Source organism: Hypanus sabinus, chromosome 19 (assembly GCF_030144855.1).
Source record: "Hypanus sabinus isolate sHypSab1 chromosome 19, sHypSab1.hap1, whole genome shotgun sequence".
Classification (NCBI taxonomy): domain Eukaryota; kingdom Metazoa; phylum Chordata; class Chondrichthyes; order Myliobatiformes; family Dasyatidae; genus Hypanus; species Hypanus sabinus.
Genome location: NC_082724.1, coordinates 7,909,883 through 7,981,971, shown reverse-complemented (window position 1 = coordinate 7,981,971; position 72,089 = coordinate 7,909,883).

Here is a 72,089-nt window from a genome sequence, read left to right as displayed (position 1 = left end):
TGTCATTGAACAAGAGATCCGGCCTAGAGACATATAACACATGACAGAAGGGTTAGAGTAGAGAAAAAGAGATCTTTGTCACCCGGTACGTAGTGCAGACCTGCTTGGAAAGGTGGTGGATGAAGAAATCTACCCCCCATTTACAGAGGCGGCATGGTAGTGTTGTGGTTAGCACAACCTGTTACAGTACAGGAGATGGGGTTCAATTCCTTCCAATGCCCATCACGCGTTGATACGTTCTCCCTGTGACCACGTGGTTTTTCCTCCAGTTTCCTCCCACAGTCCAAAGACATATGGGTTAGTAATAATTGGTCATTGTAAATTGTCCCATGATTAGGCTAATGTTAAATCCAGGTAGCGTGGCTCGAAGGGCCAATTCTGTGCTGTACCTCAGTAAATAAACAAAACAAGTACAGAGTCTCTGATGAACCCTTTCACAGATTTTGGGCTTATGGAACAGTACTTACGAATTTGGCTTGCTGGTTGTCTTAGCGTAGAGGAGGCATCTTTGTTCATCAGCTAGGTTCCTTCTATCCCAGTGAAACAGCACCAGGGGCAGGAGAGTGAGGCGATGGACGGCTGAGGAGAAGGGAAGGGATAGGAGGAGAGCCAGAATGAAGAATGGAAAAAGAGAGAAGGGGGAAAGGGAGAAGAGGTTAGAGAAACTGATGTTCACCCCATCAGGTTGGAGGCTACGCAGACGGAATATGAGGTGTTGCTCCATGAGCCTCATCATGACAGTAGAGGAGACCAGGACTGACATGTCCAAATAAAATGGCTGGCCACGGGGAAATCCTGCCTTTTCTGGCAGATGAAGCAGCCACACACCATCTCTTTTTGTTTTACATTCCCTTATGCCTGGTTTTAACATCTTCATTTTAGTAGACAAGATTTCTTGTCTCATCCAATAGCCCTGGCCTGTAAGACGGATAAATAGAGAGCTGGAATTGGGAATAACCTAACTAGTATTATTTTTGGCTGCCACAGACACAGAGGGCTGAATGGCCTCATGTCTGTGACATAAAGCAAGGAAGGAAGCCAGAAGAAAAAAACAACCAAGGATATAATGCTGAGGCTTTAGTTAGAATATTGTGAGTAGTCTTGGGCCCTTATCTAAGAAAGGACATGCTGCCATTAGAGACGATCTGGAGGAGGTTCATGAGAATGATCCCAGGAATTAAAGGGTTAATGCAAAAGGAGTGTTTGTTAGCTCTGGGGTCGTACTTGCTGGAGTTTAATAGAATGGGGGGGGGATCTCACTGAAGCCTATCAAATATTAAAAGGCCTAGATAGAGCTGATGTGGAGAGGATGTTTCCTGTACTGTGGGAGTCTAGGACCAGAGGGCACAGACTCAGAATAGAAGAATGTCTCTTCCAAACCACAGGTGGCTTTGGAGACCAAGGAATTGGGTATATTTGAAGCAAAAGTTGATAGGTTCTTGATTGGTAAGGGTGTCAAAGGTTATGGGGAGAAGGCAAGAGAAGGTTGAGAGAAATAATAAATCAGCTATGGAATGGCATAGCAGATTTGATGGGCTGAATGGTCTAATTCTGCTCCTATGTCTTATAATTTTCCAAGAAGGAGCGAATTCATAAATGAGTGTCAAATTGTATGGATCTCAGCCATTCCTTTGAATTCATGCCCTGTGTGGAGAGAGGGAGCCTTGGTCCGTGGGCAACAGCTTGGTCTCCACTGCCCTGGCTTGCATATCAAACATAGACAGCTAGGTGGCAACGTCCATGGTCGGCCCGACCAACGGAGGGCCTTCTGGCCTTTGGTGGGGTCGGAGTCAGCGAGTTATATCCAAGATCCACCAGAGGGATATATGCACAAGATCAAGGTTGTGACGACAGAATGGTCCTGAGGTAATATCCAGTTTTGAGTTGGCCCTACCCCTCTGGGAAGCGGACACCAAAGGTCACGTCGTCAGCAGAGAGCCCGAGCATCTGGCTGATCAATTGACCCGATTTTGCCCGTGTCCCAGATCAACGGGGACCGTACTTCAGAATCGGCTTTGAAATCCGTGGCGGCGATTCGACGTGAATTAGCAGCTTCCCAAAAAAAAATAAGACAGACAGCGAGCACCAGCTTTGAAACTTGACTCTGGAATTAAAGCAGGTGGCAAGCCGATGTTTCCTGCAGGCTAATCTCTGTTTGGCCATTACAGTGGGGACTGTCAGCCCAATAAGGGCAACGGCATGCATTTAATAAATCTACACGATCTTCTCTTGTCCCTCACTGCATAAAGGCTTGTAATTACACATGGAGCTATTTATTTCAGCGTGAATACATTTTCAATTACAATTCAGTTAATCCCCTTTCACCTCGTACCTGATTATTCCCTATTAATAACATTGCCTTTGCCAGAAGTGGTTGGAGAAAAGCGCCACAAACATCGTAGTATGTCATTATCCGCAGATTGCATTGCATTCTTAATAAGCTCCGAGAACCACTCCGATTTGCATCTTTGAGTGCTGGTTTCTGCCAAATTAGCAGGCGCCGCTGCTCAGAACACCAGAGCAGTGCAGGAGAATCTTGTTTGATTCATTATCTCTGAGATGGTCTCTCGCGAGCCGAAGCTGGCTGCTGTTTGATGCTCGCTGAAGTCGGTCGTGCAGGAAGCCCGATCATTAACGGCTCTGGGAACGCGCGGTGAAGGACGGGCTTTGCCGGCGCTCCTCACCCGCGTCCCCACACCTCCCTTTGCCGCACTATTATGTGAGCAGCAAGCACAGATCGGGCAATGAGCAGTCATTTTCAGGCTAAGACCTTTAACCCAGGACAGGAACAGAGGCGGGGGGGGGGGGAATGGTGGGATGAAAAGGTGGGTGTGGAAGCGACGGAGGACAAGCTAGCATGTGATAGGTGAGAAGAAAGGCATTTTGCAATGGAAACACTTATTGTGATTACGTGATTCCCCCCCCCCCCCCAACCTACCTATGCTTTAAATCTACCCCATGACTTGGTCTCCTTAATACCCCAGCTTGGAAGGAACTGCCAGGATTTTATCAGGGTGTCAGACAACCTGTGTCAGGTACCTTTTCATTCTGTTCTCAATTGGACAATTGCTTGTGAGGATCAGTGAAATATGGTCCTTGCTAATTTCAGAAGGCTTTTGACAAGGTGCTGCGCCGTGAGGCTGCTAAACAAGATGAGAAGAAATTTCTTTCACCAGAGGGTGGTGTCACTGCCATAGAACGGCTCTGAAACATAGAAACATAGAAAATAGGTGCAGGAGTAGGCCCTTCGGCCCTTCGAGCCTGCACCACCATTCAGTATGATCATGGCTGATCATCCAACTCAGAACCCTGTACCTGCTTTCTCTCCATACCCCCTGATCCCTTTAGCCACAAGGGCCATATCTAACTTCCTCTCAAATATAGCCAATGAACCGGCCTCAACTGTTTCCTGTGGCAGAGAATTCCACAGATTCACCACTCTCTGTGTGAAGAACTTTTTCCTCAACTCGGTCCTAAAAGACTTCCCCTTTATCCTTAAACTGTGACCCCTCATTCTGGACTTCCCCAACATTGAAAACAATCATCCTGCATCTAGCCTGTCCAATCCCTTTAGAATTTTATATGTTTCAATAAGATCCCCCCCTCAATCTTCTAAATTCCAGTGAGTATAAGCCTAGTCGATCCAGTCTTTCTTCATATGAAAGTCCTGCCATCCCAGGAATCAATCTAGTGAACCTTCTTTGTACTCCATCTATGGCAAAAATGTCTTTCCTTAGATTAGGGGACCAAAACTGCATACAATACTCTAGGTGCGGTCTCACCAAGGCCTTGTACAACTTCAGTAGAACCTCCCTGCTCCTGTACTCAAATCCTTTTGCTATGAATGCCAACATACCATTTGCCTTTTTCACCGCCTGCTGTACCTGCATGCCCACCTTCAATGACTGGTGTACAATGACACCCAGGTCTCATTGCACCTCCACTTTTCCTAATCAGCCACCGTTCAGATAATAATCTGTTATCCTGTTCTTGCAACCAAAGTAGATAACCTCACATTTATCCACATTAAATTGCATCTGCCATGAATTTGCCCACTCACCTAACCTATCCAAGTCACCCTGCATCCTCTTAGCATCCTCCTCATAGCTAACACCGCCGCCCAGCTTCGTGTCATCCACAAACTTGGAGATACTGCATTTAATTCCCTCATCTACATCATTAATATATATTGTAAACAACTGGGGTCCCAGCACTGAGCCTTGCGGTACCCCACTAGTCACTGCCTGCCATTCTGAAATGGTCCCATTTACTCCCACTCTTTGCTTCCTGTCTGCCAACCAATTCTCTATCCATATCAATACCATACCCCCAATACCATGTGCTTTAAGTTTGCACACTAATCTCCTGTTTGGGACCTTGTCAAAAGCCTTCTGAAAGTCTAAATATACCACATCCACTGGCTCTCCCCTATCCACTCTACTAGTTACATCTTCAAAAAATTCTATAAGATTTATCAGACATGAATTTCCTTTCACAAATCCATGCTGACTTTGTCTGATGATTTCACCTCTTTCCAAATGTGCTGTTATCACATCTTTGATAACCGACTCTAGCATTTTCCCCACCACCGATGTCAGACTAACTGGTCTATAATTCCCCGGTTTCTCTCTCCCTCCTTTTTTAAAAAGTGAGGTTACATTAGCCACCCTCCAATTCTCAGGAACTAGTCCAGAATCTAAGGAGTTTTGAAAAATTATCACTAATGCATCCACTATTTCTTGGGCTACTTCCTTAAGCACTCTGGGATGCAGACCATCTGGCCCTGAGGATTTATCGGCCTTTAATCCCTTCAATTTACCTAATACCACTTCCCTAATAACATGTATTTCCCTCAGTTCCTTCATCTCACTAGACCCTCAGTCCCTTACTATTTCCGGAAGATTATTTATGTCCTCCTTAGTGAAGACAGAACCAAAGTAGTTATTCAATTGGTCTGCCATGTCCTTGTTCCCTATGATCAATTCACCTGTTTCTGACTGTAAAGGACCTACATTTGTCTTGACCAATCTTTTTCTTTTCACATATCTATAAAAGCTTTTATGGTCAGTTTTTATATTCCCTGCCAGTCTTCTCTCATAATCTTTTTTCCCTTTCCTAATTAACCCTTTGTCCTCCTCTGCTGGTCTCTGAATTTCTCCCAGTCCTCAGGTGTGCCGCGTTTTTTTTGCTAATATATATGTTTCTTCTTTGGACTTGATACTATCCCTAATTTCCCTTGTCAGCCACGGGTGCACTACCTTCCCTGGTTTATTCTTTTGCCAAACTGGAATGAACAATTGTTGTAGTTCATCCATGCGATCTTTAAATGCTTGCCATTGCATGTCCACCATCAACCCTTTAAGTATCATTTGCCAGTCTATCTTAGCTATTTCACATCTCATACCTTCAAAGTTACCCTTCTTTAAGTTCAGAACCTTTGTTTCTGAATTAACTATGTCACTCTCCATCTTAATGAAGAATTCCACCATATTATGGTCACTCTTACCCAAGGGGCCTCGCACGACAAGATTGCTAACTAACCTTTCCTCATTGCTCAATACCCAATCTAGAATGGCCTGCTCTCTGGTTGGTTCCTCGACATGTTGGTTCAGAAAACCATCCCACATACATTCCAAGAAATCCTCTTCCTCAGCACCCTTACCAATTTGGTTCACCCAATCTATATGTAGATTGAAGTCACCCATTATAACTACTGTTCCTTTTTTGCACACATTTCTAATTTCCTGTTTAATGCCATCCCCAACCTCACTACTACTGTTAGGTGGCCTGTACACAACTCCCACCAGCGTTTTCTGCCCCTTAGTTTTATGCAGCTCTACCCATATCGATTCCACATCCTCCAGGCTAATGTCCTTCCTTTCTATTGCGTTAATCTCCTCTCTAACCAGCAATGCTACCCCACCTCCTTTACTTTCCTGTCTATCCCTCCTGAATATTGAATATCCCTGGATGTTGAGCTCCCATCCTTGGTCACCCTGGAGCCATGTCTCTGTGATCCCAACTATACCATATTCATTAATAACTATCTGCACATTCAATACATCCACCTTGTTACGAATGCTCCTCGCATTTATACACAAAGCCTTCAGGCTTATTTTTACAACACTCTTAGCCCTTATACAATTATGCTGAAAAGTGACCCTTTTTGCTTTTTGCCCTAGATTTGCCTGCCTGCCACTTTTACTTTTCACCTTACTACTTTTTGCTTCTACCCTCATTTTACACCCCTCTGTCTCTCTGCACTTGTTCCCATCCCCCTGCCACATTAGTTGAAAGCCTCCTGAACAGCAGTAGCAAACGCTTCCCCTAGGGCATTGGTTCCAGTCCAGCCCAGGTGCAGACCATCCTGTTTATACCGGTCCCACCTCCCCCAGAACTGGTTCCAATGTCCCAGAAATTTGAATCCCTCCCCCTTGCACCATTTTTCAAGCCACGTATTCATCTGAAATATCCTCCTATTTCTACTCTGACTAGCACGTGGCACTGGTAGTAATCCAGAGATTATTACCTTTGTGGTCCTACTTTTTAATTTATCTCCTAACTCTCTAAATTCATCTTGTAGGACCTCATCCCGTTTTTTTACCTATATCATTGGTACCTATGTGCACCACGACCACTGGCTGTTCACCCGAATGTCCTGCAGCCTCTCAGAGACATCCTTGACCCTTGAACCAGGGAGGCAACATACCATCCTGGAGTCTCGTTTGCAGCCGCAGAAATGCCTATCTATTCCCCTTACAATCGAATCCCCTATCACTATAGCTCTCCCACTCCTTTTCCTTCCCTCCTGTGCTGCAGAGCCACCCATGGTGCAATGAACTCGGCTGCTGCTACCTTCCCCTGATGAGATATCTCCCCCAATAGTATCCAAAACAGTATATCTGTTTAGGAGGGAGATGACCTCAGGGGACTCCTGCACTACCTGCCTACTGCTATGCTGTCTAGTGGCCACCCCTTCCCTTTCTGCCTGTGTTGCTGAAGGCCAAGTTGTTGTGTGTATTTAAAGTGGAGGTTGATAGGTTCTTGATTAGAAAGGCCATCAGGGTTGTAGGGTGAAGGCAGGAGAATGGCATTGAGAGGGATAATAATTTAGCCATGATGGAATAGCAGAGCAAACGATGGGCTGAAAGGCCTGATTTTGCTCCTATATCTTATGGTGGTGGGGCTCACTGCCAACAAAGATCAGACAGCCTACAGAGAGGAGCTGAAAGAGCTGCAGGCAATTAACCTCTTTCTCAGTGTCAACAACTTCAGGAGAACTCGCAACACTTCACAGCAGTGAAAACTACAAGGAGTTTCATACTCCTGGGAGTGCACGTCACACACAACCTCTCAGGGTCCCAAAATACATCCTACACAGTCAATAAAACTCAGCTTCTTCTTCGGCTGTCCATCGATTTTTGATGATGACTGAGGCCTGGGCAAGGTTGTATGGAAGACCAGCAGTTGGCCATGCTGCAAGTCTCCCCTCTCCATGCCACCGATGTTGTCCAAGGGATGGGCATTGGGACTCATACAGCTTGGCACCGATGTCGTCACAGAGCATTGTGTGGTTAAGTGCCTTGCTCAAGGACACACACACAGCCTCAGCCAAGGCTTGAACTAGCGACCTTCAGATCACTAGACCGACACCTTAACCACTTGGCCACGCACCACACATAAAACTCAGCAAAGCCTCTACTTTCTGGGGAGGCTGAAGAGAACTAGACTATACTCTCAACCTTCTACAAAATGTGCAGTAAGGAGCATCCTAACACTCTGCATCTCCGCATGGGATGGAAAAGACACTGTGGCAGATGGGAAGGCCCTACAACAAGTAGACAAGATTGTCTACTGAATCACCGCAGTAGCTTACCCACCATTGAAGGCATACAGTGCCTATAAAAAGTATTCATCCCCACCCCTGCGAGGCATTCATGTTTTATTGTTTTACAACATTGAATCACAGAGAATTTAATTTGGCCCTTTGACACTGATCAACAGAAGAGATCCTAATCTGGTCTCAACATATCGATGCAGTTATAAAGAAGGCAGGAGAGTGGCTATACTTCATTAGGAGTTTGAAGAGATTTGGTATGTTAACAAATACACTCAAAAACTTCTATAGTTGTACTGTGGAGTGCATTCTGACAGGCTGCATCACTATCTGGTATGGAGGTAAGGGGTGCTATTGCACAGGATCGAAAGAAGCTGCAGAAGGTTGTAATTCTAGTCAGCTCCATCTTGGGTACTAGCCTACAAAGTACCCAGAACATCTTTAGGGAGCGGAGTCTCAGAAAGGCAGCATCCACTATTAAGGATCTCCAGCGCCCAGGGCATGCCCTTTTCTCACTGTTGCCATCAGGGAGGAGGTACAGAAGCCTGAAGGCACACACTCAGCAATTCAGGAACAGCTTCATCCCCTCTGCCATCCGATTCCTAAATGGACATTGAACCCTTGGACACTACTTCACTTCTTTAAAATATATGATTTCTGTTTTATTGCATGATTTTTAATCTATTTGATATACGTATACTATAATGTATTTATTTATTATTAATTTATTTTATTTTTTACTTCCGTATTATATACTGCATTGAACTGCTGCTGCTAAGTTAACAAATTTCGCGACACATGCCGGTGATAAGAAACTTGATTCTAAAAAAAGGTCTCTTTCATGTCAAAGTGAAAACAGATCTCTCCAAAGTGATCTAAATTAATTACAAATATAAAATGCAAAATAATTGATTGAATAAGTATACACCCCCTTTAATATGAGACACCAAATCGTCATTCATTGGTGTAGCCAAATGGTTTTAGAAGTCACATAATCAGCTAAATGGAGATCTGTTTTTGGAGATTTGTGTGCGTCAAGGTATTTCAATTGATTGTGGTAAAAATACACCTGTGTCTGGAAGGTCCAACTGCTGGTGAGTCAGTGCTGGCATCCGTCAGTCTCGAGAGACCATGGATCTGCACCTGGAGTTTCCAGGGCGCAGGCCTGGGCAGGGTTGTATGGGAGACCGGCAGTTGCCCAAGCTGCAGGCCTTCCCCTCTCCACGCCACCGATGTTTCCAAGGGAAGGGCACTAGGACCCATGCAGCTTGGCACCGGTGACGTCGCAGAGCAATGTGTTGTTAAGTGCCTTGCTCAAGGACACAAACACGCTGCCTCAGCTGAGGCTCGAACCAGTGACCTTCAGGTTACTAGTCTGATGCTTTGCCCACTAGGCCACGCGCCAACACAGTGAGTCAGTACCCTGGCAAAAACTACACCATGAAGACAAGAGAACACTCCAAGCATCTCCACAAAAAGGTTATTGAAAAATACAAGACAGGTGATAGAGGTAAATTTCCAAGTCACGGTATATAACTTGGAATACAGTTCGGACAATCATTCAGACATTGAGAGAATATGGCACAGTTGTAAATCTGCCTAGAGCAGGCCATCCTCAAAAACTGAGTGACCGTGCAAGAAGGGGACTAGCGAGGGAGGCCACCAGGAGACCTATGACAACTCTGGAAGAGTTACAAGCTTTGATGGCAAAGATGGGAGAGACTGTGCATACAAAAGGCCACCATCAACTCTGAGAGCTGAAGTACTTAATTTCTGGAGTGTCAAAAAAAGCCAAATTCAATGTTGTAAAACATGAAAACTACTGGGGGGGGGGGTGGTGAATAGTTTTTATAGGCACAGTATATACAGAAAGATGCTGGAAAAAGCACAGTAACATTGTGAAGGAACACATCCACCTTGTTCATGGACTGTTGGTCCCACTCGCATCAGGGAGGAGGCTACTTAACATTCTCACCAAGACCACCAGGCTCAAAAACAGTTTCTTTCCCCAAGTAGTAAGACTGATCAACACCTCCACCCACTAACCCACCCCTCCACACCCCCAACCACCACTACTTTGTCATCTCCTCAGAATCACCTTGTGTACAGACACTCCTGTGCCTGGCATCACTTAACGGACATACAATCAATCTATGTATATAAGCTATCTTATGTTTTTAGATTTAAAAAAAATATTTATTGGACACACTCTGGCGCTCGTGAACCAGATCCCCAGCTATGGGTAAACAGCCTCCCTGCCTCGTGGGCAGCTTCGGGAGAGACGAAGGCTATGGGAATAAACCCAGATGGCAAATCTGGAGTGGAGTCCCTAAGGCAGCTGGATGTCATTGAACATCCTTCCGGCAGCTCCTGCAGCCAAGCTGGTGCCAAGCGTTTCATAGGCTTTCCTTTGGACTACACTGGTGAGGCTGAGAGGGGGATCTTGACAACTGGGTATCTCAGGATCTCCATTCCTTCCACCCAGCTTACCCATAGCGCACGCTCCATTGTCCTTCGACGCAGATGGAGGCCACTATCATCAATTTTATTGTTGTGTTCTTTATCTTAGCTTGTTTCTTGCAGTATCAGATCCAAAGTAACAATTGTTACATTCTCCTTCACACTTGTGTACCGGAAATGATATTAAACAATCTGGAATCTCATTATATAGTATGGAATTTAGGACTGGTGTCTTACTGCTCCTAGAGGACAGTTTTAAGTTCAAGGTAAAACTTATTATCAATGGGACTGCAGTTGAGAGGGTGAGTAGTTTCAAGTTCCTTGGTATACACATCACTGAAGATCTCACCTGGACTGTAGGCCCCAGCTTTGTGGCAAAAAAAAAGCACAACAGCATCTCTTCCACCTCAGGCGATTGAAGATGTTCAGCATGAGTCCCTAAATCCTCAAGACCTTCCACAGGGGCACAATTGAGAGCATCCTGCCTGGCTGTATCACTGCCTGGTACGGGAACTGCAACAGCCTTGATTGCTGGGCACTGCAGAGAGTGGTTCGGACAGTCCAGTGGATCTGTGGATGTGAACTTCCTTCCATTGAGGACATTTTCAGCAGCAGGTGCATAAAGAAGGCCTGGAAGATCATCGAGGACACTAGTCATCACAACTATAAACTGTTTCGGTTGCCTCCATCTGGCAAATGGTATTAAAGCGGCATTAAAGCCAAGATCAACAAGCTACAGAAGTTTATTTCTATGAGCCATTAGACTTATAAATTTACATGTCTGTACATTGTGACTGAGTCATAACACAAAGATTCTTACTTCCTCACATTGTGGGACAGATGTAAGACTTAAATAAATTCAAATGTACAACACTGAGAATTTTTTTCCCCAGCAGGCATACTTAACGAATCTATAGAACAGTAACTATAAACTGTAAACATCAGGAACAGTAAAATGTAAACAAACTCTGTTGATGCAGATAATAAATAGCCATAATGAACAAGCATGAAATAACAAGATAAAAGAGTCCTTAAGTGAGTGTAGTTATCTCCTTTTGTTCAAGAGCCTGATGGTTGACTGGTAGTAACTGTTCTTGAACCTGGTGGTGTGAGTCCTGAGGCTCCTGTACCTTCTACCTGATGGCAGCAGTGAGTACAGAGCATGGCTTTGGTGGTGGGGGTCCCTGATGATGGATGCTGTTTTTCTACAGCAATGTTTTAGGTCGATGTGACAGTGAAGATTAATAAAGAAGGAATAGATAGAGCTGGAGGTATACCGCAATTCACTTGCTGAAGTACAAAAGTGGACAGGAAAGGTGACTGGCTCCTATCAATATAGCTCTCCGGGTCACTGAGGCATGTAAGCCTCCAAACCGCGACAAGGTTGTGGTCCTCTTGGTGGATGCCTGCAAGAAAATGAATCTCAGGGCGGTATATGATGACACAGTTGCACTCTGATAATAAACTTACTTTACTCCTGCCCCATGTATGGACGAATCTGTAGTTCCCATATTGGCCTGATCGGAAGCCGCTTCGGTATGAGGGTGGAAAGAAATCATCATCGATGCTGGGGACTGTCCAAGAAGAAAGGAGAAAACAGGTTAGAGGTTAATAAATCACTTAGGCCATGCTCTCTTCTCACTGTTGCCATCAGGAAGCTGGTACAAGAGCCTCAGGTCCCACATTAGTAGGTTCCGGAACAGTTATTACCCATCAGCCATCAGGCTCTAGAACCAGCATGGATAACTTCACTCACCTCTACACTGAACTGATTCCACAACCTACAGACTCACTTTCAGCACTCTACAACTCATGTTCTCAATATTATTAATTTGCTATTTATTAATTATCTTTATGTGTTTGTACAGTTTGTCTTCTTTACACGTTGGTTGTTTGTCAGTGTTTGTATGCAGTTTCTCATTGATTCTATTGCATTTCATTGTTCTACTGTCAATGCTCACAATAAAATGAATCTCAGCGTAGGATATCTTATTTATTTTGTTGAGATACAGCGTGCGGCAGGTCAGTCCATCCCTTCGGACCGTGCTGCCCACCTATTTAATCCTAGCCTAATCACGGGACTATTTACAATGAGCAATTAACCTACCAGCTGGTGCATCTTCAGACTGTGGGAGGAAACCAGAGCACCCGGAGAAAACCCACGCGGTCAAAGGGAGAACAGACAGACTCCTTACAGGCAGTGCGGGAATTGAACCCAGGTCGCTGGTACTGTAAAGCATTGCGCTAACCACCATGCTGGTGACATATACATTTCTTGACAATAAATTTAATTCGAACTTTTGCACTTTGAAGTGGGTGAACAGGACCAAAGAGAATTCCCAGTGTTACCTCAAAGGACTGAATGTCCCACAGCTGTTCTATCAAAAAACATGAGAAACATTGAAGGATAAGAGGAGAAGATGGCTAGCAGGAGATGCAGGCCACTTAACATCAGGGGAAATGTTTGAACTATTCTTAAAGACAATCAAATAAAGCACTTCAAAAACATGAGGTAATTCAGTCAAAGTGGTTTTGTGAAAGAGGAATCATTTTGACTGAGTTAGTGCAATTTTTTTTGATGAACTATGATGTGTTGTGGATTAATGGAAGCTGATAGATATATTGTTGTTAGGTTTCAAGAAGGTACTTGAAAAGAAACCACGTCAATTGCTTTGCAGATAATAAGGGCTCCTGGTGTGGGAGATGACATATTGGTGTAGTTAGAAGGATGGCTGACAATCAGCAACCAGAGAGTTAGCATCGATGGGTGTTTTTCTGGTTGGGAAGATATAAAGAGCATTGTGTCACAGGAATTATTTTCTTAATATTTTTGATTATTTAGACATTCTTCTTCTGTCCCAATGAACCACACCAACCAGCAACTCACTTATTTTAACATCAGCCTGATTACAATGTCCAATTATCCTATTAACCAGTACATCTTCGGAATGTGGGAGGAAACTGTCACAATCATACCCTTTGTTCTCATCAACAAGCTCCAAAATCTGGGCCTCTGCAACTTGGCTTCCTCACTGGGAGACCACAGTCTGTGTGAATCAGAATTAACATCTCCTTGACAACCAACACTGGCAAACTTCAAGGATACGTGCTTTGCCCACTGCTCTTCTCCCTCTACAGCCACAATTGTGTTGCTCGGTTTCTGAGTGGACAATGAGCCCATGAACACCACCTCACTATTTTTCCCTCTCTTTTTGCACTACTTATTTAATTTAATTTTTTAATATATATTTATTGGAATTTGTAGTAGACAGTAGCACACAAGAACAGTCTGGGTGAAAACCAAGAACAGGTTGGTGACCACTAGAGGCACAGCTGAGAGCTCGGAAAGACAGCAACTGGGCAGGAAAGGCTAGTAGCCCAACCTGCATCTTCTGCGAGGAAGATACCCTACTACCCTCAGACAGACTTACAGAGACATAACCCCAGGGGAGCCTGAGAGCTGGGAGGAGGATCAGCACTCCACAAGGATGGACTTAAGAACGTCATCCTTTGTGATTACAAGTACGAGATTGTGGCAAGATTTGCAAGAATGTGACTGGCCTGAAAATACGTCAGGCCAAGATGAAATGCCTGGAGCAGGAGAGAGCAGCACAGTTTACAGGATTCACTCCTGGTGAGACACAGAAGGGGCCCGGGCTGGAGTCACCCCACAGTGCCCCAAACTTTCAAGTGCAACGTGACTTTGTCCATTCTGGAAGGAAAATTAAAACAGTAAGAGATGGTAGAGTTTGGAGAAACAAAGGGATCTGTGTGTTCTAGTGTGGTTCACAGATGGTTAGTACGTAGGCACAACAAGTAATTAGAAAGTTAACATGAATGGTCTCGACTCAAAATGTCAATTGCTCATTCCTCTCCATCAGTGCTGCCTTACCTGATGAGTTACTTCAGCATTCTGCAGATTGCTCTGCATTTCCAGCACCTGCAGAAATGCTTTGTGTTTAGAATATTATTGCCCACTGTCATTGGCAGTCATTTGTTTCCTATAGTGGGGGAGTCTAAGACCAGAAGACATTGTCTCAGAACAGAGGGATCTCTACTTAGAATAGGGACGAGGAGGAATTTCTTTAGCCAGAGGGTGGTGAATCTGCAGAATTCGTTACCACAGGCAGCTGGGGAGGCCAAGTCATTGGGTATATTTAAGTCAGAGGTTGATAGTTTCTTGATCAGTCAGGGCGTGAAGGGATACGGGGAGAAGGCAGGAGACTGGGGCTGAGAAGGAAATGGATCAGCCATGATGAAATGACAGACTCGACTCGATAGGCCAAATGGCCTCATTCTGCTTCTATAAGTTATGGTCCTGTGGTCTTATTGTAAGATTAATTGGATATAAAGTAGTGAGATAATGCTTCAATTATACAGAACTATGATAGAACCACACGTGGTATATTGTGTGTAGTCCTGATCTCCATGTTTAAGTGTAGGATTTAAAATGTGTCATTAGAATTTCGAAGAAGGCTTACTGTTCAACTAAAGATTAGCTTTATTTGTCAAATGTACAAGGGGTGATTGATAAGTTCATGGCCTAAGGTAGAAGACGTCAATTTTAGAAAACCTAGCATATTTATTTTTCAACATAGACCCCTCCTACATTTACACACTTAGTCCAGCGGTCATGCAGCACACGGATCCCTTCTTTGTAGAAGTGGTTCACAGCGGGATGATTGACAAGTTCGTGGCCTGAGGTAGAAGGAGACGAGTTATTAACTTCAAACTTTCTGCATTATCACACAAAGAGTTGAACTGCACGTGCACATAACGAGAGCATCTTGGACCTCCAGGCAGTCCACAGAAGGGGTGATTGACAAGTTCATGGCCTAAGGTAGGCGGGTAGAGATGAGTTATACAGCTCTCATTACATGCACCTGCAGTTCAACTCTTTGAATGATTATGCAGAAAGTTTGAAGTTAATAACTCATCTCCTTCTACCTTAGGCCATGAACTTATCAATCACCCCATGCTGTGGACCACTTCTGGAGGTCCAAGATGCCGACTTCTACAAAGAAGGGATCCGTATGCTCCACGACTGCTGGACCAAGTGTGTAAATGTAGGAAAAATAAATGTGCTAGGTTTTCTAAAATTGACTCCTTCTACACTAGGCCACAAACTTATCAATCACCCCTCAACTTATCAAAACATTCAGTAAAATGCATCTGTTTGCATCAAATGCATTGCTGGGCAGCCCGCAAATGTCACCATGCTTCTGGCACCAACATAGCATACCCACGGCTTACTAACTTTAACGTATACCTTTGATATACCACGGGAGAAACCACGTGCGGTCACAGGGAGAATGTACACACTCCTTACACACACCAGCGGTAATTGAAACCTGATCGGTGATCACTGCCGCTGTAACGCGATGCTCACGTGACTTGTCCCTTCTCGAGTTTAGAAGACTGAAAAGGTACTTGATTGAGATGTGTAAGATCCTATATGTTTGCTTTCAGGTTTGAGGTTCCCTCTTTTGGGAGAATCTGCAACTCGGATCTTCAGTTGTTGCCCATTTAAGAGAGAGGTGAGATGAATATTTATCTGTCAGAGGGTCACAGAAGCATTGAGTTATAAAGGCACAGACACAGGCCCTTCAGCCCAACTCATCTATGCTAGCAAAGTTACCTATGAGAGCTAGTCCCATTTGCCTGCCCCTCTTCCTCAGAGAGAGAACATAGAACATAGAGCATATGTTGTTGTCCATTTGGCCCACAGTGTGGTGCTGACCTTTTAACCTACTCTGATCAACCTAACCCTTCCCTCCCACATAGCCCTCCATTTTTCATTCATCCACATGCTTATCTACATTAAATATCCCTAATGTATCTGCCTCTACCACCATCCCAGGTAGCATGTTCTATGTACTCGCCACTCGCTATGTAAAAAAACCTTACCTCCGACGTCCTCTCTATGCTTTTCTCCAATTATTTAATATTATGCCTCCTCCTCTTAGCCACTTCTACCCTGGCGAAAAAATTTCTGGCTGCCCACCTAATCTAAGCTTCTTATTATCTTGTCATCACCATTATGTGCCATGTCGTATGACGTGGGTGATCGTGGCCTTGTGACCATGATTGTTCCTGTCTAATGTTCCCGCACAAGTGGCTTGCCGTTGCCTTCTTTAGGAGACGGGTGACCCCAGCCATTATCAATACTCTTCAGAGATTGTCTGTCTGGCGCCAGTGGACTTGTGACCTGCACCAGCTGCTCAGTTGACCACCCGCCACCTGCTCCCATGGCTTCACCTGACCCTGATGGGGGGGAGGAGAGGTGGGAGGGGGGGAACTAAGCAGGGCTACACCTTGCCCAAGGGTGACCTGCAGGCAAGTTGAGCAAAGGCATGCCTTAAACCTACTTTGGTAGAGACAGAGCTCCGCATGGTCACCTACTTATCTTTTACACCTCTGTAACGTCACCTCTCATCTGCCTCTGCTCCACATAAAAACAGCCCAACTCACTCAGGTGGTGGAACCGATACAACATCACGAAGAGGTAGGGAATGGACAGGTACACCCAAATGAAAATTGCTGTGATTAGTTTAAGCTGGTATTAGGTCAGCACTGATATGTTGGGCTGAAGGGCCTGTTCCTGTACAGTTCAATGTTCCAATACCGTGGCCATTTCAAGGAGACACAGCACAGCTACAAAGCTGTGTTTCTGTTTCTATCTGTTTCTATAGAGCTCTGTTTCTATCAGGATGCACCTCAGCACAAGCCACAGGACCATCAGTCAGAGAGAGTTTCAGTGTGCAGTTGAAGATCAACAGAGCATGAAGAAGGAATGGAAAGCACAGCGGGTCAAGCAGACAGAAAGGGATTGGATTGTTAAGTCTTTGTGACAGAGAAATGAACTCAGTATCAGCTTTTTCATGAAGAGTTTGAAACAAAACAGTTAGTTTGACCTGGCTCCCTTTCACTGCTTCAATACTAAACACATGCCCTCACTGTCAGACCCTCCTCTCCTTTTATCCACGTCCTCCTCGGTTCGAGGACCTTGGAGTTACCTGCAGTCCTCCACTTGCATTCCCCCAACCTTCAACGGGCGACTCTTAACGTGCCAAAGCTCCAGCCTTGAGCACAGTTAAATGTTTTGGCCAAAGGGTGCTGTACTTTTCAATGGCTCCATTACTCTACAGTGATTAAATCAATCGCGTTACAGCGGCACTGAGCATCGATCTGGGTTTTGATTCCCGCTGCTGTCTGTAAGGAGTTTGTAAGTTTTACTTGTGAATGCTTGGTCTTCCTCCCTGTGCTCCAGCTTGCTCCCCATATCCTAAAAAACCCACGGGTTAGGCTTTACCACTGACCCATATGCCTCTTCAGCCAGAGAGCACTAAATCTGTGGAATTCATTGCCACAGGCAGCTGTGGAGGCCAAGTCATTGGGTATATCAGAATCAGAATCAGAATCAGACTTTAATCGCCAAGTACCTGTGCACATACAAGGAATTTACTTCCGGCAGATGTTGTCTCTCTGCTCAGAACAATAATAACGATAAATATAAATGAAAATATAGATTATACATACAGGTAGTGCAATCCAAGTAATAGTTAGCCGACAGTTAACCGGCAGTTAACTGTTCAGCAAAGTGACCGCAGTAGGGAAAAAACTTCTCCAGTGCCTATTAGTTTTAGTCTGGAGGGATCTGAAGCGCCTACCAGACGGAAGCAGTTCAAACAGTCCGTGCGCAGGATGGAAGGAGTCCTTTCTGATGTTCCCCGCCCTCTTCTTCAACCTGGAAGAGTACAGGTCCACAATAGAGAGCAGGGAGGCTCCAATGATGCGCTCGGCAGTCCTCACTGTGCGCTGTAGTCTGGTTCTATCCTGCTTGGTGGCGGCTCCAAACCACACAGGGATGGAGGTGCACAGGACAGACTCTTAAAAGGACAGGACTATTTAAAGCAGATTCTTGAAGAGATATAGGGAGAAGGCAGTAGATTGGGCCTGAGAGGGAAGGTGGATCAGCCATGATGAAATAGTGGAGCAGACTTGATGGGCCAAATGGCCTAATTCTGCTCCTATAGTCTTATAGGTTAGTACGTCTTGGACACGTTTTGCTGGTGTGGAAGCGTGGCCACATTTGTGGGCTGGCCCCAGCTCATCCTCCGACTATGCTGATTGTTGACGCAAATGACACATGTACAGGCGATGAATGAAGATGATCTAATCTTTAAAGCTTCTGTGATTAAGTGAGTTCGCTGCTCCTTATACAATGACTGTGTAAATGTCTCAGGCATGAATATATCACTAGGGTACCTAAGACTTTTGCACGGTACTGTATTTGTCAAGGTGGAGCAGAGAGCGAATTTGTAAATCTGGCTGCAGGAGAGGAGATTAGGAATGGCGAGAATGGAGCACCGTGGGCAGAGAAGGAGTGCCAGGCAGGGATTGGCACGGGTGCAGACACGCCCAGCCCTGAGACTCCAGGCATGGTGGTTTGATTCCAAACCATTGGTTTATTGATCATTACAGAATGTCTCTCTGGTACTTCCTGCTCCCTTCCCCTTTTTCTAAGCATGATTCCCCTGCCCCTCTCTCCTTCCCCACTCTCAGTCCACAACTGAGACCCATATCAGAGTCAGGTTTATCATCGCTCATGCATGTCATGAAACTGGTTGTGTTTTTCAATGGCTGCAGTACAGTGCAATACATAAAATTACTACAGTACTGGGCAAAAGTCTGAGGCAACCCAGCTCTATATATGTGCCTAAGGCTTTTACACAGTTGTGTATGTGTCAAGATCCTATGAAATTGAGGAGTAGGCTCGAGCAGCTGATTGGCCTATTCCACTGGCTAATTTGCATGTGCATTGTTAAAATTTAACCACATTCTTCTGGATCAGGGGAAATTATGGAAGATGCTGAGGATGAGTGATCTCTTCCCTGGAAGAACGTTAGTGAGCCAGATGGATTTTTATGGTAATCTGTAGTATTTTTATTGTTACTGTTGCTGAGGCTTCTTTTTCATTGCAGTTTCATTTAACTACCTGAATTTAATCGTCCCAGCTGCCACAGTAGGGATTGAACACACACCTCCCGACCAGCCTGCTGAACACTAGCCTAGTTATTCGGGCAAGTGGCTGGAGCTCCCCGCATGACAGCTTGCCACCAGTCCATAGCAACTCGATTCAGGGAATTATATCAGATGTGCAAGTGTTAGGTGTTTGATCTAATGTAATGGCGTAGATGTTCAGAGGGACCTTGTGGCCCCATGTCTTTAGTTCCTCGACTGGAGCTGGACATGGTCATCTGTCTAATGGGTTCGCTGAAGCAACTTCAAACTCTCCCTTCCCTCAGTGGCCTGTTTGAGGATGAGTTCTCATTCTCCCTTTCCCTGAATATTGCTTGGAGTTTGAGTGGGGCAGTAGGGAGCTTATGTTTTATTTCTTACTTTTATTTATTTAGAGATATTAGATTAGTTCCTTACGATGGTTCTAGCCGGGGATGGTATTGGGGAGAGGCTCCCAGTACCTATTAAATGCTCCCAATGACATGCATCTCAAATAGCCTCTGACAATCAAGTCCAGCTCCTGGTCTTCGCCTGTGGTTTAGCTACTAAGTCTGGTAGAACTGTTTCTATTGACAGGAGCAAGGGCAAAGGCAGATTACTGGCGCCTTAGAACCAGTTACTTCGGGCAGCTGGGTCTCACCAGCTGTGGTTGGCAGTTCATCTAGAAGAAGGAAAACTCTGATCTCAAATCTCAACTGCACCTTTACCCACTCATGGGAAGGCTTCCTGAGTAAGCCCCGAGAGAGAAATCCGGGGTTGGAGTTCCTAAGGCAGTCTTACCTTGAGCTCAACACTGACGGACAACTCCTGTGACATCACTAGTGCCCAACTGTATTGGTCTCTGTCGTTCCTTTGGGTTCGTGGAGAGGGGAAGCTTGCTGCGTGGGCAACAGCTTGCTCTTGTATGGCACTGCCCTGGCTTGCGTATCAAGACAGCTAGGATGCAAGGTCCATGGTCGACCCTGACCAATGTAATCCTCTGATTTAGAGATAAAGTGCATAACAGGTCCTTCCAGCTCAATGAGTCGCACCGCCCAGCAAACTACCTTTTTCACCCTAGCCCAGGGATCGGCAACCCGCGACTCTTTCATCTCTGTGCTGCGGCTCCCTGTGGCTTTGGAAAATAAATGGTCAGTATTTAATTAAAATGTGTTTTATGTTAGTTTATTAGTTTTTGAAATGTAATTCTAAATTTGAAGATTATGGTGATCTTGTACAATCTAAATAAAACGTTGTGGCGACCCATTTCTTGGCACATCCGAACCGGCTCACAATTAGCCAGCGTTCCAGCTAAGGGAGATAGCCTACGGGGGTTTGTGAGTACGTGTCTTTTGGAGCATCCGCGCCCACGGGGGCGGGTTGAGGGAGGCTTAAAAGCAAGGCTGTTTAGTTCGAATAAAGTTATCTTTGACTGTAGTTTACCGACTCCGTGTCGTTATTTTAGCGCTGCGTGTAGCGCTACACCACTATAACGTGTTTTTTATCGCTATTAATATACGTCACCACTGCCAATGCCTGACACCCGCCAGTGCGCGATTTCTTTTAATTTTTCGATCCAAGGTAGGCTAACTATGGAGTAACCTTCAACCCAACGTCTTTTTTTCGGAGTTCAAAATGTTTTTGTTGCATGCAGAAATATTGTTTCATTTTCTTTGCAGGAGTTCATCGATTTCATAAATGCAACACATTATAGTTTGTTTATACATAGTATAAAGGCAAAAAAAACCGTTGTATGCAGTGTTATTTCATTTTAAATGTCAAACGGGTTTTGTGGCTCCCAGTGTTTTCTTTTCCGTGGGAAACGGGTCCATATGGCTCTTTCAGTGGTAAAGGTTGCCGACCCCTGCCCTAGCCTAATTACAGGACAAATTACAATGACCAATTAATCAACTAACTGGCATGTCTTTGGACTTTGGTCAGAAACCGGGGCTCCTGGAGAAAACCCACGCAATCATGGGGAGAATGTATAGACTCTTTACAGACGGTACCAGAATTGGTATAAACACTGGAATGCCCCTAACTGTAATAACATCGCACTAAGGTACCATGGCACTCCCCCCCCCCCCCCCACTTGGTCACTGGAAAAGTGTGCTCAGTTCCAGTTGCCTCATTATGAAAAATGTTGTGGAAGCTTTAGAGAGGGCACAGAAGAAATTTACCAGGGTGTCTGCTGGATGAGAGAGCATGTCTTATGAGGAAAGTTTGAATGCTTTAGGGCTTTTCTCACTGGAGTGAAGGAGGATGACAGGTGACTTGATAGAGATGTCTTAGATGATGAGAGGTGTAGACAGCCAGTGCCTTCTTCCCAGGGCAGAAATAGCCCTGTGGGGGGGCATAATTTTAAGGTGTTTGAAGGGAGCATAGGGAGGATGTCAGAGGGAGGTGTTTTTACCTGTCGGAGGGAGCATGGTGGGTGCACAGAACACACTTCAGGGTGCTGGTAGAGGCAGTCACTTTAGGGACATTTAAGAGAGTTAGATAGGCACATGGATGAAAGAAACATCTAGGTCTATGTAGGAGAAAAGGGTAAGATCAACCTTACTTACATTCTTAAAATGCTGGTGGAACACTGCAGGCCAGGCAGTGTTCCACCAGCATTTTGTGTGTGTTGCTTGAATTTCCAGCATCTGCAGATTTCCTCGTGTTTACTTACATTCTTACTGCCCATTATGCCACTGCGTTTAGGGCAGCAGTGAAGGTCCATCCCTGGGAGTGTTCAGGGCTTCCTTCATCATGTCCGTAACTTCCTCTCGGTTTTCACTACAGTCAGTCATGCAAATCCCAGATGGAGACTCAGGAATACCATCGCAATCAGATGTCAAAAGTTTCTTCATTGCTGTTTCTGTAACAATTTTATTTGACCAGCCGGGTTTGTTGGCCTTGAGCTGAACCCCCGAACCTGGAGGACCGGTGGACCACCCTGAGTCTGGCCTCTACCCTTTGACCTGTTTGGGATGGGTGACCCTGCCAGAAGCCAAAGCAGAAAGCCTGACTCCAGCCAACATAGCTCTCTGGGTCACCGAGGCACACAAGCCTCCAAACCCTATGACCAGGTTGTGGTCTTCTTGGAGGTAGGTTGACCTTGGAGTAGGTTAAAGTCGGCACAACATCGAGCTGAGTGGTCTGTATTGTGCTATGTTCTATGTTAAGGTATTGTAGTCATGCAGTCTAGCTGCATTCTCCTTATTGTCACTGTGTGTTGCTAAATCCCTATCCCTTCATCACCACTGTGTCAAAATACATGGTTCTCCTGACCTGCCAGCATTGTGAGAGTGTGTCTCTTTCTGCCTTTATCCTCCCCTCTTCAGAATCCCCAAAGGGAGTGAGTGTTGTTGAGAAGATAGGACGTCAACTGAATAATGCGCCCTGCAGTGATAGGGAGGAAACATAAAATGATCTGGTTGACAATTCTCTCCATCTCGGTGAAAGCAGACGAGGTTTAAAGCTTTATTCAGGCAGAATCAGCCAACAGCATGCTCACTGAACTCTCCTTCAAGCTAGTCAAGTCACAAGTAACCCGGAATGCTGCTAAACACACCGCAGCTTGCTTAAGAAGCCCCGTGCGTAGGTTGTTGTATCTATAGAGGTGAAATAAAGGAATGTAATTTTCAGGCTTTTGTTCTGCTGCTCAAAGACTCTTTCAATCAACTGCTTGACCGGGACAATGGGAAGCATTGAAAAAGGAAACTGCTGCTTTGAAAAATATCGATTTGGTGCGTAAAACACACTCCATCTGTAGTGTACTGGAGTGCAAAATTATTTTATTTATTGAGCTGGCCCCAAACTCACATAAGACCAAAAGTCATAGGAGTAGACTAAGTCCACTCTGCCCATCGAGTTTTCTCCACAATTCAATTATGCCTGATTTATTTTCCTTCTCATTTCCATTCTCCTGCCTTCTCCCTGTAACGCTGACTGATCAAGAACATATCGACCTCTGCCTTAACTCCACACCCATCTGTGGCAATGAATTCCACAGGTTCACCACCAGCACCTGGGTGAAGAAACTCCTCCTCATCTCTGTTCTAAAGAGATGTCCTTGCTTTCCGAGGCTGTGCCCTCTGGTCCTTGGCTTTCCCACTTCTGGGAGCATCCTCTCCATGTCCACTCTATCTGGGCTTTCAGTCACATCAGTGTGTCATATTCCAAGTCAAAGATACTATATGCTGGAGTGTTGACATTAGGAATACAGTAATGGAAAAGTCCTAGATTCAAAAGAGGGCAGCAGGATAGTTATTCCAGCACTGAGAGTGGTTGAGGATGTTTTTAATGAATTACACAAACCTAATGAGAATTTCCATATGCCCAAATGGAAAATTAATTTAACCCTGCCCTCCGACATAGCCCTCTATTTTTCCTTCATTCACGTGCCTATTTAAGACTCTCTTAAATGTCCCTAATATATCTACCTCTACCACACCCTCAGCAGCTCGTTTCATGTACCCACCCACCATTCTTTGTGTAAAAAACCTGCCTCTGACTTCCCACCTATTCTTCCCTCCAAACATCTTAAAATTCTGCTCCCTCATATAAGCCATCTCCGCCCTGGGAAAAAGTCTCTGGTTGTCCACTTGATTTATGCCTCTTATCTTGCGCATCTCCATCAAATCGCTTCTCATCCTCCTTCATCCCAAAGAAAAAAAGCCCCAGCTCACTCAACCCATCCTCTTTTGAGATTTGCGCACTTCAGCAAGCAGCATTTGATTTCTGAATGCCCTTGGGGTATTCTTTGTCCACCCCACTCACCTGTGGTCTTGAAGTGTTGGAGCAGGCAACATCAGAGTTAGAGGGATGGGTGATAACTTTGGAGAAGTGGTACATACTGTGCAAAGGTCTTAGGCACATTTAACAGTATATGGCTAGGGTGACTAAGACTTTTTTGCACAGTACTGTAGCAATTTTATGTATTGCACTATACTATTGACACAAAATAAAACAAATTTCATGATATATGTGCGTGATGATAAACCTGATTCTAATATGGGTCTCTGTTGTGGACTGAGAGTGGGAAGGGGGCAGGGTTGTGAAAGGGAGAAGGGCAAGGAAGAGGGAACTTCCCAGAGGCACACAGAAGTTAGTGTAATGCTATTATGGCAACAGCTACACAGTCTGAGGATGTGCTGGGAACAGCCGAAAAATGTTGCCACAGTTCTGGCACCAATATAGCATGTCTACAACTCCCTAACCCTAATGAATCGGTACAGTTTTGGTAAGGAAACCCACGTGGTCATGGAGAAAATGTGTAAACTCCTTACAGCCAATGGTGAAAGTTAACCAGATTTGCTGGCGCCATAGTAACATTCGCCTCACTAGAGGAAGATGTGGAAACCATAGAAAGGGTGCAGATTGACAAGGATGTTGCCTGGATTGGGGAGCATGCCTTATGAGAATAGGTTGAGTGAACTTGGCCATTTCTCTTTGGAGCGACGAAGGATGAGAGGTGATCTGATAGAGGTGTATAAGATGATGAGAGGCATTGATTGTGTGGATAGTCAGAGGCTTTTTCCTAGGGCTGAAATGGTTGCCACAGAAGACACAGGTTTAAGGTGCTTGGGAGTAGGTACAGAGGAGATGTCAGAGGTAAGTTTTTTTACTCATGGAATGGTGAGTGCGTGGAATGGGCTGCCAGCAACAGTGGTGGAGGCGGATATGATAGGGTCTTTTAAGAGACTTTTGGATAGGTACATGGAGCTTAGAAAAATAGAAGGCTATGGGTAACCCTAGTAATTTCGAAGGTAGGGACATGTTCAGCACAACTTTGTGGGCCAAAGGACCTGTATTGTGCTGTAGGTTCTCTATGTTTCTATGTTTCTAACCACTGTGTTAACATGGTAAGAAGAAGTTGAAATCTTCTACAACAAACATGAGAAAATCTGCAGGTGCTGGAAATCCAGAGCAACACACACAAAATGCTGGAGGAACTCAGCAGACCAGGCAGCATCTGTGGAAAAAAGTAGAGTCGATGTTTTGGGCCGAAACAACTTCTCAGCGCAATCTTTAGGGATCAAGGAAGAGTTGTTCTGTCCTGTAGGCTCTGAGCTTTTGGACGAAACCAAGGAGGACCAATGACTCCATCTTGAGTGGGGGAAAAAGATACCGGCTGAGCCAACAGTTTGTGAAGAGGCACACTCCATCTTCCGACTGCTCCCATTGACGGCACTTCAGATTCTCAGTGCCATCTCATTTGGTCATGGATTAAAGGCTCGGCTTTGAACGGTAAATCCTACAACAACACACCCTTCATAGAATATCCAAGTGTTTACAAATAAGCTTAGAATTAATTCCCAATTCTTCCTCATTCAGTTTTAGTTTACCAGGTTGTCAGAGCTCTTCCCGTGTCTGATTAATGTTATTGTTCCACTATCACCATCTGTTTGCATCTGATGTTAGTCTGTTTCTGCAGTCCTTCCTCATTTTCTGTTCTTACCTCTCTTGGCAACCACCCCTGCCTCTCCAGATCCCTCCGGAGGTTTGTCAGCATCTCAACTAAAGTTTAGATAAAGACTAACTTTATTTGTACATCAAAATATATTTTAAAAAAATAGAGTGAAATGTTTCATTTGCGTCAATGACCAACACTGTCCGAGAATGTGCCGTGCAGCCAGCAAGCGTCATCATTTTCTGGCACTAATGTAGCATGCACACAACTCACTGACCCTTATTAACTTCTACAGTACTTTATATTCTGGTGTTCTTGAACTGAATGCTACCATTGCACTTGCTTCCTCACCACAGACTCAACCTGCAAATTAACCCTTAGGGAATCCTGCTCAAGGACTCCCATTTACAAAATAGTCAACCTTTTTATTTCTTCTACCAAAGTTCATGATCCTGTACTTCCTGACGCTGCATTCCTTCTGCCATTTTCTTTTCCCATTCTCCTAACCTAAAATCCTTCTGTAGTCTTTCTACTTCCCAAAACTACCTGCCCCTCTGCCTATCTTCATATCATCTGCAAACTTTGCAACAAAGCCATCATTCCAATCATCTGAATCATTGACATATAAAGTAAAAAGAATCGATCCCAACACCAGACCCCTAGGGAAAACTACTAGTCACTGGTAGCCAACCAGAAAAGGCTCCGTTTATTCTCACTCTTTGCCTCCTATCAATCAACCACTGCTTTATCTGACAGATGTGAGTGACGATCAGCCTGATTTTGATATGGCTCTCTACTGCGGACTGAGAGTGGGAAAGGGTAAGGGAGAGGGAAACACCAGACAGTCATCCTGTAATGATCAATAAACCAATTATTTGGAATCAAATGACCTTGCCTGATGTCTCAGAGCTGGGTGTGTCTGCTCCGTGCCAACCTCACCCCTGCCCCACACCCTACCCGTGGTGCATCCCCCTTGTCATTCCCAATGTCATTTGTTCCTGCCAGATTTACAAACTTGCTCTCATCGACCTGCACCGGCACCATAGGCCTCCATACACCTACCAACCATGTACTTATCCAAACTTGGATTAAATGTTGAAATCGAGCTTGCACTGTCAGTTTGTTCCACACTCTCACCACGCGCTAAGTGAAGAAATTTCCCCTCATGTTCCCCTTAAACTTCTCATCTTTCACCCTTAGGTGTGACCTGTGGTTGTAGTCTCACCCAACCTCAGTGGAAAAAGCCCGCTTGCATTTACCCTAACTATACTCCTCATAACTTTGTATACCTCCAACAAATCTCCTCTCAATCCAAGGAATAAAGTCTTAACCTATTCAATCCTTCCATTTAACTCGGGTCCTCCAGACACAGCAACATCCCTGTAAATTTTCTCTACACTCTTTAAATCTTATTGACATGTTTCCTGTAAGGAAAGTGACCAGAACTGCTCACAATACTCCAAATTAGACCTCACCAACATCTTACACAGCTTCAACATTTTATTTTTTATTTTCTTTTATTTCAAGCACAGGAGCCCCAAATCTCAAGATTTCCTTAAGATCTAAAAATCTAGTGAACTTAGTCCTGAGTCTCCTTGGTGACACAGAACATAGCACAGGAAAGTCCAGTGCTGGTCCTTCAACCCACAATGACCCATACAAACTAACTCCATGATCAATTTAACCCTTCCTCCTATACAGCCCATAATTCTCCATTCATGTGTCTATCTAATTTTCCATTGCCCCATTGTATCAGCCTCTACCAATGCGTTCCACATTCGTAATGCTCTCTGTGGAAGAAAACTACCTCTGACATCCCCCTTTACTTTACTCCCATCACCTTAAAAGGATGGCCTCTGGTATTTGCCACTCCCTCCCCGGGAAAAGGGTGTTGGCTGTCCACTCAAGCTACACCTCTTCTCATCTTGTACACTTATTATGAAGTTGCCCCTCATCCTCCTTCACTCGAAACAGAAAAGCCCTAGCTCACTCAACCTGTCCTCACAAAGCATGTTCTCTTATACTGAATAGAATCAGAATCGAGTTTAATATCACCGGCATATGTCATGAAATTTGTTAACTTTGCAGCAGCAGTTCAATGCAATACACAATAAATATAGAAAATAAATGTGAATTACAGTATGTATATATAAATATATGTATATTAAATAGTTAAATTAAGTAAGTAGTGTTAAAGCAGAAATAAAAATGTAGTGAGGTAGTGTTCATGGGTTCAATGTCCATTCAGAAATCGGATGGCAGAAGGGAAAAATCTATGAACAACACACACAAAATGCTGGTGGAACACAGCAGGCCTGGCAGCATCTATAAGGAGAAGCACTGTCAACATTTCAGGCTGAGACCAAGACGGGTCTTGACCCGAAACATCGACAGTGCTCCTTCCTATAGATGCTGCCTGGCCTGCTGTGTTCCACCAGCATTTTGTGTGTGTTGCTTGAATTTCCAGCATCTGCAGATTTCCTCGTGTTTGGGGAGAAACCTATTCCTGAATCATTGAGTGTGTGCCTTCGGGCTTCTGTACCTCCTTCCTTATGGTAGCAATGAGAAGGCATGTCCTGGGTGACGGGGTCCTTAATTGTGGATGCCGCCTTTTTAAAGCACCATTCCTTGAAGATGTCTTGGATACTATGATGGTTAGTGCTCATGATGGAACCGATTAATTTATTGTCATTTCTCAGGATAATAAGATTGTGGTGCTACTCTGGACCATGCAAAACAGATATTTACGATGCATGTGATACAGCTTAATTTTAAAATATTCTCAGATTTACATGCAACTAGTTATTTTGATAATTCAAAACACTCAAAGGCCATTTGCAAGCCAGGGTGTCGCATTATTCAGCTGCACAACAACCCTTGAGAAGAAGCAGTTCTTCAGTCTTGCTGTCTTGGCTAAGATGCTTCTCTATCTCCTACTGGATGGCTGCAGATTGAACAGACAGTGTCTGGGATGGGATGGGTCTTTAATGATGTTGCAAGTAATAAGAGTTGTAGATTGTCTCAGGTCCAGTAGTTGAGTTTCAGTGATGTGCTGAGCCATCCTAATCACCTGTTGGCACTTAGTGATCTGTCTTGCTGCAGCGACAGTACCACACTATCATTCCGTATGTCAGTATGCTCTCTATCGCACATCGATAAAGGTTGGCCAGTAATTATTGGGCAGAATAGCTCTCCTTAAGCCACTCCAGTTTTATCGGTACTGTTGTGCCTTTCCTACTATTGAGGTAACTTTGCTCTGCACTCTCTCTAAAGCTTCCACATCCTTCTATAATGAGGTTACTAGAACTGAAGACAATACTACAAGTTTTATAGAGCTGTAACATTACCTCATGGCACTTGAACCCAACTGACGAAGGTCAGCACATACACCATTCTCTTAACCCCCTTCTCAACTTGCATTACAACTTTGATGGGAACTGTGGATGTGGAGCCCAAGATTCTTCGTTCCTCCACGCTGCTAGTAACCTTGCACTTGGCTTTCAAGTTCAGTCTTCCATAGTGCATCACTCCACACATTTTCCAATTGAACACAATCTCCCACTTCTCAGCAGAGCTCTGCATCCTGCCAACGTCCCGTTGAAATCCACAACAACCTTCTTCGCAGGGTTCCCAACCTGGGGTCCATGGAACCCTTGCTTAATGGTATTGGTTCATGGCAAGATAAAGGTTGAAAACCTCTGTTGTACACTATTTTCCAACCTTCATGTCATTGGGCAAAGAGTTCCAAATATTCATTACTCTCCATATGAAGGATTTTCCTATTTTCATGGCCCTGAATGGCCAATGCCTTATGTTGAGTTTGGGACCCTCGGTTCCAGACACTCCGCCAGGGGAAACATTCCTTTGTCAATCCCTGCACAAGGTTAAGAGATACAATTGATTCAGGCAGGTACATGGATGGACAAGGTTTAGAGCAGGGATTCTTAACTTGAGACCTTGGGGGTTCATGGATACATTCCAGGGGATCCGTGAACTTGGATGGGAAAAAATTTATATCTTTGTTTTCACTAACCTCAAACTGAAATTTAGCATTTCCCTCAATTAAGAATTAGGCAACAAACCACAGTAGTATTGGCAGTACTTGTGACTCTGTCACCAATAGAAATCACAGATATTTTTATATCACATTACAATTGTTACAAATATTTCAAAGAATTATTTATGGCTCACTCATCACTACTTGTTACTTAATACCTTAATAAAGAAGCATATACTGTATATTAATGTATCACAAATTTGTTTTTTATTTCTTTTGATTGCTGTTTCAATATAATTGGATTATTTTGTAATCCAATGTATTTGATTTTATTGATTTATTCTGCAAAAGGGTCTATAGGCTTCTCTGGACTGTGAAAGGGGTCCATAGTATCAGGATTTTTAAGAACCCCTGGTCTGGTGGGATATGGCCCGAATGCAGAAAATTAGGACTAGTTTACATGGGACCAGTTAGGCAGAAGGGATTGCTTATATGTTGTACGACTTTAGGACACTAAGAGACTGCAGATGCTGGAACCTGGAGCAAAAACAAAAAGCTGAGGGTCAGGCAGCCTCTGTGGGAAGAAATGGACAGTCAACATTTCAGGTTTAGATCGAGTGAAAAGTAGAGGGGAGGTAGCCAGTATAAAAAGGTAAGAGAATGGAATAGAGTACGAGTTTATAGGCATTGGTCAGTATTGTGAGCAGTTGGGGACCCTTTATCTAAGAAAGGATGTGCTGGCTTTGCAGAGATTACAAGATGATTCCGATAATGAAAGGGTTAATATACGAGGACCGTCTGATGGCTCTAGACCTATATTCTTTGGAGTTTAGAAGAATGATGGGTACTCTCACTGAAACCTATTGACTATTGAAAGGCCTAGATAAAGTGGAAGCGAAGAGCAAGTTTCCTATAATGTGGGAGTCTAGGTCCAGAGGACCAGACCACAGTGTCCAAATACAAGGAAGTCCCTTTAGAACAGAGATGAAGAGGAATTTCTTTAGCTATAAGATAGTGAATTTGTGGATTTTATAACCACAGATTGTTTTGGAGGCCAAGAAATTGAGCATATTAGAAGCAAAGGTTGATAAATTCTTGATTAATCAAGGCATCAAAGGTTACGGGGAGAAGGCAATGAAATACACTGTTGGAAAGTGTATGGTCATGCACTTTAGTGGAAGAAATAAATGGGCAGAATATTAGTTAGATGGGGAGAGAATTAAAAATGCAGAGATACAAAGGGACTTGGGAGTCTTTGTGCAGGATACCATAAAGATTAACCTCCGGGTTCAGTTGGTGGTGAAGAAGGCGAATGCAATGATGGCATTCATTTCTAGGGGTATAGAACATAAGAGCAGGGATGTGATGTTGAGACTCTGTAAGGCACTTGTGAGACCACACTTGAGTATTGTGTGCAGTTTTGGGCTCCTTATTATAGGAAGGATATATTGACATTGGAGAGGGTTCAGAGAAGATTCATGAGAATGATTCCAGGAATGAAAGGGTTACTGTATGAGGAATGTCTGGCAGCTCTTGGGCTGTATTCCCTAGAGTTCAGGAGAATGAGGGGGGAATCTCATAGAAACGTTCCGAATGTTAAAAGGCCTGAACAGATTAGATAAGGCAAAGTTATTTCCCATGGTAAGGGATTCTAGGATGGAGGGAACAACTTCAGGATTGAAGGACGGCCATTTAGAACAGAGCTGCAGAGTAACTATTTTAAATCAGTGAGTGGTAAATCTGTGGAATTTGTTGCTATGAGTGGCTATGGAGGCCAAATCATTGGGTGCATTTAAGGCAGAGATAAGGCAGATGTTCTTGTTTAGCCAGGGCATTAAAGAGTATGGGGAGAAGACAAGAGAGAGGAAATGACTGGAAGAGTTGAATCAGTCCATGATTGAATTGTGGAGCAGACTCGATAGGCTGAATGGCCTACTTCTGCTCCTGTATCTTATGGTCTTACGGCAGAAGAATGGTGTTGATGGAGATAACAAATCAGTCATGAAGGAAAGGCAGAGCAGACCCAGTGGGCCAAATGGTCTAATTCTGTTCCTATGTCTTATGAAGTGATAAGTGTATGCAGGTAGGGATGGGAGGTAGGTAAACGGAGGAGAGGATAGTGGAGAAAACGAGAGGGTAGGAGGTGATAGGTGGAGGTAACAAAGGGCTGCAGATGGTGGAAACTGAAAGGAAAGGAAGGTGGGCCATGGAATCAGGTAAGGGAGGTGAGGAGGGCAGATGGGAACTGTGTGACCATCATCCAAACCCCCACCCAGTGGGAGGAGTGTGTCAGCGATGGGCAGATAATGTAGATGGAGGATGTTGTGTCTATTATTGAGGGAGGGTGCCGAGCAGACTGGAGCTCCAGCATGCAGGATATTCACCTGAGCTTCACCGATAATGCCACTTGTACAGCATGTGAACTCCTCTCATGTGGGAGGGGCTAACTGAGTGGCACTATTAACTGCCACTACAGAGGAGGGGAAAGAAATTGAGTCATTGGACATTGGGGGTGGGGTGCTCGATGGTGCAGGAGGAAGCATGTAGAGCACAATGAGAGAGAAAGGGACAGAGGGGGAACAGGTTAGCTGAACTCCTGTATGTTTCAATCAGGTCACACTTCAATTCTTCTAAGCATGAGAGAGTTCTGGGTCAATCAAAGAGTAAATGTCTATTGTAGGAAACAATCTAGCGAAGTTCATTGCACTTCCTCTATAGGCACATCCTTCAGAGTGGAGAACAGAACTCTACATAATATTTCCAGTGCCACGTTTCTAAGTCTCAGTGGCACAGCTGGTAAAGCTCCTGCCTCATGGTGCCAATGTCAGCAATGATTATCAGGACTCGGAAAACTCGCACTCATTCCTCAACCACACTTTGTTTACTCGTGCACATGGAGGACAGCGTGAACCCCTGTCGCCACATAGTTCTGAAGTTTGAAAAAATAAATTCCATTTTTATGCAGCAATTGATTAATTGGATACAGATATTGACCAATTGGGAATCTTGTGGGTATTCATATTCCTCATTTGCAGAATCAGTCACCATGATAATAGCCAATAGAATCCCAATGCTAAATGCCAATAACACTTTAGAATTAATGAAGTAACTGTCCAATAGTAAATGCCATCCTAAAATCCTCCATTTGTATCCTCATCTTGTCTCTGTACTCAGTGGCTGTGACCCACTGCTGTGCAAAGGGGAGCTATGATCTACAAGTTCAAGTTTAATTGTCATTCAACCATATATGAATTCAGCCAAATGAAAAGTGCTCGTCCGGGGCAATGATACGAAACACTGTCACACGCTGTTTGGAGTGGCACCATAGTATAGTGGTTAGTACAATGCTTTACAGTACAGGCGACCCAGGTTCAGTTCCAGCCACTGCCTGTAAGGAGTTTGTAGCCCAAGTCCCTGAGTGACTTGTCCTGTAAATTGGGTGTTATCAGCAAGAACAAGCAGTTCCTAGGAGTCCGCAGAAGAATGCATGCACACATGCACACAAACATGAGGAAATCTGCATATGCTGGAAATTCAAGCAAGCACACACAAAATGCTGGTGGAACGCAGCAGGCCAGGCAGCATCTATAGGAAGAAGTACAGTCTTTGTCCCTTTGTCAGGATCCTTGGTCTCGGCCTGAAACATCAACTGTGCTTCTTCCTATAGATGCTGCCTGGCCTGCTGCGTTCCACCGGCATTTTGGGTGTGACACATGCACACAATCCAGCTTGTCGTTCCACCCATCGAGCACTAGAGGGCAGCACCTATGAGCGGGGCATCACCCTAACCCAGCATGGACGCCACACCACACCGCCTCCGGCATCTCCTCTGGACTGCTGCAACAGGCAAGACAACGTCCTGAGACCCAGTCATCACTACAACCGAGGCCACACAATGCCCCTGCCATCTGCCTTGCCAATAAACAAGGGAAATGGACTTGCAGCATGTCACATTATCCATGTCCAACAGGGTCTTGCGATCGCAAGAGAAGAATTCAAGATACTCACTAGCTATTAGACTTCAAAGGATTGTCTCGCCTGCATTAACTGCACACTCTCTGTAAATTATCCTTGCCCTGATATTATCTTAGCCCTTGCCTTGCCACAGTTTCCAGACCTCTGGTCCTAACTGGATGCAGTTCACAAATTCTCCTTGTGGCAATGTGGGTTTCCCTCAATTACTCTCGTCTCCTCCCCTCCCTAAAGGCATGATTCTGATTCTGAGGCTCTGCTCGACCACTGAGTTCTTCCAGCGCCATATTAATTGCTCCAGATCCCAACATATTCACTTTCCAATGTCAGTGGTACAGATAGATAGTGTTTAATTTTCTGAAACATATTTGGAGTATTGGCCCATTAGTTTGGTGACATGAGTTTAATCTCACCAAGGTGGCCGGGGAATTTCAATTCCAGTAATTGAAAAAGGCTGGATTTAAGAAATATAGAACATAGAACTTTACAGGCCCTTCAGCCCACAATGCTGTGTCAATCTTTTAACCTGCTTGGAGATAAATGTAACCCTTCCCTCTCACATAGACGTCCATTTTTCTTTCATCCATGTGTCAATCTAAGAGTTTCTTAAATGTCCCCAGTTTATCTGCCTCTACCACCATCCAGCACTCACCACTCACTGTGCAAATGTCTTAAGCACATATATTGTATATAGCTAGGGAGCCTAAGACTTTTGCCCAGTATTGTACCTCTACCTCTGAGAGCCCCCTATACTTCCTCCAATCACCTAAAACTTATGCTCTCTCATATTAGCCATTTCCACTCATGTTACCTACTGGATCTATGCCTCTAATCATCTTGTATACCTCTATCAAATCACATATCCCCATTTTGCCCCATCACTGAACTGTTCCCACAACCTATGAACACTTTCAAAAACTCTTCATCTCATGCTCTTGATATTTATTGTTTATTTATCTTTCATCATTATTATTTTTCTTTTGTATTTGCTTACTTTGTTGCCTTTTGCACGTTGGTTGTTTGCCCGTCCTGTTGCATGTGGACTTTCAATGACTCAATTGTGTTTCTTGAACTTACTTTGAATAACCACAAAAAAAAAATGATTCTCAGGGTTGTGTATGGTGACATGTATGTACTTTGATAATAAATTTACTTTGAACTTTTGGAACTCAACAGGTCAATCAGAGTCAGCTTTATTATCCTTGTCTTCTATGACGTGAAATCTGTTGTTTTGCGGCAGCAGTTCAGCACAAAGACATAAAATTACTATAAATTACAAAATTAAAATAAATGAGGTGGTGTTCATGTGTTCATCGTCCATTCAGAGCTATGATGGCGGAGGGGAGGAAGCTGTTCCTGAATCACTGAGGGTGGTCTTCAAACTCCTGTACCTCCTCCCTGATGGTAGTGACAAGAAGGGGGCATGTCCTGGATGGTGATGGATGCCACGTTCTTGAGGCACTACCTTTTGAAGGTGTCCTCGATGCTGGGAAGGGTTGTGCCTGTGATGGAGCTGGCTGAGTCTACAATCCTCTGCAGTCCCTTGCAATCCTGTGATTTGCTCTCCTCCGTACAGCATTAGAAATTTACGAGAGTCTTTGGTAATGTACCAAAGATCTGTCATCTAGACTACAGGAATCAGCCCAGTGAACCTTCTTGCAGGGTTCAATCCAAAGCTTTGATAATTTGTTTCCTCCCACGGACGCTGCTCAGCTCATAGAGTTCTTCCAGCAGATTCAGATGCTTCAGATTTCAGCATCTTGCATCTTCTCTACTTTTTCTGAACTGCCTGTTGTGGAACATTTCCATCCACCTGAGAAGTTTACCAGGAGCACTGCAATTGCAGAGCCCTTAGTATCATCAGTAATCCCTCCCATCCCTCCAGCAATCTCTCTGACCTCCTATCATCAGGCAGGAGGTACCATAGCATTGGGACAAGGACTGTTAGGATGGGAACTAGCTTCCTGCCCCAGGTCATGAGACTGCCACACCCCAGGTCCAATCATGGATGAAGCACCAACAGTGTTTACTATTTACTTTTTAACTTGTGTCACAAACGCACCTTATTATTTGTTAATGTGTTTGTGGTGATATCACATTGTGTTGTGTGAGAGTTATATGTACTGTGTTGTACACCTTTTCCAGAGGAACGTTGTTTTGTTTGGCGGTGTGTATGTGTACATTTAAGTGACAATAAACTTGAACTTGGACATTAATCCCTGACCTTCTGCCTCAGATTCGAGAGTGCTTGATACTCTACACACCAAAGGCATACGGCGTCAGCCACTAGGAGGTTCATTCCCAGATGAAGGAAGGTCAGCGAGCTCCTGGTGGGCAAAGCAACTATTTCAAAGACAAAACCAAAATCAGCCTGAAGAAATTCAACATTACCTCTAAAAACTGGGAAGACACTGCTCTTAGTAGATACAGCTGGACGAGAACTTTTCAAAAGGGAGCTGTGCTACATGAGAGAACATGTTGCAGAGAACAAGCAGCAGCTGTGAAAGGAGAGACTGAACGACCCAAAGACCCGACCACTACCATGTACTCTTGCCCAAGCTGCACCAGAGGGTGCTGGATCGACCTCTACAGGCCCTTGAGGAATCCACCAATAGACAACCCCTTAGGAGAGCATAACTCAAATGATCACACTACACCGCTAAAAGAGCAAGCAAAAGAACCAGAAAGGAGAAAGTATATTTCTTTCCTTTACAGGAACCTTAGGCCCTAAACTATGAGGTTCAGAAATTACCCCTCAACTATTAGACTTCTGAACAAAAATGGATAACTTCACTCACCTCAACACTGAACTGATTCCATAATCTATGGATTCACTTTCAAGGATTCTACAATTCATCTTCTCAACATTATTTTGCCCATCTATCTATTTATCTACCTATCTGTTGGTTGTTTATTAATTTTTATCTTGCATTTGCATAGTTTGATGTCCATCTTTGTTTGTGTGTAGTTTTTCACTGATAATAGACAGTAGATGCAGAAGTAGACCATTCGGCCCTTCGAGCCTGCACTGCCATTTTGAGATCATGGCTGATCATCTACTATCAATACCCGGTTCCTGCCTTGTCCCCATATCCCTTGATTTCCCTATCCATAAGATACCTATCTAGCTCCTTCTTGAAAGCATCCAGAGAATTGGCCTCCACTGCCTTTGAGGCAGTGCATTTCAGACCCCCACAACTCTCTGGAAGGATAAGTTTTTCCTTAACTCTGTCCTAAATGACCTACCCCTTATTCTCAAACCATGCCCTCTGGTACTGGACTCTCCCAGCATCTGGAACATATTTCCTGCCTCTATCTTGTCCAATCCCTTAATAATCTTACTTGTTTCAATCAGATCCCCTCTCAATCTCCTTAATTCCAGCGTGTACATGCCCAGTCTCTCTAACCTCTCTGCGTAAGACAGTCCAAACATCCCAGGAATTAACCTCGTGAATCTACGCTGCACTTCCTCTACAGCCAGGATGTCCTTCCTTAACCCTGGAGACCAAAACTGTACACAATACTCCAGGTGTGGTCTCACCAGGGCTCTGTACAAATGCAAGAGGATTTCCTTGCTCTTGTACTCAATTCCCTTTGTAATAAAGGCCTACATTCTATTAGCCTTCTTCACTGCAGGTACCCTTTAGTACCCTAGGATGCAGACCATCTGGACCTGGGGATTTGTTAGCCTTCAGTCCCATCAGTCTACTCATCACCATTTCCTTCCTAATGTCAATCTGTTTCATTTCCTCTGTTACCCTATGTCCTTGGCCCATCCATACATCTGGGAGATTGCTTGTGTCTTCCTTAGTGAAGACAGATCTAAAGTACTCCAATAAATTCTTCTGCCATTTCTCTGTTTCCCATAACAATTTCACCCAATTCATTCTTCAAGGGCCCAACATTGTTCTTAACTATCTTCTTTCTCTTCACATACCTAAAAAATCTTCTGCTATCTTCCTTTATTTTCTTGGCTAGCTTGCATTCGTACCTCATTTTTTCTCCCCGTATTGCCTTTTTAGTTAAGTTCTGTTGTTCCTTAAAAACTTCCCAATCATCTGTCCTCCCACTCACCTTAGCTCTGTCATACTTCCTTTTTTTTAATGCTATGCAATCTCTGACTTCCTTTGTCAACCACTGTGGCCCCTTTCCCCCCTTTGAATCCTTCCTTCTCTGGGGCATGAACTGATTTTTCACCTTGTGCATTATTCCCAAGAATACCTGCCATTGCTGTTCCACTGTCTTTTCTGCTAGGATATCCATCCAGTCAACTTTGGCCAGCTCCTCCCTCATGGCTCCATAGTTTCCCCTGTTCATCTGCAACACTGACACCTCCGAGCTGCCCTTATCCTTCTCAAATTGCAGATAAAAACATCATATTATGATCACTGCCTCCTAATGGCTCCTTTACTGCAAGGTATTGTGTTTCTTTGAATACCCACAAGAAAATGGATCTCAGGGTTGAAAATGGTGACATACATGTAGTTTGATAACGAATTTACTTTGAACACACATTGCTGAGGAGGGCAAGAGTCAGACTCCATAATTCTGGTTGCAATGTGGGTATGAGAGAATAGGATCAAAAGATCTTCCACTGACATGTCTACAGATTATTGGTGAATGAAATGCTGAGGGAGTTAAAGGCCTTACATCTGAATGGGTACGAGTCTCCATCACAGCTACAGATGGAGCTGGGATGATGATATGATGAATTCTGTCTGTATGCATGAGAATACGGGGAGATTTAAACTATACATCTCAATCCTGGTGTGCCTTTAGAAAACAAGATTTGGCAGATGTAGTGTGAACAGAGAGATTCTGAATGTTGAAAGAAATATTTCAATATACCTTGACGTTCAAACATAGTTCATATTCAGAGTCTTGATTAGAAGAACATATCCTGTTGGCACTGTTTTAATTACTGAAATTAGCCAATTATCAGTTATTTGCAAGATTGATTTGTACGTTAGACGACCATGTGCCTGATGGAGCTACGGCATTGCGAGAGCAGGAGGAAATATAATTAATAATTATAAGCACAGCAGGAGTCCAGAGCAGTTGATGAGGGAATAGGATTGATTGGATTAAGTGTCTCTAAGTATGTGTACAGGCTGAAAAGCACAAACATTACAAGTGCTGGTAGATGTGTGGATCTTCCAATGCATCACAACTGAGCTCTAAGCCAAGCCAGATTGCTTTTCGTCGTTAACCCACTTGGATGCTTGAAAGGTATTTGAGCAGAATTTTCCGTATGTCGCCACAGACTCCAACAAATTCCTACAAGTGTACTGTGCAGAGCATCCTAACTGGTTGCAGCACCGTCTGACAGCCGGGAGGAGGTACTGGAGCCTAAACTCACACACTCAACGTTTTAGGAACAGCTTCTTCCCTTATTATCAGATTTCTATGTTCTCAATGGACAAAGGACCAATGAACACCACCTCCTGTTTTTACCATTGTTTTAATACTGTATTAAAACGTTAAAAATATATATTTATATATTAAAATATTAATAAATATTAGAAAATAAATTTATATAAAATAAATCAATAAATTAAATTTTAAATAATTTTTAATTAATAAAGTAAGCAATATAAGATAAATTAAATATTTATTTATTTGTTTGTTTCTTTGTTTATTTATACTGTACAAAAATCTTGGGCACATATAGGGTAATTAAGACTTTTGCACAGTGCTGCAGTAATTATATGTATTGCACTGAATTACTGTAACAAAGGGACAATAGGGAGAGGGGAGTGAGTGGGAAACACTAGAGAGACATTCTGTAATGATCAATAAGCCAATTGTTTGGAAGCAAAGGACTTTCCCTGGTGTCTCAGGGCTGGGTGTGTCTGCACTCACGCCACCCCCCCACCCCGGCACTCGTTCTCTGCCACTTGTCCCACATCCCTCTCATGGTGCTCCATCCTCGCCATTTCTGACATCCTTTGCTCCCACCAGATATACAAATTTATTCTCCACAAGGACAAATACAGTGCTGTGCAAAAGTCTGAAGCATCCTTGTATATATAGTATATTGTACATACCGTAGGCAAACATATTCACCCACACTCGTGTGAGAATTGTGTGTGTATGTGTGCGCACACGTGTGTATCATATAGGTATATATATACACACACACACACACACACACACACACACACACACACACACACACACACACACACACACACACACACACTCACACACACACACACACACACACACACATCTGGATCAGAACCAGGTTTAATATATATACACATTGAAACTGGCTCTGATTAAGATCCAGCCCAGTCCATCACAGGAGAACACAAAGTATACTGCAGATGCTGTGGTCAAGTAAACACATTGGGTCTCGCAAATTGGGGGACTGCTTCAGTGAGCACCTCCGCTCCGTCTGCCACAACAGACAGGATCTCCCGGTTGCCACTTCAACTCTGCTTCACATTCCCATTCGGGTATGTCCATACATAGCCTCCTCTACTGCCATGGTGAGGCCAAACTCGGGTTGGAGGAGTCCTCGAAAGTGAGTCCATAGGTTCTGGAATCAGTTCAGTGTTGAAATGAGGGAAGTTATCCACACTGGTTCAGGATTGAGGAGTAATAACTGTTCCTGAACCTGGTGGTGTGGAATCTAAGGCTCCTGTACCTCCTTTGCGATGGCCGCAGTGAGAAGAGAGCATGGCGTGGATGGTGGGATAGGCAAAGAAGAATTAATTTCATTTAGCATGGCGATCGTTGGCCAAAGGGCCTGTTTGGGTACTGTACTGTTCTGTGCTCTACATTATAACACTGTATACACATTTCATCTTGTTGTGGCAACCAGAGATGTAATCGATCCAGGATTTTTTTATCAACCTTGATGAGAAGTGTCACAGGAATTGTTGAATTGTTGAATTCCTCATTCATATCCTCGAATGCTGGAATCAATTGCTCTTTGACCATAACATTTTGTATTTGTTTTTTTTAAATTTTGATTTCATTTCTCTCTCATATTTTTCTTTTAGAACAGTTGTACCTAATAACTTGTTACCAGTATACTTGTAACAAATATTGATGGGGGACACTCAGAATCCATCATCAAGGAACCCACCGTCCAGGGCTTGCTCTCTTCTCACTGCTGCCGTTGGAAAGGAGCTACAGGAGCATAAGGTCCCACACCACCAGGTTCAGGGACGGTTATTAACCCTCAACCATCAGGCTCCTGAATCAGTGGGGAAAACATCAGTCTCCTCAACTCTGAACTCATCACTTTCAACAACTCTGCAGCTCATGTTCTCAGTATTATTGATTTATTTGTTTGTTTGTTTATTGATTGTTAATTATTTTTGTAATTGTACATTTTGTCCTCTTATGCACATTAGTTGCTTATCAGTCTTCGTGTGTAGTCTTTCATTGATGCTATTGTGCTTTTTTGTTCTACTGTGAATGTCTGCAGGAAAATGAATCTGAGGGCAGTACGAAGGGTGATTGATAAGTTTGTGGCCCAAGGTAGAAGGAGTCAATTTTAGAAAACATAGCACATTTATTTTTCAACATAGTCCCCTCCTACATTTACACACTTAACCCAGCAGTCATGGAGCATACGGATCTTGGACCTCCAGAAAGTGTCCACAGCAGGGGTGATTGATAAGTTCGTGGCCTAAGGTAGGAGATGAGTTATACAGCTCTTGTTACATGCACATGCAGTTCAACTCTTTGAGTGATTATGCAGAAAGTTTATGTATCTGCAGACTTCCTCCCATTTGCGAAATTGCCTACTCCCATCAACCTCCACCTGGACCATAGCTGTCCATATCCCTACTGAACATGTGCATATCTCAACCTCTCTTAAATGTTTAATTCGAGCCTGCATGCACCACTTGTGCTGGCAGCTCATTCCTCACTCTCACCACCCTCTGAGTGAAAGTTTCCCTTTAACCTTTCATTTTTCACCCTTCACCTATGACTTCTGGTTGCAGTCCCACCCAACCTCAGCGGAAAAAGCCTGTTTGCATTTACCCTATCTATACCCCGCATAGTTTTGTACACCTCTACCAAATCTCAATAAATAACTAGAACCGCACCATCACCGCTTCTTACACATCACCTAGTATCACATACGATCAGACTATGTACTATATATAACAGTTGCTTGTACACTGCCTTTTATAGAATTGTTTTCATATTTATATTTATTGCATTTTTTTGTTTTGCTTATTGGGTTCCTTTTGCTTGTTGTGGGTTTTTATTCTGCAATGGATTCAATAACCATGCAGAATAAAGTCTAAATACAACTGAACAAGTGCAAGATCATAAAGATTGTGAGGTTAAGAGTGCACCTCATCATACAAGAGGTTAATTTGGTATGTCACCAAAGGCACTTGCAAACTTCTATAGATATACCATGGTGAGCATTCTTACTTGTTGCATCACTGTCTGGTATGGTGGCGGTGGGGGGGGGGCACTGTAGAGGATCAAAATAAGCTGCAGACAGTTGTAAACGCAGTTCTATCACGGGAACTAGCCTCTCCTGCATCCAGGACACCTTCAAGAGGCAATGCCTCAATAAGGCAGCATCCATTATCAAGGACCCCCACCACCCAGGACGTGCCCTCTTCTCATTGCTACCATCAGGGAGGAGGTTCAGGAGCCCAAAGACACACACTCAGCATTCAGGAGCAGCTTCTTTCCTCTGCCATCAGATTTCTGAATGGACATTGAACCCATGAAAACTACTTCACTACTTTTTTTTCTCTTTTTACATTACTTATTTAATTTAACTTTATATTTATATATAAATCTTACTGTAATTCACAACTTTTATTATTATGTAAAGAGTACAGAGAAAATTTACAGGGGTGTTGCTGGACCTGAGAATAGGTTAGGACTTCACTCCTTGGAATACAGAAGATTGAAGGGAGTTTTGATAGAGTTATACAAAATTATGAGGGCTATAGATAGGGTAAATACAAGCAGGCTTTTTCCACTGAGGTTGGGTGGGACTACAGCTAGAGATCATGGATTAAGGGTGAAAGGTGAAAATTTTGAAGGGAACATGAGAGGAAACTTCTTCACTCAGAGTGTCATGAAGCTGTGGAATGAGCTACCAGCACAAGTGGAGCATGCAAGCTTGATCTCAATGTTGAAGAGAAGTTTGGACAGGTACATGGACAGCAGGGGCATGGAGGGCTATGGTCCTGGTGCAGGTCGATGGGAATAGGCAGTTTAAATGGTTCGGCAGAGACTAGATGGGTCAAAGAACCTGTTTCTGTGCTGTACTTTCCTTTGACTCTATGACTCTACGTACAAAGGAATCAATAGAAATCCACAATCAAGTAAAGACAGACAGCCAATCAATTTGCAAAAGAAGACCAACTGTTCAATACACAAATAAATAAGTAAGTAAATAACTAAATAAATAATGCCAGGCGACATGGTAGCACAGTGGTTAGCATAACACTATTACAGTGCTAGTGACCTGCGTTCGTTTCACATCCCTGTGTGTAAGGAGTTTCTGGATAATCCCTGTGACCACTGTTCCCTATGAGTTTAACAGGTGCACAGCTGCGCGGTGACCTAAATGTTCCCGCGCACACGGTAGCTGTTGGCACGCAGATGGAGTTTTCTTTTGTAAAATGTTAATACGAAACGCTGCACAGTTTCCAGGCCGTGTAAAAATTTCCCGCTCAGAGCAATGGATGGTCCGTACAGCTGTAAAGAAATATGAGAGGTACCGTTACCTGTGACTGTGTGGGTGTCCTCCAGGTGCTCCAGTTGCATCTCGTGTTCCAAAAATTGTGTTCTATGCCCAGCTACCTTGTCTGTGAAGTTATATACAAACAAAATGTAAAATTGTGAAATGTAAGAGGCTTGATACAGCCATTCTCCCCCCAGCCTGGAGGTTAGTAGGCTAATTGGTCACATAGGTGTAATTGTGTGGCAGGGGCTCATTGGGCCGGAAGGGACTGTTATCGTGATGCATCTCTAATGCTACAGCCTAAAGTTAAGAACACATGTTGTGAGGTCCTTGAAAATGAGTCCATAGGTTGTGGCATCAGTTCAACGTTGAGTTGAGTGAAGCTATCCTCTCTGCAGCTTGATGGTTGAGGGGTAATAACCGATCCTGAACCTGGTGGTATTGGGCCTGAAGCTCCCGTACCTTCTTTCCAATGGCAGCAGCGAGAGGAGAGCGTGGACTGGACGCTGGGTGGCTTTGATAATGGATGTTGTTTTCTTGTGGCAATGCTCTGTGTAGATGTGCTCAGTGGTGGGGAGGGCTTCTCACATGATGGACTTTTGTGTTTCCATTCATGAGCATTAGTGTTTCCATACCAGGCCGTGATGTGGCCATCTTACACCGCGGTACCATTTTCTTAAACTAACCCCATATCCTTTGATTCCCCTAATATCTAAAACCCTGTTACAAATATCTCCCCAAAGAACCTTCACAACCTTCATGAAAGGATTCTCTACCTTCTGGGTGAATATTTATACCTGTCCTCAGAGCTGACACCTTATCTTGAGGTAGTTGCCCCCTGTTTCTAATCAACCAGGCTGTGGTTAAGCCTTTTACATTTCATAATTTTATATTTTGTTTGTATATAACTTCACAAGGCAGCTGGGCATAGAACACAATTTTGGGAGGCAAATCATAAACACAAGAGATCCTGCAGATGCTGGAAATCCAAAGCAATACACACATAATGCTGGAGGAACTCAGCGGGTCAGGCAGCATCTATGGAAATGAATAAACAGTTGATATTTTGGGCTGAGACCTTTCTTCAAGTCCTGATTCAATTCCATAGAATCTGGCTGACCCGCTGAATTCCTCCAGCATTTCGTGTGTTTTAACTTTGGGTGAGTTTCTTTATCTTCCATATTGCGATCTCCCACTATGTAATGCATCCATGTGATTTTGCAATCAGAATTAGGATTAGTTTATTGTTGTCGCATGTACCGAGATACAGAGCAAAGCTTGTCTCACATACTGTTCATACTGATCAATTCTAGTGCTCTTCCCTCGGACAACATCGGTGGCGTGGAGAGGAGAGGGGAGACTTGCAGCTTGGGCAACTGCTAGTCTTCCATATAACCCTGCCCAGGCCTGCGCCCTGGAAACCTTCCAAGGCGCAAATCCATGGTCTATCAAGACTAATGGAGGCCTACTGCTACTACTGATCAATTCATTACGCAGTTCCCTGAGCTAATACAAGGTAAAACACTAACAAAGTGCAACAGCTACAGTGAGAGTGCAGTGTAGGTAGACATTAAGGTGCAAGGTCATAACAAGGTAGATTGATGTGATCTAAACTCCATGTGGACTTGAATGTTTTGGTTTTGATGTCCATACAGTTTTTCCAGCCCCATCCCTTCCGCCAACTTGATACTTAATTATTCTGTACAGTCACTATCCGGTATATATTATAGACTTTTAACCTGTGCAGAACCATTTTCTCCATCTCAATAAAGGGCTTATCTGGTTATCGATATCTCACCTGTTTTATTTGGAGAATGTTGACTGATGTAATTTGCTTCCCAGTGTTAAGAGTAGAAAAGACAACTGCCAGATTGTTTGCAGTTAATGTAACACGTAAGACGTTGGAGTAACTCTGGTCAGGCAACATCTATGGAGGGAATAGTTAACATTTTAGGTTGACCCTTCATCTGCACTTTGCAGTTACTGTGTCCATTTAAATTGGCAGAGGATGACCAAGGTCTGGAAGGTGCCTGCTCTCAGGTACAAAGTTTTCTCAAAGAATGGCATTAATGTCTGTCTGAAATGTGACTTTTTTCAACAGTGGAAAACTTCGTTTATTGTATGGCTTCATATCAGCTTTGCAGAAAGTTGTAATTTTTTTTTCAGTAGAGCCATGGTGAGGAAATATACTTTAATGGGGGATTATAGAAGTTATTAAAAGTTATTAAGTTACTAATATCAAGTTATTAAGAAATTATTACTGAAGAAGAACAAAACTTAGTTATAAGAAAACCTGGAAGCAGAGTTCATTCAGGTGATTATATTTCTGATGGAAAGATGGAATTTGAGGTTACTTTTGTAGAAGTTGTCTTAGAATGAGTTTAAATTCAGATCGTTGCACAGGGCCCTGTGGGAGGGCAAGGTGAAGCAATAAAAGAGTGCAGAATAAAGTGTAACAGCTACAGAGAAAGGCACATGGATAATAGAGAAAATGGAGGGCGAGGTAGGAAGGACGGGTTGGATTGATCTTGGAGTAGGTTAAAAAGTCAGCACAACATTGTGGGCCGAAAGGTCGGTAATGTTTCATGTTCCATGTTCTATGCGGTGCAGATAGACGATACAGTGGTCCCCAACCACCGGGCCACCGACCGGAACCAGGCTGCAACGCACGTGCTACTGGGCCACGAGGAAACGATATGATTTGGCGGTATTGAAATGATATGAGTCAGCTGCTCACTCATATAATTTCATACCGCCATATCATATTGTTTCCTCACGGCCCGGTGGTTGGGGACCACCGGATTATAAGGTACAGGATCATAACAAGGTAGATTGTGAGGTCAAACGTCCAATTTACATGGTTTACATGGTAGAAAGTTTCCATTCTATAGTTTTGCAAGGGTTAGTAGGCTGAATTAATTCCAAAACAACCTGTAGGAAATAACTAGACTCGGGGTAACCAGTTGGTAATCACGAATTTATTCTCTTTATAATTACTATTATACTTCATTCTATCCCACAGAAGAAAGCATACCTAACTGAGATATTCACTACCAACTAGAGTTTAATGCTGGAGTTATGCATTCAATGGGCACATTATTAGGTACACCTGTTCATTAATGCAAATATCTAATCAGCCAATCATGTGGTAGCAAATCAATGCATAAAAGCATGCAGACATGGTCAAGAGGTTCAGGCCAAAACATCAGAATGGGGAAGAAATGTGACCTCAGTGACTTTGACCAAGGAATGATTGTTGGTGCCAGATGGGGTGGTTTGAGTATCTCAGAAACACTGATCTCCTGAGATTTTCATGCACAACAGTCTCTAGAGCTTACAGAAAATGGTGTTAAAAGCAAAAAATCCAGTGAGTGGCAGTTCTGTGGGTGGAAATGCCTTGTTATTGAGAGAGGTCAGAGGAGAATAGCCAGACTGAAGCTGACAGGAAAGTGACAGTAACTCAAATAACCCCGTGTAACAAAGGTGGTGTACAGAAGGGCACCTCTGAATCTTGAAGTATACGGGCCTAAGACCATGAACGTGCACTCTGTGGCCACTTTATTAGGTACAGGAAGTACTCTGAGTGTGTAGTGTCATTTAGTAGCAGCTGTTTGCTGTATGGCAATTGTACAGAATTTCTGAATTCCTGCCAGTAGTCCAAACACCTTCTTCCCCGGTCATGATTAGCTGTACTAGACATTTTTAAATGAACACCCAGATGAGATGGTGAAATTTCAAACCACAAAATGGATGATTTTGCAATGCAAAACCAAAGGGATTCAGATAATTTTAAATGCTCATATAGAAGTCCTATTCTGTCCTAATGCAAGATCTAAAGGTTCAAAGGTTCATTTATTATCAAAGTATGTATGTAGTTTACAACTTTGAGATTTGTCTTCTCCAAATAGCCACGAAACAAAGAAAACCATGGAAGAGAAACAGCAAACGCAACAACCTCACCCCCCACCATAGAAACAAAAACACCAGCCCCCCCAAAAAACCTTTCCCCGCCACAAAAAAAATCTAATGAAACACAACAAGAACAGCAACCCCCAAACCAACTTTCTTGGTGTTCACCTGGTGGAGAATCTCACCTGGTCCTTCAACACCAGCTCCACAGCAAAGAAAGCCCAGCAGCGTCTCTACTTTCTGCGAAGGCTGAGGAAAGTCCATCTCCTACCCCCCATCCTCATCACATCCTACAGGGGTTGTATTGAGAGCATCCTGAGCAGCTGCATCACTGCCTGGTTCAGAAATTGCACCATCTCGGATCGCAAGACCCTGCAGCGGATAGTGAGGTCAGCTGAGAAGATCATCGGGGTCTCTCTTCCCGCCATCACGGACATTTACACTACACGCTGCATCCGCAAAGCAAACAGCATTATGAAGGACCCCACGCACCCCTTATACAAACTCTTCTCCCTCCTGCCGTCTGGAAAAAGGCTCCAAAGCATTTGGGCTGTCACGACCAGACTATGTAACAGTTTCTTCCCCCAAGCTATCAGACTCCTCAATACCCAGAGCCTGGACTGACACCTTACTGCCCTATTGTCCTGTTTATTATTTATTGTAATTCCTGCACTGTTTTGTGCACTTTTTGCAGTCCTGTGTAGGTCTGCAGTCTAGTGTAGCTTTCTCTGTGTTGTTTTTTTCACATAGTTCAGTCTAGTTTTTGTACTGTGTCATGTAACACCATGGTCCTGATAAACATTGTCTCATTTTTACTATGCACTGTACCAGCAGTTATGGTTGAAATGACAATAAAAGTGACTTGACTTGACTTGAAGTTTTTTGTTCGATTTCAAGCTCGTGCTCGCTTCCCAGAATCTTTTTGGAGATAGCAAACTGCTGGTTCAGTCAATCAATCCCCAAACTGTAAATCTCTGGTTCTAAAGTTCCAGATATGCATTTACGATGAAATGTAGAAGTAAAAAAAAAGTGAAATAAACAGTTTTGTGGACAATCTGGAAGATGTTGACCAAGGGAGCGTTGTACTTGTCATCCTGGCCCGAAACATTAACCACCCCTTTACCTCCTTAGTTGCTGCTTGACCTGCTGAGTTCCTCCGGCAGATTGTTTATTACTGTTCATTATGATTAACTAAAACTAAGCCACAGAGAGGCTGTAACTGGGAATATAAAAGTCTTTATTCACGCAGCAAACCTCCAGGAGACAAAGTCCAGGAATCTTACTCTCCTGACACAAAACCTTGCATTTCTTCAGCACAAAGATAACAATTTTGTTACGGTACACCCCCGACCTCGCCAGCTTCTGGGTTTTAGGTGCTCTGATTCTCCAGAGAACGGATAGCTGGCAGTCTCCTTTAGGCCCTGCTAATTGACGGCCATGTTTTGGAGCCAGGATTTTGATATTTATAGAGTACCTGAACTCAGGTTCGGTGATCAGTCTTCAGCTCAGCTTTAGATTCTCATCTCGTGTCTAGCTTAGAACCCCCAACTTCGTTGCAGCCTCATAATCGTGTCTCGCTTCTAGTCTCTGATACTCCTGCAATTCGGTCCCAACCACCCTCACCTGGGTCTCCCATCACAAATAAACAATTAACTCGCACAAAATGTTGGAGGAACCCAGCAGGTCAGGCAGCATCTATGGAGGGCAATAAAGAGCTGTCGATTTGGGCTAAGATCCTTCCTCCGTAAAGCAGCCAGCATAATCAAGGACCCAGCCATGTTCAGCATTCATCCTTCTCCTCATATAACAGGCAGAAGATACAAAATCCTACAAAGTACATACCACCAGTCTCAAGGGCAGCTTCTATCCAACTCTTATAAGACTATTGAATGGTTCCCTAATACATTAAGAGGGACTCTTGATCTCACAATCTACCCCATTATGATTTTGCACCTCATCTCCTCTCTGCACTACACCTTCAGAATCAGAATCAGGTTTATTATCGCCGGTTTATGTCATGAAATTTGTTAACTTTGCAGCAGCAGTACATTGCAATACATAATAATTGAAAAAAATGTAAATTACGTAAGTATATATTTTAAATAGTTGAATTAAATATGTAGTGCAAAAATAGAAATAAAAAAGTAGTGAGGTAGAGTTCATGGGTTCGATGTTCATTCAGAAATTGGATAGTAGAGGGTAAGAAGTTGTTCCCAAATCATTGATTTGCAATTCCCTCCCTCCCCTCTCCCTCTATTCCCCACTCCGGCCTCTTACATCTTCTCACCTGCCTATCACTTCTCCCTGTGACCCCAGCTCCTTCCCTTCCTCCTACAGTCCACTCTCCTCTCCTGTCAGATTCCTACTTCTCCAGCCCTTGACCTTTCCCACCCACCTGGCTTCCCCTATCACCTTCCAGCTAGCCTCCTTCCCCTCCCCCCACCTCTTTTATTCTGGCATCTTTCCCTTTCCTTTCTCAGTCCTGAAGAAGGGTCTCGGCCAAAATGTTGACGGTCTCCATAGATGCTGCCTGACCTGCTGAGTTCCTCCAGTATTTTGTGTGCGTTGCTTTATTCGATATTCTGTTATTGTTCTACTGTTGTAATGAACTGATTGGTACGTGTGGTACACAAGATAACATTTTTACTGTACCTAGATAAATGTGACACTAATAATGTGCTGTTTTACCATTTTACTGATTTATAATTGAATAGCTAATGGGAGGAGAAGACATCCTGATATTCTGACATCCCAATCACTTGTGCTTCATCGTGACATTACAGAGATCGTTGTTTGAGCCAAATGGCTAAACGGTGGCAGTGGGACTGCTCTGCAGGCTTGCTGTATGTAGGCAGTCTCTGTCATACAACACCAGACTGGCTTTCCTGGTGAATTCAATCAGATACTTGAACATTTAAGCATTAGATCAAACAATTTAATTAGAAAAATCTCTGTGCAAGCAATCGCTCTAATTGAAATTAAAAATTCAAATTAATACTGGAATCTAATTATACAACCTCACAAGCGTTATTAATAAACTCTATGCATTGAATTGGTAAAATCTATTCTCTCCCTAAATTGCGGCTTGTCGAAGTGTGGGCTATCTGTTCTGTTCAAGAGGGAACCATGCTTCATTAGAAGGAACTCCGCTGTGTCACGGAGAACAAATGGAGGCTATGAAAGGAGACACGGAATAACCCAAAGACCCAGTCATAAGCACAATTAACACTTACTTGTGCCCACACTGCCCCAGAATTTGTGGCATTGACAGTCACCTATGGACCCACCAAGAGACAACCCCTAATGCATTTTGACCTTGTTTGGAGAAGGAGGTTGTACCAAGGGCCAGTATCTTCTTATTCGCTGCTGTCGTCCAGTTTATGATCGACGTCCAGGGGATTGGCTAACGTGACGGGCTGCTTCTAGCACATGGTTTTATCAGGAGCTGGTGACACCATTAGAGTGGGGTCAGCCAGAACCAATATCATGATTTCTATTTTTATATCAGATATTGTGAGCTGGAAATTTGAATACAAGTGCGGAAAGAGAGCGTTGCAATGTTGAAAATTGTACCATTGCAGACTGAGGCACTTTTGCGAGTGAAATTTTTCAAAGACAACATCAAAATCAGCCTGAAGAAACTCAACGTTACGTCTAAAAACTGGGAAGACACTGTGCTCAACAGACACACCTGGAGGAAGTCTGTTCGAGGGGGAGCTGTGCTGTGAGGACGACCTCCGGTGTGCCGCAGAGAACAAGTAGCGAGAGTGACTGAAAGCCGCTAACTAATGGCCAGCACTTACTCTTGTCCACACTGCACCAGAACGTGTGGGTCCTGGATCGGCCTCAACCACCACCCGTGGGCCCAGCAACAGACAACACCTGAGGAGAACTTTCCACTCGACTCGTCCTAATATCAGCCACTTTGTGTGGATAATGAGTACTTTATTTTAATTAATTATTTATCTACTTCTTTATTGATTGATTGATCGATTGAGATACTGCACGGAACAGGCCCTTCTGAACCTTTGAGCCATGCTGCCCAGCAACCCCCCGATTTAACCCCAGCCTAATCACGGGACAATTTACAATGACCAATTAACCTACTGACCGGTAGGTCTTTATACCGTGGGAGGAGACCAGAGCAGTTAGAGGAAATCCACAGAGTCATGGGGGGTGCATACAAACTCCTTACAGGCAGTGAAGGGAATTGAACCTGGGTTCCCTGCACTGTAACACATTGTGCATGCCACTACACTACTAGGCCAGTCCTCTACTGTGCCACTACACCACTATGCCACTCCCATAGAGTTGAAGAGAAAGAGACTCACCCAACACAGCCCAGATATGCACTTTAAACCTGGTAATAAGGCTCGCTTTTCCAATACTGTCTTGTAGTTTGATACATCAAAGGTCTGCATAATGATTTTTAAAAATATGCACACAAAATAACATGCCAGGGCTCCAGAGATGTGCTGTGAATCAAAATATCTTTCTATAATGAATAAAAACTCAATTAAAACACCTTTCAATTAATACTGTATGCAGGGTTATAGAATTTCAAAGTGCATGTTGAAACTTATAATGGGACTAGGAATGTCAATTTTTTAGAAGCTGGAGTTCTATGGGCCAATGGCTTAGCAAGTTAATTAACGGTTCCATTTAAACTAAAAAATTGTTCACATGAGCAACTAAGCGGCAATAATAAGCTCGATTTATTAACGTTCATTGGAAGGAAGGGATAGCCTTCTGAATGGCCTCTTACCTCTTCACCTCACCTCCTGCTGATCCCCCTCCTCCAACTTCTGCCATGGTCCATTCTCTCCTCATCAAATTCCTTCTTCTCCAGCCCTTTAAATTTTCCACCTATTCCCCCCCACCCCGTGTTTCTTACTTCATTCTCACTCTCCACCCACCTGTCTCCATCTACCACCTTCTAGCTTAAGGATTCCCAATCTTCTTTATGCCATGGACCAATATCATTTATCAAGGGGTCTGTGGATCCCATGTTGGGAACTCCTGTTCTAGCTTTTCCTCCTTCACCTCCACACACCCCCACCCCCACCTTCTATATTCTGGCGTCTTCCCCCTTTCTTTCTAGTCTTGAGTGAAAGGTCTCAGCCCAAAATATTCACGAGGAAATCTGCAGATGCTGGAAATTCAAGCAACACACACAAAATGCTGGTGGAGCACAGCAGGCCAGGCAGCATCCATAGGGCGAAGCGCTGTCCTGACGAAAGGTCTCGGCCCGAAACGTCGACACTTAGGAGTGAAATCAGGATGTACATTTTTACGCATATGGTGGCAGAAAGCCGGAATCTGTTGGATCATGATGTTTTTGCGATTCAAAAGTTCTTCGGAAGTTAAGAATGAGGTATTAATTTTGTTGCTTATGAACATTTTGCTAAGTTGTACATAAATCAAAGGAATGAAGGGAGAAATAAAAACACAAAATGCTGGCAGAACTCAGCAGGCCAGACAGCATCTATGGGAGGAGGTAGTGACGACATTTTGGGCTGAAACCCTTCAGAAGTGTGGTGAGAGAAGATGAAGAAAAGAGAAGAATGCCTAAGGGAAAAAAGTGAGTGAACAAAAGTGATCTGGTATTCTGAGACCAGAGGACGCAGCCTCAGAATAGAGGAATGACCTTTCAGAATGGAGATGAGGAGGAATTTCTTTAGCCAGAGAGAGGTGAATCTGTGAAATTCATTGCCACAGGCAGTGGTGGAGGCTGGTTCTTTAAGTATATTAAAGGCAGATGTTGATAGATTCTTCTTGATTGGTCAGGTCATGAAAGGTTACGGGGACGAGGCAGGAGGTTGGGGCTGAGAGGGAAATGGATCGGCCATGATGAAATGATGGAGCAGACTCATTGGGCTAAGTGACCTAAATCTGATCCTGCATCTTACGGTCTTGTGGTCTTCTTATACCAGACCACTAGTTCTATTGAAATCCCATTGCTTAAATCAACCAATGAGATAGTCCCATTCAAGTGATGTGACACCCACCACTGAAACCAAGGAGTTTCCAGAAAAATACAGAGGCCTCTACAACTTGAAAACTCTCTGAACAGTTCCATGTATTGAGGTAATTATATAAAAATAAATACAAGCATAAGAAAGTTAAACTACCAGATAAATAATAATTATGCAGCCCAATTCAACAAATCCCAGCTCCCAAAAGGGTTTTACGTTGTGAAACCATACCTCCCAGATGTCATACAGACAAGGTTTTGACAATCAACAAGGAGAGCTATAAAAGCCAGGGCACATTGGTACGGCAGTCTTTGCTAAGCTACTGAATTAATGCAGTAGACTGAACTGTGGACAATGTAAATTCAGATTGCAATATGCAATTTAAATAAAAGTTATTGGGAATTTTAAAACAAAAGCTTTCTGTCATGGTCCGGTCCGTGAAGTCTGCGTTCCAGTTCATGATCCGGTCCGTGGATTCCGGACTCCGGGTCTACTGGCTGTCCCTTGTTTCAGTTGGGCTTAATCATAGGCACCTGATGCTCGTCTTGAGGGTGGGAATATAAGTGGCCCTGGGTTTGTGTGTAGGTGCTGGTTTGTCTAGTCAGTATCCTGTCCTTGCTTCTTTTGGGTAAGCCAGACTGGCTTTGCTGTTACCCTGAGGCTGGACTGTTCCCTTCCTTTCCCTTCCCCTCCTTTCTGTACCTCTTGCCTGGAGCCCTGCCTGTGTCTTTGCCTATTCTCGCTGTCAAATTCTACTGCTGCAACAAGACTGGACCTTTGCTGTGTCCAGATAAGGAACTGTCTCTTTGTGTCCATGCCTTCGCTAGGTTGGTCTGGCTGTTTGCCTCTCCCTAGTGTTGGGAACTGTCTCGTTGTGTTCAGCTTTCTGTGTATGAGTCCCAGCCCTCCCTCCTGTTCCCAAGGAGGGGTCCTGGCTCTGTGTTCTGCGTTCCTGTTTCCTGAGACCAAGACTCTGTGTTCCAGTCTCCCAAGTCCAAGTCTGAGCTACATGTCCACGTCTAGCCCAGGAGTCCCGCGTCCTGCCCCCTATCTAGTCCTGTTGCCTTGCCATGTCTTGCCCTCACCTAGATCCGGAGTGAGCCTGGGTTAAGACCCAGGTTCCGGGTCTCTGTCCAGTCTCTGACTTGGAGTCCTTGTCCAGGTTCCTAGTTCCTCATCCAGGTCCCGCTTTCCTAGCCCTGGCCCTGTATCCTAATCTCATCCAGGGCCTGTGTCTTGTCCAATGTTGTTCTTTCCCCACTTCCCTTGCCTTTTTGTCACACCTAGTCCTGTTCCTAATACTTCAGTGTCTCTGTCTTGCATTTGGTTCCTCTCTCAATGCCCACCTTATGACACTTCCCTTGGTAACGTTTGTCTCAAAAACCATTGTCTGAAAGTCAGAAGTTGATAGAAGTTTATAAGTTTGAGGGGCATTGACAGGAAAGTTGGCCAGTCTTTAATTGCAGAGTCAGAATCAGAAACCAAATCCCAGTCAGGTTTATTATCATTGACGTCAGCATCATCACCATCAATACACGCTGTGTTGTATGATGTGGGCAATCATGGTCTTTCCACAATCATAATTGTTCTTGGAAAATTTTCTACAGAAATGGTTTGCTATTGCCTTCTTCTACTCTGAATGCCTGCAAGAAAATGAAACTTGAGATTGCATATGGTGACATCTGCATATTTTGATGATAAATTTACTTTGAACTTTGTACTTGAACAAAGTACAGATTTAATTTGTCCGCTATTTTGTTGTTCTCATTATAAATTCCCTTGTTTGGACTGAAGAAAACACATGTTTCTCATTAACTATCTCTAGAAGCTTTCACAAACATTTAAAAAAAATCTTTTCTGCAGACCTCCTGATACTCTATTTTTGCCTTAATGAATTAAACAAATGGGGAATCCATTAGATCAACCAGATGAAAGACAAGATGTCTAACTAATGAAGCCACTTCCAATAATTCCAGTGAATGTGATTAGAAATCTAACAGAGACATTTGCTGCGAGAATTTCTTTAAAAATGTTTCTCAAAATCTGGTGGGATTAGCAAAGCCCAAATCTGTCATAAAATGAAAAACAGAAAATGCTGTAAACACTCAACAGCCTAGGAAAGAGAAGCAATCTGTGTTTCAGGTCAACATTCCCTGGAGAGGACAGAGAAAGAGAGAAAATTGCAGATTGGTTTTAAGTAGGATGGAAGATGGGGAGAGGATTTTGTAGAACAAAGGAAATGTCTGTGATAGGATCAGTTACAATGGCCATTATTATCAGCTCATTATGCTTCTTGGTCTGTGTAGCTTGTTGGAAAACGTAAGGTAAAACGTAAGACTTGTTCAACAGGCAGGTTTAATGAGTAGCTTAAGACAGCCACAATAAGAAGCAAAACACAGAAATGAAAATGCTGGAAAAAACCAGCAGGTCAGAAAGTATCTGCGGAGAAGCAACAGGTCAATGGTTCAGATGACGGATTTTGTTTCAGATTTGCACAAGCTGCAGTTTTCTGAGTTTCACCAGTCACCAATCCTCCTCTTGAAATGAATGTTAACATTGAATTTGCCTTACTCAACCTTCAAGTTAACCTTTAGGGCAGGGTTTCCCAATATTTTTATGCCATAGACCTGATGCACCATCAATAGCTCACTCTGAGACGTAAGGCGAGATATCGGCTTTTATTGACTGGAAGAATGAACAAGCAGTGAGTGAACACCATACTACATCCTGGAGACTGAGAGGCTGGGCTCAGGCCTCGATCGCCTTTATACAGGGGCCTGTGGGAGGAGCCACAGGAGCAGTCAGCAGGGGGCATGTCCAGACAGGTATATATAGTTCACCACATTCACCCCCCCCCCTTTGTTTTAAAAAGAGTCCCCATGTGGCGAAGTTTCTTACAGGTTAAGTCTATCAGGTGGTCGAATCTGTCGCTGTGATCTACGTAGCACCGGCTGTGATTGCACAGGTGCCGGTGGTGATTGCACCAGAGATGGAGGTTGTGCTGGTTCCAGCCTAACTGGAGGTGTCAGCCCACTAGGCGTCAGTGATCCCTCACGCATGTGCGAGGTGCCTTGTATATACGTGTATGAAACACCCAGTATATGAGTGTCGTGAGGAGTCTGTGTAGGGCTTGGTGTGCGCGGTGTCACCTCGGGTACAGGGTTCATAGTTACCGGAGAGTGACCAGGGTAGTGGTCTGCTGCTCCTGCGGGCGCCAGGTCGCGGACGGAGACCGTGTCCTCCCGCCCATCAGGTAAGACCACGTAGGCATACTGGGGGTTCGCATGTAGAAGGTGAACCCTCTCGACCAGTGGGGAGTATTTATTACTCCTCACATGTCTCTGGAGCAGCACTGGCCCTGGGGACATCAACCAAACTGGTAGGGTGGTCCCAGTGACAGACTTCCTGGGAAAAGAGAATAGGCGTTCGTGAGGGGTGGCATTGGTGGACGTACATAACAGAGAGCGGATAGAGTGCAGTGCCTCAGGGAGGACCTCCTGCCATCGAGAGACCGGCAACCCTTTTGACTTAAGGCCTTCCACACTGCAGCATTCTCCTTCCCCACCTGTCCATTACCCCGGGGATTATAACTCGTGGTCCGACTGGTAGCAATGCCCCTAGCTAGCAGGTACTGGTGCAGCTCCTCACTCATAAAGGAGGACCCTCTATCACTGTGGATATAGCAGGGATATCCGAACAGAGTGAAGAGCTGGCGCAGGGCTTTTATGACAGACGTGGTAGTGGTGTCGGGGCAGGGGATGGCAAAGGGGAACCGCGAGTACGCGTTGATAATGTTGAGAAAATAGACACTGCGGTCAGTGGAGGGAAGGGGGCCCTTAAAGTCAACACTCAGTCGCTCAAAAGGGCGGGTGGCCTTGACAAGTTGCGCCGTTTCAGGACGGTAGAAGTGCGGTTTGCACTCAGCGCAGATTTGGCAGTCCCTGGTCATCGTCCTGATGTCCTCCAGGGAGTACGGCAGGTTCCGGGCTTTCACGAAATGGTAAAATCGGGTGAACCCCGGATGGCAAAGTTGTGCATGAAGGGCGTATAGCTGGTCGAGCTGTGCGCTAGCACACGTTCCCCGGGATAGGGCATCAGGGGGCTCATTGAGTCTGCCAGTCCGGAACAGAATATCATAGTTGTAGGTGGAGAGTTCTATTCTCCACCGCAAAATCTTATCATTTTTGATTTTGCCCCGCTGTTGGTTGCTGAACATGAACGCAACCGAGCGCTGGTCGGTCAGCAAGGTGAACCTTTTGCCGGCAAGATAGTGCCTCCAGTGCTTAATAGCCTCCACTATGGCCTGGGCTTCTTTCTCCACCGTGGAGTGCCGAATTTCGGAGCCTTGAAGGGTATGAGAAAAGAATGCTACTGGCCTGCCTTCCTGATTGAGGGTAGCAGCCAGAGCAAAATCGGAGGTGTCACTCTCTACTTGGAAGGGAATGGTCTCGTCCACCGTATGCATCGTAGCTTTGGCAATGTCCCCTTTAATGCGGCTGAAGGCCGTGCAGGGGAAAGTGGTAGACCTGACCAGGGGCCGGGCCTTGTATGCATAATGGGGGACCCATTGGGCATAATAGGAAAAAAAACAGGCACCGTCTGAGGGCTTTGAGAGTGGTGGGAAGAGGGAGTTCTAACAGGGGGCGCATACGGTCAGGATCAGGGCCAATAACCCCGTTTTCCACGACATACCCAAGGATAGCAAGGCGGGTGGTTCCGAACACACACTTGTCCCTGTTATAGGTGAGGTTCAGAGCTTCGGCCACTTGGAGAAATCGTTGGAGGTTGGCGTCGTGATCCGACCAGTCGCGACCACAGATGGTGATGTTATCCAGATAGGGAAATGTGGCCTTCAGTCGGTACTGGTCCCCCATCCAGTCCATTTCCCTCTGGAAGACAGAGACACCATTCATGACACCAAAGGGGACGCGTAGGAAGTGATAGAGCCTGCCGCCCGCCTCGGAGGCGGTGTAGGGGCGGTCCTCTGGGCGGATGGAGAGCTGGTGATAAGCGGATTTCAGATCTATTGTCGAGTACACCTTGTACTGAGCTAACTGGTTGACCATATCCGCGATGCGGGGTAGGGGGTACGCGTCAAGCTGCGTGAACCTATTGATGGTTTGACTATAGTCCACGACCATCCTATCTTTCTGCCCAGTCCGAACAACAACCACCTGGGCTCTCCAAGGACTTGTGCTTGGCTCAATGATCCCCTCCCTGAGCAGCCGCTGCACCTCCGACTGAATGAAGGCCCTGTCTTCCGCGCTGTACCTCCTGCTTTTAGTTGCCACAGGTTTACAGTCGGGGGTCAGGTTGGCGAACAGCGATGGGGGAGGGACCTTGAGGATGGAGAGGCTGCAAGTGGTGTCGGTAGCACAGCTGTCGGCATGGTGCTGGGTGGGATGTGTGGGCCGGTGTGTGTGTGTGTGGTCAGTAGTGATGAAGTCCCACAAAACTGAGGACTCCTGACAGTGAGTGGTGGGAGGGGTCCGTCATATGCCATAGTCACACTTTCGAGATGGCTCTGGAAGTCCAGCCCCAATAGCACAGGTTTAGGCATGACCAGTAACGCAAAGTTCCGATATTCTGTGCCTTGCACCACCAATGTCGCTACACAACCCACCTGGATGTCTGTGGAATGCGACCCAGAAGCCAAATTGACCCTCTGACTTACTGGCCGTGTTGCGAGTCCGCAGCGTTGCACTGTGTCCGGGTGAATAAAACTCTCAGTGCTGCCTGTGTCAAACAGGCAGCTAGTCCTGTGCCCCTCCACCAGTATGTCCATCATTGATCTTGCAAGCTGGTGTGGGGCACTTTGGTCGAGGGTTACGGTGGCCAGAGTTGAGCCATCTTGGTGCCCGGTAAGCACCGGCGGGTCGGGGGCGGGGCCTGCTGATGCCGACAAAGATGGCCGCCCACATCCGGGCACGCAAGATGGCAGCCCCCACGTCTCACCCGTAGCGCTGCACGCCGCTCGTAGTTTAGACTTACAGACCTTGGCGAAATGGTCCCGCTTAGCGCAGCTGGAGCAGGTCGCTTCTCGCGCCAGGCAGCGTTTTTGGGGATGCTTTTCAAGTCCGCAGAAATAACACAGCACGGGCTTTTGATGGGCCGCAGCCGTGGTCGGGTTCGGGGAGCTCGTGGAATCGCGACTGGCAGCGGCGTTGGCGAATTCGCTCACGGGAACCGGCGGGGAATCGCGCAACTGGACAGCGTCAGCATTGTGCAGAGCAGTCTCCAGCGTCTCGGCCTAGCAGCTCCGCATGCTGTTCTGCTGTGAGTGTTTTGCAGTCACAAGTTCGGACGAGTGTCTGTAGGGCTCGGAGAAACTCGGCGCTCGATTCTCCAGGCCACTGTCGCCGGGTAGCTAAACGATGTCTTGCATAGACAGTGTTCACCAGCCACAGGCCGCAGCATCAATAAAATTGATGCACCATCAATAACTCACTCTGAGACGTAAGGCGAGATATCGGCTTTTATTGACTGGAAGAACGAACAAGCAGTGAGTGACCACCATACTACATCCTGGAGACTGAGAGGCCGGGCTCAGGCCTTGATCGCCTTTATACAGGGGTCTGTGGGAGGAGCCACAGGAGCAGTCAGCAGGGGGTGTGTCCAGACAGGTATATGTAGTTCACCACAAGTCCCTCATTGTTAACCGATGAGTTCATGGACCCCAGGTTGGAAACCACTGCTTTAGGAAATCCTCCGGTTTTCTGAATTTTCTCCCTGTTCAGAAAATAGTCTACACCTTTATTCCTTCTACCAAAATGCATGACTGTACAGTTTTTTTACATTATCACTTCTTTTCCCAATCTCCTGATCTAATTAAGTCCTTCTGCAGACTCCAAAATGGGAGACAACAAAATGTCGGACAAACTGAGTTAGTATTTTGCATCAGTGATTGGGAAGAAGTTGGAGTTGATTATTTATTATGAGGTCTCAGGATACTTGGAGGCACATGATAAAATAAGTCATAGAGAGCATGGTTTCCTCAAGGGAAAACCTTGCCTGACAAATCTGTTGGAATTCTTTGAAGAAATAGCAAGCAGGATAGACAAAAGAATTGGTGGACATTGTGTACTTGGATTTTCAGAAGGCCTTTGACAACGTGCCACACATGAGACTGCTTAACAAGCTACAAGCCTGTGGTATTACAGGAAAGATTCTAGCATGGATAAAGCAGTAGCTGGTTGGCAGGAGGCAAAGAGTGGGAATAAATGGAGCCTTTTCTGGCTGGCTGCTGGTGACTAGTAGCGTTGCACAAGGGTCTGTGTTGGGACCAATTCTTTTTACGTACTGTGACAATAATTTGGATGATTAAATTGATGGCTTTCGTGCAAAGGTTGCAGATGATATGAAGGTAGGAGGAGGAGCAGGTAGAGAGGCTACAGAAGGACTTAAACAGATTCTGAGAATGGAACTTGGGAGTTGCTGTGCAGGATTCCTTAAAGATTAATTTGCAGGTTGAGTCTGTGGTGAGGAAGGTAAGCATTCATTTCAAGACAACTAGAATGTAAAAGCAAGGATATAACATGGAGACTTTATAAAGCACTGACGAGGCCCCACTTGGAGTATTGTGAGTAGTTTTGGGTCCTTTGTTTTAGAAAGTATGTGCTGAAACTGAAGAGGTTTCAAAGGAGATTCATGAAAATGATTTCAGGACTGAATGGCTTGTCATACAAAGAGTGTTTGATGGCTCTGGGCCTGTGTTCACTAGAATTCAGAAGAATGAGGGGTGACCTCATTGAAAACTATTAAATGGTGAAAGGCCATGATACAGTGGATGTGGAGAGGATGTTTCCCATGGTGAGGGTCTAAGACCAGAGGACACTGCCTCAGAATAGAGGGGTGTCCTTTTAGAATGGAGATGGGGAGGAATTTACTTTAGCCAGAGAGTGGTGAATCTGTGGAATTCTTTGCCATGGGTGGCTGTGGAGGCCAGGCCTTTATGTATGTTTAAGGCAGAGGTTGATAGATTCTTGATTGGTCAGGGCATGAAGGGATACAGGAAGAAGGCAGGAGGTGAATATCAGCCTCAGTGAAATGGTGGAGCAGACTTGATGGGCCAAATGGCCTATTTCTGTCTCTATATCTCATGTTCTGAAGAAATGGTCCCAACACCAAACCGTTCAGAACACCACCCGTCACTGGCAGCCAACCAGTTTCGACATACGTGTGACAGATAAAGCTCATCTTTATATTTAACGTCTTAAAATACTTTTGAGAGTTTTTCAAATAACTTTTGCTGGCCTGTGGATGATTGTGGATGGTGTTTGTATCTCTAGCCAGCTAATATCAACATTCACATGGTACAAGTCCCCACAAGACTCACAGCAGCAAATGTAGAAAGTTTCTCCTGATTGAATCTTGCACTGCTTCCGTGACAGGCAAAAGAAAAATTCTTCACAACACCAGAGATTGCCATGAATTTTTCATTAAAAGAGTAATGTATTACACACACTTGAAACAGAATTGCTTTGCTGAGCTTACCCCATGGACAGACCCCAAGGACCGTCTGAATATAAATAAGTAATATGCTGGTTCTGCGGACCAACTGCATGTTCGCGCTGATGCTACATAATGAGCAGTGTCTTCCGAGGGTAGACTTTTTGCTCTGCTAGTGTCTAGCCTAAGTGCACTCTCAAGGCAGATGTAGAGGTGGCGTTAGACAGATCCAAGTATTTTCACCACGATTAAGCCTAGAGTCCCCGTCCTGACACGTTGGTCTGTGTGGCCTCCACTTGTGCTTGTGCTCCACAGTGGAGGAGCAGCATCTGGGTAGCCCCCAACCTGATGGTATGAGTATCAATTTTTCCTTTTCAGTAACTTTTTACTCTCCCCTCCTTCTATTCCCCACTCTGGCCTCTTCCTTCTCACCTGCCGATCACCTCACCTGCTGAGTTCCTGCAGCACTTTGTGTGTGTTGCTCTGGAGTACTAAAGTACGGAATATGCAGTTGAACATGGAACATTACTGCACTCTGTAGACCCATCAGTTCACAAAGTTCTGCCAACTTTTTAACCTACTCCAAGATCAATCTAACTGTTCTCTCCTGTATTGATCTTGATTGTTCTATCTTCCATGTGCCTATCTAAGAGTTTCTTAAATACCCCTAATGTATCCTCCCCTACCACCACCCCTGGCAGGGCATTCCATGTACCCACCACTGTCTGGGTAAAAAACCCTACCTCTGACATTCCTCCTATACTTTTCTCCAATGACCTTAAAAATACGTCTCCTCATGTTAGCCATTTCTACCTTGGGAGAAGGACTCTGACTGTCCACTCCATCTGTGCCTCTTATCAGCTTGTAGAACTCTATCAAGTTTTGTCTCCTTCTCTCCACAGAGATAAGCCCTACCTTACTTGACTTTCCTCATAAGGCACACTCTGTAATTCAGGCACTATCACGGTAAATGTTTGCTGCCCCCTCCTATAATGAGGGTAGTAATCTCAGGATTGCTGCCTGTGCCATGTGCTAATGAGCACAAGAATAGCATGATCAGGCATATTAATGTGCAACTGAGAGACTAGTGCAAGGGGCAGGGCTTCGAGTTCCTGGATCATTGGGGCATCTTCTGGCGGAGGTACGACCTGTACAAAAAGGACGGGTTACACTTTAACCCAAAGGGGTCCAATCTCCAGCAGCCAGATTTAATCGAGCTGTTAGTGAGGGTTTAAACTAATTTGGCAGGGGGATGGGAAGCGGAGTGACAGGGCTGAGGAAGGGAAAAACAGAAATAAATCAAAGATAGCATGCAACAGATGATAGAAAGGACAGGCAGGAGATGAGGCATAATCACAGTCAGTGGGATGAGTTACAGGGAATGGTGCAGTTAAAGCAGAAAGCAACTGGACTGAGAGTGTTATATTTGAATGCACGCAGCGTAAGAAATAAAATGGACGATCTGGAAATTCAGCTACAGATTGGCAAGTGTGATGTTGTGGCCATCTCTGAAACTTGGCTAAAGGATGACTGCCATTGGGAGTTGAATATCCAAGGATATATGATGTGTCAGAAAGATAGGTTCGTAGGCAGAGGGGGTGGTGTGGCTCTGTGTATAAGAAATAATATTAAATCATTAGAAAGAGATGACACATGATCAGAAGGTGTAGAGTCTCTATGGGCTGAATTTAAAATTGGCGAGGGTAAAAGGACCCTAATGGCAGTTGTATACAAGCCTCCAAACAGCAGCCGGAATGTGGATTACAAATTACAGCAGGAGATGGAAAAGGCATGACAGAAGGGCAATGTCATGATAATCGTTGGGGATTTTAACATGAAAATGGATTGGGAAAAACAGGCCAATGCTGGACCTCACGAGAGAGAATTTGTAGCATGTCTAAGGGATGGCTTTTTAGACCAGCTTGTTGTTGAGCCCACTGGGGGATCAGCTGTGCTCAATGTGTGATGTGCAAGGATCCGGAGGTGATAAGAGAGCTTAAGGTTAAGGAACCCTTAGGGAACAGTGATCACAATATGATCGAGTTCACTTTGAAATTTGAGAAAGAGAAACTAAATTCCAATGTGTTGGTATTTCAGTGGAATAAAGGAAATTACGATGGCATGAGAGGGGAACTGGCCAAGGTTGACTGGAAAGGGACACTAACAGGAAGGACAGCAGAGCAGCAATGGCTGGAGTTTCTGTGAAAAATGAGGGAAGTGCAAGACAGATATATTCCAAATAAAAAGAAATTTTGTAATGGAAGTACACTACCATGGCTGACAAATTAAGTCAGAGCCAAAGTAAAAGCAAAAGGAAGGGCGTACAAGGAAGCCAAAACTAGTGGGAAGATAGAGGATTGGGGAGCTTTTAAAAACTTTCAGACTTAGGAAGAAAAAGATGAATAATGAAAGGAACTGGTGACTAATAACAAAGAAGATACTAAAAGCTTCCTTAAGTATATCAAGGGTAAAAAAGAGTGGAGGGGAGATATAGGACTAATTGAAAAATGACGCCAGAGATATTGTAATGAGAGACGCAGAGATGGCAGAGGAACTGAATGCGTATTTTGCATCAGTCTTCACAGTGGAAGACATCTGCAGGAAACCGGACATTCAAGAGTGTCTGGTAAGTGAAGTGTGTGCAGTGAAAATTATGATTGAGAGGTTCTCCTGGACCTGATGAAATGCACTCTCAGGTTCTGAAGGAAGTAGCTGGAGAAATTGTGGAGGCATTAACAATGATCTTTCAAGAATTGATAGATTCTGGCATTGTACAGGATGACTGGAAAATTGCAAATGTTACTCCACTATTTAAGAAGGGTGTGAGGCAACAGAAAGGAAACTACAGGCATGGTAGCCTGACATCAGTGGCTAGGAAGCTGTTAGAATTGATTGTTAGGGATGAGATTATGGAATACCTGGAGGTACATGACAAGATAGGCCAAAGCCAACATGATTTCCTAAAAGGAAAATCCTGTCTGGCTAACCTACTGCAACATTTTGAGGAAATTAAAAACAAGGTAGACAATGGAAATGTAGTAGATGTGATATACTTGGATTTTCAGAAGGCCCTTGACAAGGTGCCACACAAGAGGCTGCTTAGCAAGATAAGATCCCATGGAATTACAGCAAAGTTACTAGCATGGGTGGAGTGTTGGCTGATCGGCAAAAAACAGTGGGAATAAAGGGATCTTATTCTGGCGGGCTGCCGATTACCAGTGGAGCTCTACAGGGGTCAGTGTTGGGAACGCTGCTTTTTACGATGTATGTCAATGATTTGGACTATGGGATTGATTGATTTGTGGCTAAATTTGCCGATGATACAAAGATAGGCGGAGGACTGGGTAGTGTTGAGGAAACAGAGAGCCTGCAGAGCGACGTAGATAGTTTAGGGGAATGGGCAAAGAAGTGGCAAATGAAATACAATGTTGGAAAGTATATGGTCATGCACTTTAGTGGAAGAAATGAATGGCCATCTATTATTTAGATGGGACAGAATTCAAAATGTGGAGATGCAAAGGGACTTGGGAATCCTTGTGCAGGATGCCCTAAAGGTTAACCTCCAGGTTGAGTTGGTGGTGAAGAAGGCGAATGCAGTGTTGGCATTCATATCAAGAGGTATAGAATATAAGAGTAGGGATGTGATGTTGAGGCTCTACAGGGCATTTGTGAAACCGCACTTGAGAATTGTGTGCAGTTTTGGGCTCCTTACTTTAGAAAAGATATACTGACATTGGAGAGGGTTCAGAGAAGATTCACGAAAATGATTTCAGGAATGAAAGGGTTACTGTATGAGGAATATCTGGCATCTCATAGAAACGTTCCAAATGTTAAAAGGCCTGAACAGATTAGACATGGCAAAGTTACTTCCCATGAAGTGGACAAAAAGGCACAACTTTGGGATTGAAGAAGGTCCACTTAGAACTGAGATGCAAAGGAATTATTTTAGTCAGAGGGTGGTAAATCTGTGGAATTTATTGCCACGAGTGGCTGTGGAGGTCAAGTCATTGGGTACATTTAAAGCAAGATAGACATGTTCTTGATTAGCTGGACATCTAAGAGTATGGGGAGAAGGCATCGGAGTGGGGATGACTGTAAGAACTGGATTAACCCATAATTGAATGGTGGAACAGACTTGATGGGCCAAATGGCCTATTTCTGCTCCTATATCTTATGGTCTTACCATGAGGCAACCAGAACTAAACCAACAGATTCAGCCAACAGGGACAAAGAGCATAATTACATCTCTCCAAACCTCCCCTTGACTAAAAAGGTCATGATAATTAAATTTTGTTTATTTTGCAGAACATAGAATCTTTGTGTCAAAGAATTACACAGCATGGAAATAAACTCTTCATCCTATCTCGTCCATACTGACCTGCTTCCACCAACTATCGAAGTGTCTTTTAAATGTTGTTATGGTACCTTCCTCGACCACTACCTCTTTCCACACACACACCACTCTTTTCACACTCAGTCAAATGGCAGAATCAGTGTAGGCATTTCAACTTCCACACCTGCCTTTGTGCACTATGTTTTCTCTGGGTGTTTGGGTTTCCTCCCTCATTCCCAAGATGCATGGGTTAAGGTTAAAGAGTTATGGACATGTAGTGTGGGTAGTGACAGTGTGGCAATACTTTTGGGCTGCTCAGCACAATCCTCGCTGATTTAATTTGATGGAAACAACACATTTCACTGTATGTTTTGATATACATGTGATGCGTAAAGCTAACCTTTTTAGAATCAGAATTAGAATCAGGTTTAATATAATTGACACATGTTGTGAAATTTGTTGTTTTGCAGCAGCAGTCCAGTGCAATACACAAAAATAATACAGTAAGATGTATATATATAATTTTTTTTCTCTCACCCCTTATGGATGGTGTGTATGTATATTTTTCCCTCAATCTCTGGACCTCTACCAGAGGCCTGAGAGCTTGGCACAATATCCTTGCTGTTCCTAGTAGTGCATTCTTCTGGACCGAGATCTCAGATGTTCCTGGGACTTGTTGGAGCCACTCTCCCGGTCCAGGTGTCACAGCTCCAAGTGCTCCTACCACCACCAGGATTACTCTGGCTTTAACCTTCCACATCCTTTCTATCTGCTCTTCCAAACCCTGGTATTTCTCCAGCTTCTCATATCCTTTCTTCCTGATGTTACTGTCAGTCAGAATTGCCACATCTATTACTATTGCTTTCTTCTGTTCCTTGTCCAGTATTATTGTTTGGTTGGTTGGCCAGTCTGTATTTGGAAGTCTCACAGGATCTTAGCTCTGTCATCCTCTACTACCTTCTTGGGTGCTTCCCATACTCAGCACAGATGTTCCTGTACACAGTTCCTGCAACTCGGTTGTACTGTTCAGTGTATGCTGTCCCTGCCTGCATCTTGCACCCTGCTACTATGTGCTGGATGGTTTCAGCAGATTCCTTGCAGTCTGCATCCTGGGTCTTGTCTGGTGTGATAGACCTCTGCTTCTATTGCTCTTCTGCTCAGTGTCTGTACTTGTGCAGCCATGAACAGTGCCTCTGTGCTGTCCCTCAGTCCTGCCATTTCCAGCCATTGGTTGGACTTTCTTAAGTTAGCTGTCTCTGATATCTGGCGATGGTACATCCTGTGCAGTGGCTTGTCCTACCATGGTCTCTGGTCCTCTGGCTCTGCTTCACCCACTTCCATGTCCATGTCCCCTGCCTGCAGTCTGAGGTATTCTCCTAGCAGGGCATCCTGAGGGGGCATCTTCCTGACATACTCATGGATGTAACACATTTCTTCCAGGACCGTGGCCTTGTCACTTCCAAGTCCCCGTCCTCCTTTATTCCAACGGGTGTACAGTTGCTCAACATTGAACTTTAGATGGAATCCTCCACGCATTGTTAGTAGTTTCCGGGCCTTGATATCAGCAGCTTCCATTTCGTTCCTTGGCCAACACACTATTGCGGATGGGCATCTGGTGACTGGGAGGGCAAATGTGTTGATGGCTTTGATCTTGATCTTCCCATTCAGATGGCGTTTTAGGACCAGTCCCACTCTTTGGAGATACTTGGATGTCACAGCCGACCATGTATCCTCGTTGTGGATTCCATGCAGCTGCAGGATCCACAGGTATTTGTCGCTGTCCTGTACACCTGGTATGGGGCCTTTAGGTACCTTGGCTCCATCAGAGTTGATGAGTTTGCCTCTTTTCACTACTGTCAGTCTGCACTTTTCCTGTGCAAATGACATCCTGATGTCTCTGCTGTACACCCTTGTCAGGTGGATCAGTGAGTCAATGTCTCTTTCATTTCTGACATACAGCTTGATCTCATCCTTCTACAGGAGGTGACTGATGGTCACTGCACTCTTGAATCTGTAATCAATCTACTTTTTGAAATGAGGGGGTTCAAACCTATCGAGAACAGCAGAGGGGATAGTACATCACCCTAGTATATTCCACATCTGATGGTCACTTGTGCTCTTGGCTTTGAGCTAACTTCGAGCATTGTCCTCCAATGGTCCATTGTTCTTGATCAAGGCCCTTAGCATCTTGTTGACCTTGTACAAAGACAGTCAGTCCAGGATCCATGTCTGGGGCATTGAGTCATATGCTTTCTGGTCAACGATCCAGGCTGTGCTTAGCTTGGGTTTGCCTGGTCTTGGAGTCTTGCATGACTACTTTGTTTACCAGTAGTTGGTGCTTTGAGCCTCTGGTTCCATAACAATAGCAGGGCTCAGGAACTCACATACATGGTCCTTCAGCCTGGTGGCTATGATGCCTGATAGGAGCTTCTGTGTTGTTAACGGGCATATTATTGGCTGATAGTTTGACGGTGTTGCGCCTTTGTGAGGATTCATTATGAGTACTGTCTTTCCTTGAGTTAGCCAGTCAGGGTGGGAACCTGCTTCAAGCAATTGGCTCATTTGAGCTTCCAGCCGTGTATGTAGTGCTGTTAGTTTCTTCATCCACGAGCGGTGGTTCATGTCCAGTTCTTCATAATTGCTATCCGTTGCTGGACACCTACTACTGTAATGGTGACTGGTTCTTCCTCTGGGAGATTGCAGAGGCTTGCAGGTCTCTCAGCCATTGGGCACTGGTGTCATGTGATGTTTCTTTTTCCAGATACTTCCCAGTACTCCTCAATTGCTGTTTTGTTTGGTCCAAGCGCTGGCGTGATGTTACTCTAGAACCGAAGGAGTACTTTTCCTGGTTTGTTGGAGAAAAGTGCATTTATTCGCTTGGCTTTTGCATCCTTAGGAGTACCTCTGTAGTCTGGTAGCCAGAGCTTATTAACCTTTGCTTGGCAGTTTCCAGGGCTCCGGCTTTGGATGTGTCTTTATACTTCCTTTGCAGCTGAGATGAGTCTTTGATCTTCTGTCTGCTGACCTCCGCTCTTGTGGTTTTCATCTTGGTTTCCAATAATTGTCTCCGGGGTGGGAGCTGGGCTATGGCAGTACCTTCCACTGTATCTCATTTTGTAGCCCAGCATTTCTAGAATTGCTGCTGTCGGAGTATATACCAGCTTATTGGTCTCAGTTATGTTGGAGGCTGCAATTGTGAGTAGTGCTTCATTGGCTGCTTGTAGCATGCTGTCTGATGGAACCTTAGCATCAAGTCTGGGGAGCACAGTTCATTGATTGACAGATTAATTATATACAGTGCAAAAATAGTGAGGCAGTTGTTATATTTTGTAACCTCAAAACATCAAACTAATTCAAAGGAAGACAGGAGTCCGCAATGTGAGTCTAACTTCATGTTTAATTTAATTGAGGCATTCGTGTATCGTGGTAGCATCATGGCTTATGTACTTCATATATTTTTACATACAACCATAATTATTTAAATGGACAAGAATGCTTAATCAAACAATATACATACAAGATTACTCAAATATTACTGAAATATTAAATACCAATAGTAGTGTTTGTGGGTTAGTTCATTACCCATTCAGAAATTTGATGGCGGAGGGAAAAAACATCCCCTAAAACATTGAATGTGTGTCCACAGGCTCCCGAACCCAACCCCTGTTGTAAGTAATAAGAAGAGAGCATGTCCTGGCTAATGTGGGTCCTTAATGACCGATGCTGCTTTCTTGAGGCATCGCCTTTTGAAGATGTCCTTGGTGCGGAGTGAGCTAGAGCCCAAGAGTTTACAACCCTCTGCAGCTTTCTCTCATCCTGTGCAGTGACCCCCTTCATACCAGATGGTGATGCAACATTTTCGTGTGGGAATTTTCAGTAGATATGAAGAATCAACAAATAAAACATAGACAAAGATGGACAAACAAACACAAAATCTGGCCTTAGCAAGAATCGTGCTGCTGTCAAAACTCAGCAGGTCAGTCAGCATCTCAGATTCAGTTTATTGTCATTTATAAACCACAAATACAATGCAGTTTAAAAAAATGAGACAACGTTCTCTGGAATGATATCACGAAAAAGCACAAAACAGACCACACAAGAAAAACCACATAACGTTTGGTAATCCCCAATCCAGAGTCCGGAGAGGCTGCTGCGTATTAATATCGTGCTACCATCTTAGCGCGTTCCCCGGAAAGGAACTACAAACCCATCAGACAAAACTAAGCTACAAGACCTACACAAAACCACATAGTTACATATAGTTATAGTTAACATATAGTTTCAACAGTGCAGACAATACCATAATTGATAAAAGACTAACTGACAAAGACCACATAATTATAACACATAGTTTCAGCAGTGCAAAGACGTAGAGAGAAATGGACAGTCCATCTTTCCATCTCCTGACCCTTCATTAGGTCTGAGAGATTAAAAAGGAGGGAGAAAGTGGTGCAGAACAAGAGCAACCAAGTGAGGGGACTGTTGATTTGCAGATGAAGTTGAGAGGGGTAGTGAAGTGTGGAGACAGTGAAAGAGGCTGGGAGATTGCAGGTGGAGCTTCAGATGCTTCAGATGATGCAGCCCCTCATGCCTCCAAGATCTGTTCATCCTTTACTTTGAATATATTTAATGATTCAACCTCCACAGGTCTGTGAAGCAGAGAATACAAACCTTCTCTATTTTCCCTGGAGCAGAGGAAGCTGAGGAGAGATCTGATAGAGGTTTTTAAGACTCCGAGAGCCATAGATAGAGTAGTTAGACAGTATTTTTTTCCCATGGTCAAAATATTTCATACCAGGTCCCTCTGTGATCTCATACCAGATGGTAGGCATTTAAGGTGAAAGGAGATTATTTCAAAAGAGATGTGAGTGGCAAGTTTTTTTACACAGAGTAGTGAAATGCACTGCCTAGGGTACTGGTAGAAGCAGATACCTTGGAGATTCTTTTTAAAGAGAAAATTAGATAGGCACATGTACGTGAGGGAACTGGAAGGATACAGGCATTGTGTAGGCAGAGGGGATTAGTTTAGCTGGCCATTTGATTACTAATTTAATTGGTTTAACACAACAGTGTGGGTTGATTAGTTTGTTCCTGTGCTCTACTGTTCTACGCTCACTCTCCTCAGGTAATGAACGTTGGGGCACGCTAGGTTGGCACCGGAAAGTGTGGGGAGCTCGCAGCTTGCCCCCTGCACATCCTTGGGTGTGTTAGTTGTTCATGCAAATGATGCATTTCACTGTATGATTCTATGTACATGCAATAAATAAATCTGATAAATTTGAATCTGAAATTCCTTCTCATCATTTGAGGTGGGGAGCCCTTGTGTCTCTAATTTTTCCCACAGGGAAGATATCTCCCCAGCATTCACCCTTCTCAGAATGGTGCATGTTTCAGTAAGATCACGTCTCATTCTTCTGATCCCCCATGAGCATCGCCCAATCTGCTCAACCCTTCTTCATAAGTCAACCCTGAATCCCAGGAATCAATTAAATAAAGGTTTTCTGGACTGCTTCCAAAGTAATTATACTTAAATACCGAGACCAGAACTGCACACAGTACTTCAGGTGTGGCCTCAACAACGCTCTGGACAATTATCACAATATTTTCCTATTTTTAAAGACTTCATTCCATTTGCAATTAAAGCTGATGTTCCACTGGCTTTCCTAATCACTTTCCAGGTGCCAGGAATAAAGAAGCCAAGGTCTAATTACCCAGTGTTCTGTAGTGCAAGATTCCGTAAGACATAGGAGCCGATTCAGCCATTTGGCCCAGCAAGACTTTTCCACCATTAGATCATAGCTGGTTTATTTTCCTTCTCAACACCATTCTTTCTGTAACCTTTGACACTCTGACCAATCCAGAACCTTTCATCCTCAGTGGGTTAACATAGAAACACAGAAAACCTACAGCACAATACAGGCCCTTCAGCCCACAAGGCTGTGCCAAACATGTCCCTACCTTAGAAATTACGAGGCTTACCCATAGCCCTCTATTTTTCTAAGCTCCATGTACCTATCCAAAAGTCTCTTAAAAGACCCTATCAGATCTGGCTCCACTGCCGTTGCTGGCAGCTCAT